The sequence below is a fragment of the Triticum urartu genome, chromosome 7 (assembly GCF_003073215.2).
Source record: "Triticum urartu cultivar G1812 chromosome 7, Tu2.1, whole genome shotgun sequence".
NCBI classification, from domain to species: domain Eukaryota; kingdom Viridiplantae; phylum Streptophyta; class Magnoliopsida; order Poales; family Poaceae; genus Triticum; species Triticum urartu.
Window position 1 is genome coordinate 29,017,198 of NC_053028.1, and position 60,948 is coordinate 29,078,145.

The 60,948-nt window shown below is 43.1% G+C and overlaps 2 protein-coding genes and 1 pseudogene across 2 annotated transcripts; 1 reads left to right on the forward strand and 2 right to left on the reverse strand.

Annotated features, from left to right (window-relative positions):
- Positions 1-30,950: 30,950 nt before the first annotated feature.
- Positions 30,951-37,156, reverse strand: LOC125518226 (annotated as a pseudogene).
- Positions 37,157-37,636: 480 nt separating this feature from the next.
- LOC125525633 (pentatricopeptide repeat-containing protein At1g60770) lies at positions 37,637-41,784 on the reverse strand. The gene is made up of 2 exons (XM_048690637.1): positions 41,496-41,784; positions 37,637-39,280 (listed from the first exon to the last, which is right to left on the reverse strand). Exons 1-2 carry the CDS (start codon positions 41,715-41,717, stop codon positions 37,889-37,891), a joined length of 1,614 nt encoding a protein of 537 aa, XP_048546594.1. The 5' UTR covers positions 41,718-41,784; the 3' UTR covers positions 37,637-37,888.
- Positions 41,785-41,968: 184 nt separating this feature from the next.
- Positions 41,969-45,145, forward strand: LOC125525634. Its single transcript, XM_048690638.1, has 5 exons — positions 41,969-42,315; positions 43,101-43,303; positions 43,384-43,482; positions 43,890-43,963; positions 44,448-45,145. The coding sequence occupies exons 1-5, from the start codon at positions 42,033-42,035 to the stop codon at positions 44,662-44,664; spliced, it is 876 nt and encodes a 291-aa protein (XP_048546595.1). The 5' UTR covers positions 41,969-42,032; the 3' UTR covers positions 44,665-45,145.
- The last annotated feature ends 15,803 nt before the right edge of the window (positions 45,146-60,948 follow it).

Genomic DNA, 60,948 nt, shown 5'->3' on the forward strand with positions numbered 1-60,948 from the left:
CGGCTCCCCTTGTGTCGAATCGATAAATTTGGGTTGAATACTCTACCCTCGAAAGCTATTGCGATCCCCTATACTTGTGGGTTATCAAGACTAATTTCTGGCGCCGTTGCCGGGGAGCATAGCTCTATTCTTTGAGTCACTTGGAATTTATATCTGCTGGACACTATGAAGAACTTGAAAGATCCAAAAACCAAGATATATCCCTCAACTACTAGGGGAGGTAAGGAACTGCCATCTAGCTCTGCACTTGATTCACCTTCTGTTATAAGTAAGTTTGCAACACCTACACCTGCTTCTTCTATTCGTTCTGATATGTCGCATGTTATTGATGATGCCACTTCTGCTATGCATGATACTTATGATGAAACTGCTTCTATGCCTGATACTACTGTGCCCCTTGGTGAATTTCTTGATGAACAAATTGCTAGGGCTAGAGAAAAAGAAATTATTGAATCTGAATACGATGATGATAGTGTTGGAAATATGCCCTAGAGGCAATAATAAAATGGTTATTATTATATTTCCTTGTTCATGATAATTGTCTATTGTTCATGCTATAATTGTGTTATCCGGAAATCATAATACATGTGTGAATACATAGACCACAACACGTCCCTAGTGAGCCTCTAGTTGACTAGCTCGTTGATCAAAAGATAGTCATGGTTTCCTGACTATGGACATTAGATGTCATTGATAACGGGATCGCATCATTAGGAAAATGATGTGATGGACAAGACCCAATCCTAAGCATAGCTCAAAGATCGTGTAGTTCGCTTGCTATAGCTTTTCCGAATGTCAAGTATCATTTCCTTAGACCATGAGATTGTGCAACTCCCGGATACCGTAGGAGTGCTTTGGTGTGCCAAACGTCACAATGTAACTGGGTGACTATAAAGGTACACTATGGGTATCTCCGAAAGTGTCTGTTGGGTTGGCACGAATCGAGACTGGGATTTGTCACTCCGTATGATGGAGAGGTATCTCTGGGCCCACTCGGTAATGCATCATCATAATGAGCTCAATGTGACCAAGAGGTTGATCATGGGATCATGCATTACGGTACGAGTAAAGTGACTTGCCGTCAACGAGATTGAACGAGGTATTGGGATACCGACGATCGAGTCTCGGGCAAGTAACGTACCGATTGACAAAGGGAATTGTATACGGGATTTATTGAATCCTCGACATCATGGTTCATCCGATGAGATCATCGAGGAGCATGTGGGAGCCAACATGGGTATCCAGATCCCGCTGTTGGTTATTGACCGGAGAGTCGTCTCGGTCATGTCTGCGTTTCTCCCGAACCCGTAGGGTCTACACACTTAAGGTTCGGTGACGCTAGGGTTGTTGAGATATTAGTATACGGTAACCCGAAAGTTGTTCGGAGTCCCGGATGAGATCCCGGACGTCACGAGGAGTTCCGTAATGGTCCTGAGAGGGAGGTTTATATATAGGAAGTCAAGTTTCGGCCATCGCAAATGTTTCGGGGGTAATCGGTATTGTACCGGGACCACCGGAAGGGTCCCGGGGTCCACCGGGTGGGGCCACCTATCCCGGAGGGCCCCATGGGCTGAAGTGGGAGGGGAACCAGCCCCTAGTGGGCTGGTGCGCCCCCCATGGGCCTCCCCCTGCGCCTAGGGTTGGAAACCCTAGGGGTGGGGGGCGCCCCACTTGGCTTGGGGGCACTCCACCCCCCTTGGCCGCCGCCCCCCTTGGAGATTGCATCTCCTAGGGCCGCCCCCCCCTAGGGGTCCTATATATAGTAGGGGGAGGTAGGGCAGCCACACCCTAGCCCCTGGCGCCTCCCTCTCCCTCCCGTGACACTTCTCATTCTCCCTGAGCTTGGCGAAGCCCTGCCGAGATCACCGTTGCTTCCACCACCACGCCGTCGTGCTGCTGGATCTCCATCAACCTCTCCTTCCCCCTTGCTGGATCAAGTTGGAGGAGACGTCTTCCCAACCGTACGTGTGTTGAACGCGGAGGTGCCGTCCGTTCGGCGCTAGGTCATCGGTGATTTGGATCACGACGAGTACGACTCCATCAACCCCGTTCTCTTGGACGCTTCCGCTCGCGATATACAAGGGTATGTAGATGCACTTCCCTCTCCCTCGTTGCTAGATGACTCCATAGATTGATCTTGGTGATGCATAGTAAATTTTAAAATTCTTCTACGTTCCCCAACAGATAGTGATGATGAAAATATGCATGTTATTCCTGAGGGTTATCTTTTTGATATGGAATCTTCTGCCGCTATTTTAGATTGCAAAGATAGATATGAGCTTAAGAGGTTATTAGTTAAATGGAACAAAGAATCACTTAGAGATAAGATGAAACATGGCCCTGCTTTTGCTACTTCACCCATATGTGTTCCTGATAAGGAGTATGAATTCTCTGTTGATCCTGATATAATTACTTTGGTTGAATCTGATCCATTTTATGGCTATGAATCTGAAACTGTTGTGGCACATCTTACTAAGTTAAATGATATAGCTACCCTGTTCACTAATGATGAGAGATCGCATTACTTTTATATACTCAAAATATTTCTGTTCTCATTAAAGGGTGATGCTAAGATATGGTTTAATTATCTTGATCCTGGTTGTGTGCGTAGTCCCTGGGATATGATTTATTACTTCTCTGCTAAATATTTCCCTGCTCATAAGAAACAAGCTGCTTTGAGGGAAATATACAACTTCGTGCAAATTAAAGGAGAGTCTCCCACAAGCTTGGGGAGGCTTCTTAAGTTACTTAATGCTTTGCCTGATCATCCTCTTAAGAAACCTGAAATACATGATATCTTTTATAATGGACTAACCGATGCTTCCAGAGATTGCCTGGATAGTTGTGTTGGTTCTCTTTTCAGGGAAAGAACACCGGATGAAGCTGAAATTCTATTGAATAATATGTTGACAAATGAAAATAATTGGGCACCTCCTGAGCCAGCTCCTGCTCCAATTACTGAGCCTATTCCTAAACCAACTCCAAAGAAGAGAGGTGTTCTATTTCTCAGTCCCGAAGATATGCAAGAGGCAAAGAAATCTATGAAAGAAAAAGGTATTAAAGTTGAAGATGTTAAGAATTTACCTCCTATTGAAGAAATACATGGTCTTAATATACCGCCTTTTGAAGAAACATATGATCTTAATTCTTTATTTACTGAAGAACCTCCTGATCCCGATATCCCGACACAGGTAGTAAAGGTAAATTCTCTCTAAAGATATGATAAAGTTGAAGTCCCTCCTACTAAAATTGCTAGTCAGTGCTTGGATGAGTTTGATAACTTTATGTTTTAGCAAGACGACTTCAATGCTTATTTTGGTAGACAATTAAAAGAAAATGCTTATATGATTAGACGCTTGGGTGATTATATGGCTAATATTAAAGGTGAACTTAAACTTGTTAGCAAACATGCTTCTATGGTTACCACTCAAGTAGAACAAGTACTTAATGCTCAAAAAGAAGTGCTTGATGAAATGAATAGTAAGAAAAATGATTATGTTGTTAGAGTGGCTACTAGAACTGGTAGAATGACTCAGGAACCTTTGTATCCTGAAGGCCACCCTAAGAGAATCGAGCAAGATTCTCAAAGAAATAATATTGATGTTCCTAGTTCTTCTAAAAAGAAGAAGAAGAAAAATGATAGAACTGTGCAAACTTCTAGTGGACCTATTGCTGAACCACCTGATAATCCAAATGATATCTCTATGTCTGATGCTGAAACACAATCTGGTAATGAACATGAACCTAGTAAAAATATTAATGATGATGTCCATGATGATGCTCAACCTAGTAATGACAATGATGTAGAAATTGAACCTGCTGTTGATCTTGATAACCCACAATCAAAGAATCAATGTTATGATAAAAGAGACTTTGTTGCTAGGAAACATGGTAAAGAAAGGGAACCTTGGGTTCAGAAACCCATGCCTTTTCCTCCGAAACCATCCAAGAAAAAGGATGATGAGGATTTTGAGCGCTTTGCTGAAATGATTAGGCCTATATTTTTGCGTATGCAATTAACTGATGTGCTCAAAACAAATCCTTATGCTAAATATATGAAGGATATCATTACTAATAAAAGAAAGATACCGGAAGCTGAAATTTCCACCATGCTTGCTAATTATACTTTTAAGGGTGGAATACCAAAGAAACTTGGAGATCCCGGAGTACCTACTATACCTTGCTCCACTAAAAGAAATTATATTAAAACTGCTTTATGTGATCTTGGAGCCGGTGTTAGTGTTATGCCTCTCTCTTTATATCATAGACTTGACTTGAATAAGCTGACACCTACCGAAATATGTTTGCAAATGGCTGATAAATCAACTGCTATACCTGTCGGTATTTGTGAGGATGTGCCTGTTGTGGTTGCAAACGTTACTATTTTAACAGACTTTATTATACTTGATATTCCCGAGGATGATAGTATGTCTATTATCATTGGAAGACCTTTTCTTAATACTGCAGGGGCTGTTATTGATTGCACCAAAGGCAATGTCACTTTTCATGTTAATGGTAATGAGCATACGGTACACTTTCCGAGGAAACAACCTCAAGTTCATAGTATCAACTCTATTGGAAAAATTCCATCGATTATATTTGGAGGTTTTGAATTTCCTCTTCCTACTGTCAAGAAGAAATATGATATACTTATTATAGGGGATGTGCATATCCCCGTTGAGGTAACTTAGTGTTATTCAAAATTTCTCTGGTTTCATGATTATCGGAATGAGTTTGTTAACAAGACTTGATCAACCTTGTTAATGGATTCTTTTTGATGAGTATGAGATGGATGAAACTAGAAGCACAAACTTCTGTACCCCACTTTTACTTTCTGTTATTTATATTAAATAAAGTAAAAATAGTATTTTCAGTCTGTTTCCTAGCTTATCCGTGCAATATAAAAATATCCCAAAAATAAAAGTCCTCAGAATACCATGCCAATTTAATATGATTTTTTCAGGAATATTTGAGGATTTACTGTGCAAAAATTACCGCGGGAGGAGCTGCCACCTGGCCACGAGGGTGGTGGGCGCCCCCCCCCCCCTATAGGGCGCGCCCCCCTGCCTCGTGGGCCCACGGTGGCCCTCCTCCACTTATCCCAGCACCCATCTTCTTCCTCTGTCTCACACAAACCCGAAAAACTAACTCAAGCACGAGTTCCGGCCACTTTTGTTGTGATTTTCGATCTCCTTGCTCAAAGCACCTCTCGCAAAACTGCTTGGAGAGATTGTTCCTTGGTATGTGACTCCTCCATTGGTCCAATTAGTTTTTGTTCTAGTGCTTTATTCTTTGCAAATTTGTGCTGCATAGGTGACCATGTTCTTGAGCTTGCATGTCAAATTTATATGGTTCCAAGTAATTCTAATGCTTGATATAGGCTCTAGGCACTCGTAGGAGTAGTTGCTATCAATATTATTGAGTTTGGTTTACTTTTGTTTGAAGTTACTAAAAATTTCAGAATTTTTCAGAGAAAAACATTATGCTTAGGAAAATGTTCCAAGGTGGTTCCTCTAAGAAGTAAGGACCCAGGATTGCTATGCGCGATGTTGACGAGGATCCACCAAGAGACGCTCCAGTACGGCCTTGCGAATGGCCGTCGGAAAATTTTATGGACCGTGAGGGAATTAGAGAAGAATTCAAAGCATATTTGCGCAATGCCGGTCTTGAGGATTTTGAGGCTAACAAATGCCCCCAGTATCATGATCTCACAAGTTCATTTGTGAGGAGGTTTGAGTATTCATCTTCGCGTAATTCTCCTTCAGTCATGTTTGATCTTTATGACAAATCTTATACCATGGACCTAGAGGATTTCACTCTTGCTTGCAAACTTCCATCATGGGGCAGTATTAGGGATCCCCCTAAATCTGAATTTAGAAACTTTCTTGCTAGTATAACTGTGGGGGAATCTACAGATATAACGCAGGCTACCATAGGGAGCATTCACTTTCCTGCTATACATTATTTTGCTCTCTTCATCGGTAGATGCATAAATGCTAAGGATGAAGCATGTCACATGTGTGTCCCTGATCTTAGCATTCTTAGGAGTGCTGTGTTAGGAGACCAATCTTATCATATGGGAGCCGTTGTAGCTCGTAGGTTGCATCATAATAGACATAATGGAGATTTCTTTGGAGGAATTTATGCAATCCGCTTAGCTCATTTTCTTGAGATAGACATTCATGAGGGTGATACGGAGTTGCCTCCTGCATATTTAGATTATAACTCTATGGCTTCGCATCAGTTTGTAGAGAGGCCTGAATCACCTCTCTTATATTGTTTAATTTTTGATAAACAACATGTTTTCCGTATTACTCTCCCTGCTCCTGCCTTCTTTGATTCACAGACAAAAAGAAGATATGTTATTACCAGAGAGGAGGCAGAAGAGTACGAGAGGAGAGCGGAGGCAGCTCGACTCCACGCTGCAGCTCAGCAGGCGATAACCGCTGCACATCAGTATGATCCCAACTATTCCTCCTCATCACAGTACGACCCCAACAACTATTATTATGGATATCCGCCAGGCCAGCCGTGGCCATAGACCAACTTAGGCCAAAAGCCTAAGCTTGGGGGAGTACGTATTTCTCACCGACATTACATTTATGTTCACACACACTCATTGCTAGATGTCGGTGCTCATACTTTTTCACTGTAATATTCATGCTAGTTTATTTTCTTTTTCCTGCTTTCTTCTTGTGTGTTTGTTAAACCTTAAGAAAACCAAAAAATTAGTAGTAGTTTATTTTTCTGCTGTAGTAGTAATAATTAAAAAGAAAACCAAAAAATATCTCCCGTTCTTCTTTTGCTTGTTGGGAGCTTTCCCGTGTAAATAGTTTTATTTCTTTTCTTTTCTTTGGGGGTCAGTAGGAGAAGACCATAATTAAATTGTTGAAGTGGCTCTTATATGCATCTTTGTTGAATTAACCCAGAGCCCATATTGCCTTGTCTTCTCCTGTTTATTGAATGCTCGCAGATTCCAGCTTAGTCCAATGCACGTACACTCTTATTATTATTCACACCATTCGGTCGTGCAAGTGAAAGGCAATTATGATGATATATGATGGGCTGACTAAGATGAGAAAAGCTGGTATGAACTCGACCTCTTTTGTTTTTGTAAATATGATGAGTCCCTCGTTCTTGATTCAGCTTATTATGAATAAACATGTTTGCAATGACAATTAGAGATTATAGTTGCTTGTGCCTTGCTTGATTAGCTATGAGTTATAATGGTTTACCTTGTGTGCCAACATGCTATTGAGATGATTATGATGTGGTATGATGGGGTGGTATCCTCCTTTGAATTATTTAAGTGACTTGACTTGGCACATGTTCATGCATGTAGTTGAAACAAATCAACATAGCCTTCACGATATTTATGTTCATGGTGGATTATATCTTACTCATGCTTGCATCCAATGTTTATTAATTTTAATGCATGTACATGGCTATTGTCGCTCTCTAGTTGGTCGCTTCCCCAGTCTTTTGCTAGCCTTCACCTGTACTCAGCGGGAATACTACTTGTGCATCCAATCCCTTAAACCCCAAAGTTATTCCAGATGAGTCCACCATACCTTCCTATATGCGGTATCTACCTGCCGTTCCAAGTAAATTTGTATGTGCCAAACTCTAAACCTTCAAATAAACATTCTGTTTTGTATGCTCGAATAGCTCATGTATCAACCAAGGCTATCCTTATCTTCCGTGTTAGGCGGGTTATTCTCAAGAGGAGTGGACTCCGCTCCTCACTCACGAGAAAATGGCTGGTCACCGGGATGCCCAGTCCCATGCTTTATGCAAACTAAATCAAAATTAATTGCAAACAAAACTCCCCCTAGGACCTGATGTATGTTGGAGGCACTCGTTGTTTCGATCAAGCAATGGATTGATGCTTGTTGGTGGAGGGGGAGTATAAACTTTACCATTCTGTTTGGGAACCGCCTATAATGTGTTTAGCATGGAAGATATCGCCATCTCTTAGTTGTTACGTTGACAATGAAAGTATACCGCTCAAAATAAAATTTATCTCTATTTCAAAACTGAGCTCTGGCACCTCTACAAATCCCTACTTCCCTCTGCGAAGGGCCTATCCATTTACTTTTATGTTGAGTCACCACCCTCTTATTAAAAAGCACTAGCTGGAGAGCACAGCTATCATTTGCATTCATCACTTTTAATTTATATTGGGTATGACTATGATTGGATCTCTTTTACCATGAATTACAATGTCTAGTGAGTCCTTGATCTTTAAAGGTGCTCTGCATTTATGTTTTGCGGTCTCAGAAAGGGCTAGCGAGATACCATCTTGTTATATCATATTATGATTGTTTTGAGAAAGTGTTGTCATCCGAGATTTATTATTATGACTTGCTAGTTGATTATGCTATTGATATGAGTAATTATGAGACTTGAGAATTATTGCAAATGTGGTTAGTTATGATCTATGCTGAAAACTTGAATGCTGGCTTGACATAGTTACAACAACAAGAGCAAACAGAGTTTGTAAAAGTTTTTCTTTCTTTCTTTCAGTTTGTCAACTGAATTGCCTGAGGATAAGCAAGGGTTTAAGCTTGGGGGAGTTGATACGTCTCCATCGTATCTACTTTTCCAAACACTTTTGCCCTTGTTTTGGACTCTAACTTGTATAATTTGAATGGAACTAACCCGGACTGACGCTGTTTTCAGCAGAATTGCCATGGTGTTGTTTTATGTGCAGAAAACAAATATTCTCAGAATGACCTGAAACTCCACGGAAAATCTTAGAAAAAATAATAAAAAATCCTCGCCAAAGATGAAGACCAGGGGGCCCACACCCTTCTCATGAGGGTGGCCCCCCCCCTAGGGCGCGCCCCCCTACCTCATGGGCCCCCTGGATGCCCTCCGACGCCAACTCCAACTCTATATATTTGCTTTTGGAGAGAAAAAATAGAGAGAAGAAATCATCGCGTTTTACGATACGGAGCCGCCTCCAAGCCCTAAAACCTCTCGGGAGGGCTGATCTGGAGTCCGTTCGGGGCTCCGGAGAGGGGGGTTCGTCACCGTCGTCATCATCAACCATCCTTCATCACCAATTTCATGATGCTCACCACCGTGCGTGAGTAATTCCATCGTAGGCTTGCTGGCCAGTGATGGGTTGGATGAGATTTATCATGTAATCAAGTTAGTTTTGTTAGGGTTTGATCTCTAGTATCCATTATGTTCTGAGATTGATGTTGCTATGACTTTGCTATGCTTAATGCTTGTCACTAGGGCCCGAGTGCCATGATTTCAGATCTGAACCTATTATGTTTTCATGAATATATGTGAGTTCTTGATCCTATCTTGCAAGTCTATAGTCACCTACTATGCGTTATGATCCGGCAACCCTGAAGTGACAATAATCAGGACCACTCCCGGTGATGAACATAGTTTGAGGAGTTCATGTATTTACTATGTGCTAATGCTTTGTTCCGGTTCTCTATTAAAAGGAGGCCTTGATATCCCTTAGTTTCCAATAGGACCCCGCTGCCACGGGAGGGTAGGACAAAAGATGTCATGCAAGTTCTTTTCCATAAGCATGTATGACTATATACGGAATACATGCCTACATTACATTGATGAATTGGAGCTAGTTCTGTGTCACCCTATGTTATGACTGTTACATGATGAACCGCATCCCGCATAATTATCCATCACTGATCCGGTGCCTACGAGTTTTCCATATACTGGTTTACGCTTATTTACTTTTCCGCTGCTACTGTTACAATCACTACAAAATACCAAAAACATTACTTTTGCTGTCTTTACTTTTGTTGCCGCTACCACCACTATCATATAACTTTGCTATTAAACACTTTGCTGCAGATACTAAGTTTCCAGGTGTGGTTGAATTGACAACTCAGCTGCTAATACTTGAGAATATTCTTTGACTCCCCTTGTGTCGAATCAATAAATTTGGGTTGAATACCACTAGTAGAAAAAGGGTCAAATGTGAAGCACATTAGTGCCGGTTTGAATTTGAGCCGGCACTAATGTGACCATTAGTGCCGGTTCCAACGGCTAGGTGGGCGGGCATCATTAGTACCGGTTCGTGGGCAACCTTTAGTACCGATTCATGCCACGAACCGGTACTAATGTGGCCAGTGCGGCTATGGTTAGATTGGGGCCCCCACGAAGACCTTTAGTACCGGTTCATGGCATGAACCGGTACTAGAGTTTCTTAGTAAGCTGATTTTTAGTCCCACCTCACCAAGAGAGAGGCAGTATGAGCGGTTTATAAGCCGTGAGTGCAGAGACAATGACGAAGAGGCGCAATGCTCACCTGCACGTTGATTAGCTTCAAGCCTTTCGGAATAGCATAGATTGCACTGAGCTATGTGCAGTGCAGTCTACACTATTCCGAAAGGCTTGAAGCAAATTAACCAGCATTGCACCTCTTTTTTATTTTAATAACTTATTTGAACTCCGGACTTCTTTTGTGTTCAGTATGCAGCATTCAAAGCGACGTCATCAATTTCCAACATGTTCTGACATCATTTGTTGTTTTTCGGTCATTTACCTAATTGTTTAGATAGCTAAATGACCGTGAAATTGAAAATCACTACAAAATGAATTCTGAAAATGTTGAAACTTGGCATGGTATCATCATTTCACCCGCATAGCATGTGTGAAAGAGTAGAGAGGGTCACGGCAAAAACTGGACGCACTTCGTGTACAAACTGGACAAACTCTTTCGGACGAGAACTCATCTGTTACACGGGCACTTCAATGTTTTCTAAACTTATTTGAACTCCGGAATTCTTTTGTGTTCAGTATGCAGCATTCCAAGCGACGTCATCAATTTCCAACATGTTCTGACATCATTTGTTATTTTTCGGTCATTTATCTAATTGTTTAGAGAGCTAAATGACCGTGAAATTGAAAATCACTACAAAACGAACTCTGAAAATGTTCAAACTTGGCATGGTATCATCATTTCACCCGCATAGCATGTGCGAAAGAGTAGAGAGGGTCACGGCAAAAACTGGACGCACTTCATGTAAAAACTGGACAAACACATTCGGAGTATCACGGTTTCGGACGAGAACTCATCTGTTACACGGGCACTTCAATGTTTTTAAACTTATTTGAACTTCGGACTTCTTTTGTGTTCAGTATGTAGCATTCAAAGCGACGTCATCAATTTCCAACATGTTCTGACATCATTTGTTGTTTTTCGGTCATTTACCTAATTGCTTAGAGAGCTAAATGACCGTGAAATTGAAAATCACTACAAAATGAACTCTGAAAATGTTGAAACTTGGCATAGTGTCATCATTTCACCCGCATAGCATGTGCGAAAGAGTAGAGAGGGTCATGGCAAAAACTGGACAAACTCTTTCGGAGTATCACGGTTTTGGACGAGAACTCATCTGTTACACGGGCACTTCAATGTTTTTTAAACTTATTTGAACTCCGGACTTCTTTTGTGTTCAGTATGCAGCATTCAAAGCGACGTCGTCAATTTACAACATGTTCTGACATCATTTGTTGTTTTTCGGTCATTTACCTAATTGTTTAGAGAGCTAAATGACCGTGAAATTAAAAATCACTACAAAATGAACTCTAAAAATGTTGAAACTTGGCATGGTATCATCATTTCACCCGCATAGCATGTGCGAAAGAGTAGAGAGGGTCACGGAAAAAACTGGACGCACTTCGTGTACAAACTGGACAAACTCTTTCGGAGTATCAGGGTTTCGGACGAGAACTCATCTGTTACACGGGCACTTCAATGTTTTTTAAACTTATTTGAACTCCAGACTTCTTTTGTGTTTAGTATGCAGCATTCAAAGCGACGTCATCAATTTCCAACATGTTCTGACATCATTTGTTGTTTTTCGGTCATTTACCTAATTGTTTAGAGAGCTAAATGACCGTGAAATTAAAAATCACTACAAAATGAACTCTGAAAATGTTGAAACTTGGCATGGTATCATCATTTCACCCGCATAGCATGTGCGAAAGAGTAGAGAGGGTCACGGCAAAAACTGGACGCACTTCGTGTACAAACTGGACAAACTTTTTAGGAGTATCACGGTTTCGGACGAGAACTCATCTGTTACACGGGCACTTCAATGTTTTTTAAACTTATTTGAACTCCGGACTTCTTTTGTGTTCAGTATGCAGCATTCAAAGCGACGTCGTCAATTTCCAACATGTTCTGACATCATTTGTTGTTTTTTGGTCATTTACCTAATTGTTTACAGAGCTAAATGACCGTGAAATTGAAAATTACTACAAAATGAACTCTGAAAATGTTGAAACTTGGCATGGTATCATCATTTCACCCGCATAGCATGTGCGAAAGAGTAGAGAGGGTCACGGCAAAAACTGGACGCACTTCGTGTACAAACTGGACAAACTCTTTCGGAGTATCAGGGTTTCGGACGAGAACTCATGTGTTACATTGGCACTTCAATGTTTTTTAAACTTATTTGAACTCAGGACTTCTTTTGTGTTCAGTATGCAACATTCAAAGCGACGTCATCAATTTCCAAAATGTTCTGACATCATTTGTTGTTTTTTGGTCATTTACCTAATTGTTTAGAGAGCTAAATGACCGTGAAATTAAAAATCACTTCAAAATGAACTCTGAAAATGTTGAAACTTGGCATGGTATCATCATTTCACCCGCATAGCATGTGCGAAAGAGTAGAGAGGGTCATGGCAAAAACTGGACGCACTTCGTGTACAAACTGGACAAACTCTTTAGGAGTATCACGGTTTCGGACGAGAACTCATCTGTTACACGGGCACTTCAATGTTTTTTAAACTTATTTGAACTCTGGACTTCTTTTGTGTTCAGTATGCAGCATTCAAAGCGACGTCATCAATTTCCAACATGTTCTGACATCATTTGTTGTTTTTCGGTCATTTACCTAATTGTTTAGAGAGCTAAATGACCGTGAAATTGAAAATCACTACAAAATGAACTCTGAAAATGTTGAAACTTGCCATGGTATCATCATTTCACCCGCATAGCATGTGCGAAAGAGTAGAGAGGGTCACGGCAAAAACTGGACGCACTTCGTGTACAAACTGGACAAACTCTCTTCGGAGTATCAGGGTTTCGGACGAGAACTCATCTGTTACACGGGCACTTCAATGTTATTTGAACTCCGGACTTCTTTTGTGTTTAGTATGCAGCATTCAAAGCGACGTCATCAATTTCCAACATGTTCTGAATCATTTGTTGTTTTTCGGTCATTTGCCTAATTGTTTAGAGAGCTAAATGACCGTGAAATTGAAAATCACTACAAAATGAATTCTGAAAATGTTGAAACTTGGCATGGTATCATCATTTCACCCGCATAGCATGTGCGAAAGAGTAGAGAGGGTCACGGCAAAAACTGGACGCACTTCGTGTACAAACTGGACAAACTCTTTCGGAGTATCAGGGTTTCGGACGAGAACTCATCTGTTACACGGGCACTTCAATGTTTTTTAAACTTATTTGAACTCCGGACTTCTTTTGTGTTCAGTATGCAGCATTCAAAGCAACGTCATCAATTTCCAACATGTTCTGACATCATTTGTTGTTTTTCGGTCATTTCCCTAATTGTTTAGAGAGCTAAATGACCGTGAAATTGAAAATCACTACAAAATGAAATTCTGAAAATGTTGAAACTTGGCATGGTAATCAATTTCACCCGCATAGCATGTGCGAAAGAGTAGAGAGGGTCACGAAAAAAACTGGACGCACTTCGTGTACAAACTGGACAAACTCTTTCGGAGTATCAGGGTTTCGGACGAGAACTCATCTGTTACACGGGCACTTCAATGTTTTTTAAACTTATTTGAACTCCGGACTTCTTTTGTGTTCAGTATGCAGCATTCAAAGCGACGTCATCATATTTCCATACATGTTCTGACATCATTTGTTGTTTTTCGGTCATTTACCTAATTGTTTAGAGAGCTAAATGACCGTGAAATTGAAAATCACTACAAAATGAATTCTCAAAATGTTGAAACTTGGCATGGTATCATCATTTCACCCGCATAGCATGTGCGAAAGAGTAGAGAGGGTCACGGCAAAAACTGGACGCACTTCGTGTACAAACTGGACAAATCTTTCGGAGTATCAGGGTTTCGGACGAGAACTCATCTGTTACACGGGCACTTCAATGTTTTTTAAACTTATTTGAACTCCGGACTTCTTTTGTTTAGTATGCAGCATTCAAAGCGACGTCATCAATTTCCAACATGTTCTGACATCATTTGTTGTTTTTCGGTCATTTACCTAATTGTTTAGAGAGCTAAATGACCGTGAAATTGAAAATCACTACAAAATGAATTCTGAAAATGTTGAAACTTGGCATGGTATCATCATTTCACCCGCATAGCATGTGCGAAAGAGTAGAGAGGGTCACGGCAAAAACTGGACGCACTTCGTGTACAAACTGGACAAACTCTTTCGGAGTATCAGGGTTTCGGACGAGAACTCATCTGTTACACGGGCACTTCAATGTTTTTTAAACTTATTTGAACTCCGGACTACTTTTGTGTTCAGTATGCAGCATTCAAAGCGACATCATCAATTTCCAACATGTTCTGACATCATTTGTTGTTTTTTCGGTCATTTACCTAATTGTTTAGAGAGCTAAATGACCGTGAAATTGAAAATCACTACAAAATGAATCTGAAAATGTTGAAACTTGGCATGGTATCATCATTTCACCCGCATAGCATGTGCGAAAGAGTAGAGAGGGTCACGGCAAAAACTGGACGCACTTCGTGTACAAACTGGACAAACTCTTTCGGGAGTATCACGGTTTCGGACGAGAACTCATCTGTTACACGGGCACTTCAATGTTTTTTAAACTTATTTGAACTCCGGACTTCTTTTGTGTTCAGTATGCAGCATTCAAAGCGACGTCATCAATTTCCAACATGTTCTGACATCATTTGTTGTTTTTCGGTCATTTACCTAATTGTTTAGAGAGCTAAATGACCGTGAAATTGAAAATCACTACAAAATGAACTCTGAAAATGTTGAAACTTGGCATGGTATCATCATTTCACCCGCATAGCATGTGCGAAAGAGTAGAGAGGGTCATGGCAAAAACTGGACGCACTTCGTGTACAAACTGGACAAACTCTTTCGGAGTATCAGGGTTTCGGACGAGAACTCATCTGTTACACGGGCACTTCAATGTTTTTTGAACTTATTTGAACTTCGGACTTCTTTTGTGTTCCGTATGCAGCATTCAAAGCGACGTCATCAATTTCCAACATGTTCTGACATCATTTGTTGTTTTTCGGTCATTTACCTAATTGTTTAGAGAGCTAAATGACCGTGAAATTGAAAATCACTACAAAATGAACTCTGAAAATGTTGAAACTTGTCGTGGTATCATTATTTCACCCGCATATCATGTGCGAAAGAGTAGAGCGGGTCACGGCAAAAACTGGACGCACTTCGTGTACAAACTAGACAAACTCTTTCGGTGTATCAGGGTTTCGGACGAGAACTCATCTGTTACACGGGCACTTCAATGTTATTTAAACTTATTTGAACTCCGGACTTCTTTCGTGTTCAGTATGCAGCATTCAAAGCAACGTCGTCAATTTCCAACATGTTCTGACATCATTTGTTGTTTTTCGGTCATTTACCTAATTGTTTAGAGAGCTAAATGACCGTGAAATTGAAAATAACTAGAAAATGAACTCTGAAAATGTTGAAACCTTGCATGGTATCATCATTTCACCCGCATAGCATGTGCGAAAGAGTAGAGAGGGTCACGGCAAAAACTGGACGCACTTCGTGTACAAACTGGACAAACTCTTTCGGAGTATCACGGTTTCGAACGAGAACTCATCTGTTACACGGGCACTTCAATGTTTTTTAAACTTATTTGAACTCCGGACTTCTTTCGTGTTCAGTATGCAGCATTCAAAGCGACGTCGTCAATTTCCAACATGTTCTGACATCATTTGTTGTTTTTCGGTCATTTACCTAATTGGTTAGAGAGCTAAATGACCGTGAAATCGAAAATCACTACAAAATGAACTCTGAAAATGTTGAAACTTGGCATGGTATCATCATTTCACCCGCATAGCATGTGCGAAAGAGTACAGAGGCTCACGGCAAAATCTGGACGCACTTCGTGTACAAACTGGACAAACTCTTTCGGAGTATCAGGGTTTCGGACGAGAACTCATCTGTTACGCGGGCACTTCAATATTTTTTAAACTTATTTGAACTCCGGACTTCTTTGGTGTTCTGTATGCGGCATTCAAAGCGACGTCATCAATTTCGAACATGTTCTGACATCATTTGTTGTTTTTCAGTCATTTACCTAATTGTTTAGAGAGCTAAATGACCGTGAAATTGAAAATCACTACAAAATGAACTCTGAAATGTTGAAACTTGCAATGGCATTATCATCTCGGAGTATCAGTGTAGAGAGCGTCACAAAAAAATTACTTAGAAATAAATAAAGCAGAAAAGAATAAAACTATACGAAAAAATTACTCAAAAATAAATAGAAGAAAATAAATAATGCAGAAAAGAAAAAAACTATATAAAAAATTACTCAAAAATAAATAGAAGAAAATAAATAATGCAGAAAAGAAAAATTATATAAAAAATTTGTTGGGGTGCTACCCAGTGGGCCTGCCAGACCTAGGGTGTGCAAATGCAGGCTTAGAAGGGCCAGCAGACTCACAGGGCAGCGCGCCCTAGTTAGGCCCAGAAGCCTGCTATATAGAGAAGCTCGAAGGAGCAGCCGCGGCTGGGTTTATAAACCAGTGCGGCTGCCCTTCGCTCGGCGAGGTGGGACTAAACATTGTGCACCGCCGGTGGCAGCGCACAACCATTAGTACCGGTTGGTGGCTCCAACCGGTACTAATGATTGGGCCTTTACTATCGGTTCGTGGCACGAACCGGTACTAAAGGGGCCGTTTCCCGCCCCTTGGCCTGGCGAAAATTGGCCTTTAGTACCGGTTGGTGGCTCCAACCGGTACTAAAGACCCCTCCTATATATATGGCACTTACAAAAAAATCAGTTTCATCGACCACCACTTCTTCTCGATCCAACTTCTTCGCTGCGCCCGTCACCCATCGCGCGCCGCCATCGCCGCCCCCGCCGCCCGTCGTCGCCGTCACCGCCGTCGCCCCCGCCACCCGTCGTCGCCATCACCACCGTCGCCCCCGCCACCCGTCGTCGCCGTCACCGCCGTCGCACCCGCCGCGCCCGTCGCCGCCGCCTCTCGCCCGCCGCCCGTCCCCGTCGTCGCCCGCTGCCGCCCGTACGCCGCCGCCCCCCGCTCGTACACACACACACATTGTTTTTACTTATTTTCTATTTTCTGTTGTTTAGAATAATGTTAGATAAATTATGTAGATAATAATGTTAGAATGTTAATGTTATATGAATTATATGGAAAAGATGTTAAATATTAATGTCAAATATATTTTACATTAATTAGAACAAGTTGAACTAGTTGAATTAGTATAGCTAGATATTAATTAGGTATATATATGATATTTGAACTAGTTGAATTAATATAACTAGTTTATTTTTAGTATGAAAATTAATAAAACAAGTTTATTTTTAGTAAGAAAAAATTTAGGTATATGAGATTTGATGATCTAATCAAAATATTACTATATAGAACTACCTACTTTATTTTAGTAAGAAATTAATAAAACTAGTTTATTTTTACTAGATGCTTACTTGAATTAATAGAACTAGTTTATTTAGTTGAATTAATAGAACTAGTAAGTGTTTAATGTTTCACCTATATATGAACATATGTTAGATATTAATGTCAAATGTTAGATGAATTAGATATAAATTATATGTTAGATATATATTTAATTTAGTTATATGAGATTTCATTATCTAATTAACATTTTATTATATAGAACTAGCTACCTTATTTTTAGTAAGAAAATTAATAGAACTAGTTTAGTTGAATTAGTTGAATTAATTAGTTGAACTAGTTAGTTGAATTAGTTCAATTAATTAGGTATATTTTTCATAAGTGCTTAGTTGAATTAGTTCAATTAATTAGTTGAACTAGTTGAATTAACAGAATTAGTTGAATTAATAGAACTAATAAGTGTTTAATGTTTCACCTATGAACATAGGAATGTCGTCTGACGACGAACACGATTTCATTATGTGCGAATACTGCGAAGACCAGCGCGGCCTGTGCGGCAGAAATTTTCTAGTTGATGATAGACGCTTCAGCATCAAGCTGGATGAAAACTTCAAAGTGGATACGGTAAGTCACAACGACAAGTCTTTTTTCGTAATTAAGCATGACTTATGCTTCATTTGCTTTAACTTTTAATTTTAATTTTTCACTATTCTACTCGGTTATCCCCTGCCATGTAAGAATTTTTGTCTTGGATAAGATAGGTTTCAGTCCTAACGAAACTATGGAGGTAAAAAGAGTTTACTTGAAGACCGAGCATGGTTATACCTTCAATGTCAAAATATACAATGCAGACACATACACCTATTTTGAATGCAAAACTTGGCAAGCACTATGCAAGGCTTATGCATTTGAGCCTGATATGATTATCACCTTTGATATTCGTCCGGAAGATGATATTGAAGGTAATAGAGACATCTGGGTCGATGTGCAGACGCCTCCAGTTCTACCATTATGTGAGTTTCTCAACCATATTTATGTCTTCGATATGAGATTATTTGAACCAGTTGAATAATTAATAGATCTCAATTTATATTGACAGCTTACTTCCAATCAAGCAAACATGTCCGGCGCTTGGTAGACAGGACCGTCCACTGTCCCGGGGCTGAACTAAACTGCGAGGAGACAAGTCATTATGTTTCATGGCTTGAGGATCTTGATGCTATCAAGACAAATTTCTTTCCTGCACTTAGAAATGTTAGTACTCAAAACGTGCGACCAATAGTGTTCGTACTGAACTACGGTCACATATATTTAGGAAAGATGATAAGATTTCTACTATTTCTCCTCAGTGCATCTTTTGCATACATTATTTTTTTAAGCTAAACTTCATTGCTAAGTATGTTACTATACGATGTTCTTCAACAGGGACTCCCGATGAATGTTGTGCCTGATTGGATCGAGACTAAAGGTACCATGAATATTGTTAGCTTACGGCCAAGATATCCTACAATGCACTTTAGTGCATTCAGGATTTCTAATAGCGAGTAATGCTTAATAGTAAAAGACTGGAGCAAAATTATGAACGATCACAGAGAAGTACTGGGGGGCAGCAATCAGAAGCGCAACCCACGATTAGGAGACAGGTTCATCTGCATGCTCCAATATGATGAATCAGCAAAGCTATACATGTTCTATACTATTTTACCTGAGAAAGAGCAGTAGGAGTGATTAATTAGCTAGTTCATGCTCTTAGTACTTGTCCTCTCATGTCCGTGTTCTTCATCCTGAACTTAATCCCAAAGAGTGATTTGCTTTTGTGGTGTTATGAACGCTTATAATATCATTACCATGTTGAACTCGATGATATCTTTGCTATGAAAACCGTTGGTGATGATATATATGATGCAAGAGTTTTTATATTAATATGATGATGATGATGATGAGTTATTATATCATTTATGAAAGAAATTGCATATTAGTTTCAACTGGATGGATTCTAGCTAAGTGATCAAGTATATGCCATATCCATATTACCTCGATCACTTAAGTAGGTGATCAAGTATATATAATATGGATATGACATATACTTGATGACTTAGCTAGGATCCACGCATCCAGTCAAAATAATCTGCGGTACATTCACCTAATGATTTAACAACTCATTATAATGTAAAACAATCAGTAAATTAAATTGAAAACACAAAATTAAAGTAAAAATAAAAAATAAAACCAAAACACACCCAAACATTTAGTACCGGTTGGTGTTACCAACCGGTACTAATGTCCTACGCGCCCTCAGAGCTGGCTCGTGCCACGTGGTTGCCCTTTAGCACCGGTTCGTGTTGAACCGGTACTAGGGGGGGGCTTTAGTGCCTACAATTTAGTGCCGGTTACCAAACCGGCACTAAAGGGCCTTACGAACCGGTGCTGTTGCCCGGTTCTGCACTAGTGTACTCTACCCTCGAAAGCTGTTGCGATCCCCTATACTTGTGGGTTATCACCCCCACCCTCGTGACCGCCTCTCTGATGCCTTGGCGTAGGGTCCAAGTCTCGTGGATCACGTTCGGTGAGAAAATCACGTTCCCGAAGGTTTCATTCCGTTTGGACTCCGTTTGATATTCCGTTTCTTCGAAACACTGAAATAGGCAAAAAAACAACAATTCTGGGCTGGGCCTCCGGTTAATAGGTTAGTCCCAAAAATAATATAAAAGTGAAAAATAAAGCCCAATATAGTCCAAAACAGTAGATAATATAGCTTGGAGCAATCAAAAATTATAGATACGTTGGAGACGTATCAGGGGGGAATCGGTGGGGAAGAGGGAGATGTCTTCGTCCGTTCGATCAAGGGATTACGAAGCGACGATACCACCTACCAACTCACCCATTAGGAATAGAGATTACATAAATAATTAAAAGCCTACCTAATTCTCTGCATGCCTACTTAACTACTCCCTCCGTAAACTAATATAAGAGCGTTTAGAACACTATTTTAGTGATCTAAACACTCTTATATTAGTTTACAGAGGGAGTACCAACCAAATCAATTAGTTATCTTCCTAATTGGGGAAATCACTACTTCTAATTATGTGTGGGCATAATTTAGTGTCTATCTAATCAACTAATTGCATTAATCACTCGGTTTACAAATTGACTTGATGATAAAAATAATTCCTATTTAAATGGACTTAATTAAGAGCATATATAATTAACTCTCTAGCTAATTAATTGCATTAATGGTTAGCTTTCCAAATTGATTCTGCGTTTGATTTCTAGAATATTTTTTGCATGAATGGCTATTACGTACAAAAGCGATTACCGAGTATAGTAGGACACATTTTTTTAACGAATTTGTTAACATTTGAATGGTCACACTTGATTTGAGCATGTAGTCTGTCTACCTCTCTGTATGACCGATAAGAAATATAATATGACCGTGTCACGAACACATGTACGTGGCGGTCTGACGACCCGCCCTCCACCACCGCCGTCCTCGACGTTGTGATGCACGCCCTGACATTCTTGAGTATCGACCGAAATCAGGCCCGACTACGGCGTCCTCCATGGTGTCGCGCACGATGTCCCTCCGCGGGGGCTCGCGGATGCACACGCCCATAAGAAAAAGATATATTATATTTGTTATATTAGGAAACTTGTGGTTGTCAATTAATAGTAGAGATAATGAAAATAATAAATGACATAGTGCGCGGGCTTAATGATTTCTTATTGAGAAATATCTCATTTTATTTTGAAAGGCTATCGATAAAATATTATGTCTATAATTTAGAAAGGTGATCTCACATATATGACACAACTTCTAAATTATTAATTACCTATTATTTACATGATTAAAATGAATAAACACCTGCCACAACAAGCATGAAACAAGATCTCCCTTTAATAGGATTTGGTTTTTTAATGAGAAGGAGAAAAATCAGTGAGATGGGTGGTGGGATGAAATAAAATCGGACGAAAATAAAATCAGAGTACTAGGCTACCAACTGCTCCATTAGAAGTAGAGATGAATAGGGATACAAATGACCTGGCACAAAAATGTCGTGCCAAAGCGATCAACAACATGCGACAGGAAACATCGGGATCAACCATTAGCCTTGAAACACATTGACTGCAAAAATGATTATGCAAAAGTAGTACCACAAGCAGGGGCAGGGCCACACCCCGGGCACTGAGGGGCCAGGCCCGGGGTGTAGGTTTTTGTATGGGCTCAGGGTTCAGCCCAGCACAGTCGGACGGTCCACAACCGAGGCCTCATTTGGTTCATAGGTTAGGAAAATTATAGGAATGGAAAAGTCATATGAAATTAGATGACATGTATCTCAAATGCTATGAATAGAAATAGCAAAAGAGATGTCCTTTGATTCACATCAAAGAAATTTTTTTTAATTGAGTCTAGGTTAATATTTATTTTTCTAATAAAGGGCTGTAAAAGATTTTTTTTCTATAGAAATCCTATCTTATAAAATTGCTTCAAACCAAAGGAGGCCTGAATGGGCCAGGGTGTAGATCTAGTAAACAGTCGTACATTTTCATGTCCACCAGAAATGTACATAACTATCCAAAAAAAAAAGAGGAAATGTACGAGCCCGACCAAGATAGATCTTGCCTCTCGGCTACAGGACGCCACCGTTGGCCAGTGCCGCCCTCCCGGCCGCGTAGTCCTGCCCTCATGAGGTAGTACGTTTGTAAGTTATTTTTCTGTTTACATTTGCCCACTTGTAATCTTCGCGGCAAGGTACTCTCTAGCTTTTATTTATTTTTGTGTAGATATTGAACACCAGATGATGGTTGCAATCATTCCTCGTGAAGTTAGCAACGATCTTATAGACAAGAAACAATTATTTCCACCAATGCAAAATGAGTGCAAAGTTGTGATGGTCTTGACACATTTCATGGTGGCAACGGACTCATTCATTGCAACTCATATCCCACATATAAGGACATTGCAGTTAGAGCAAATGAATTCAACATTTGATTCGAACAAGCGAAAAATGTATAGTTCATTCAGGTCGACCGCAGAGAAGGCCACTGTACAACTGAAAAGCAGAGCATTTAAAACAGCCCAAGAACTCCAACAAACAGGCAGAAATGTCAGGCTAACATTACGGTATACATCCTGGAGTTACAGGTTTTGCAGAAGAAAACAACAACAAAAATTAGAGCACTCTGGTGTCTATTATTCAGATCAAACAAAGTGGGATGATAATCAACATAATCAATCAACACAGATGGATCAGATGGAGTCGGCCAGCTTGGCAGTTTCCTCGCCGACTTCCATATGTTTTCGATCTTTAGGCGGTGTCGCAACCCGGGTAACTTCTTCCCAGCCACAGTGTACGTCCATGCCAGCTTTTCTCTAGACCTTCGCCCTCATGCATATCTAGTTTTGTCCCCTCTATCAGAAGATTAGAAACGAAAATGAGATGCAACTTTGCCTCAACGAAAGTGAGAGAATGGAGAGAGAACTGAAAATGAATCTTTTTACAGCAAGGTATACATGTGATCGGCATGTGACCAACCGAAAAGTGCACGCAGCTGGCCAATGTGAGAAACATTTAACTGGTACTCCTCTCCTCATGAGGTACACACCATTCAGCAACCCCATACTTTTTTTCGATAAAGGGTGGATTTTATTAGCTCAAAGAGGAGCATCAAGAGGATACAAACCCAAAGAGCACACACCCGGCCTCTGCATAGCTAGGATGTACACAGCCAACACCAACATACGCACACCAAAAAACACGCCAGATAGCAAAGTCATATAAGACCAAAGCTATGTGTAGGCGAGTAAAAGAAAAACCCGAAGCGACCAGATCCACGATCGACAAACTATATCAACGACCATATCCGCACCAACCATCTCATGACATCACACAGACGACGAGGTTCTTGAACAGTAACGCCTTCAAGAAGGGAGCAACACTCAAGTGTTGCCGTCACCGGATCCAACCACCAAGGCCTGAATCTAGGTTTTCACCATGAAGAATCAGTGCAAGCATATCCGAGCAATGCCTTTAACAAGGTAACGACGTAAAAAAAACATCGCCATTGCCAAGTATAACCAGCTCAGGTCAACCTAGGCTTTCACCCCGGATCTTGCGACCGGGTGCTCACAGCACCACCTTCGAAGTCACTCAAGTGTTGTCGCCACCACTTTTCCGTAATCCCAGCAGCTACATACGATGACCGCTGCCACTGCACAACCATTCCTCTGCGTCAAACCGATGTCTATAGTTTGCATCTCACCACCGAAGTCAACCATTGGACATAGAGAGATTAACCCTCCCGAAGATCCCTCGGTGACCACCATCACCGTGGAGCCGCAAGAGGTCACTGCAACACAGTCTGCAGTCACCCCACTCGACCGATCGAATCTGGATCACCACCACCAAGCCGTCCAGATCTGAATTGAGCAACCACGCCGGATCAGTCATGAACGAGTAAATAGCATAAAACTACTACTTTACAGGCTAGGGTTCTAAAAAACTACCGGTTTTTTAATTTTTCGCTGATAACTACCAAGTCAGGGGTTGGCTGTTTCAAAAAACCCTAATCACAGAATGCTTTAAAATTAATCATGATTATGACAGTTGGGACCCGCATGTAAGAGAACCGTTTGTTTGACCGTTTGTTTGACTGTTACCTTACATGTAGGGCCCATATGTCAGTATTTTTGTAAGTTCTTTAAAAAAGCAATGAGGTCCCTGTAACTTTTTTAAAAAAGCAATCGGGTCCCTGGCTGTTTTCTAAAAAAAGCAATCGGGTCCCTGACTGCTCTCTGAGGAACGGCGCAGGCAGCTCGCCGGCGGCCTGGTCGCGGCCAAGCGAAAGAAGACGGCGCGGCCACCGCGTTCCTTGTCGCGAAGGCGGGGTTCTCTAGTCGTTCCTCGTCGCGAAGGCCGTCGCTAGGAACGAGTGTTCCTCGTTTCGCGACGGGCTAGGTGGAGGAGCTCCTTGCCGACAACTGCCGCTGCTCCTGGGCCATTGCGCGCGGCTGGAGGCGGCCAGAGCCTTTGTCCATGGTGCGGCTGGCGGGGGCCCTTGCTCCTCGCGCTTTCTTGGCCATGGCGCGCGGCTCGCGACGGCCCGAGCACCTGACCATGGCGCAGCTGGAGGCGGCCCTTGCTCCTCGGCGCGCTCCCGGCCATGGCGCGCGGCTCGCGGCGGCCTGAGCCCCTGGCCAAGGTGCGGCCCGTGCTCCTGCGATGCGGCTGCTCCTCCGCGCGGCGTTCTTCCTTGCCGTCGGTGGGTGGTGGTTGTAGGGGAGAGGAAGAAGAAAGAGACAGAAGGAGAGAAGAGAAGATAAGAGGAACAAGAGGCAACTTACATGTGGGTCCCACATGTAAGTTAACGGTCAAACAAAACGGTCAAACAAACGGATTGTTTAGGAGTGGGCCCGATCTGTCATAAAACGGTTTAAATCGCTAGGAACGAGTGTTTAGGGTTTTTTGAAACAGTCAACCCCTGACTTGGTAGTTATCAGCGAAAAATTAAAAACCGATAGTTTTTTGGAACCCTAGCCTGTAAAATAGTAGTTTTATGCTATTTACTCGTCATGAGCAGACCATGATCCAGAGTCGCTCGAGCCCGCGACCTCGTTGCCTTCACGCCCTGCAGCAAGCCGGAGCCAAGCCACAAGAAGAGACAAGCCGGCGTCGCACGAAGGCGCCCATCCAGCAGAGGGCAGTCTTGCCGTCGCGAGAGAGCTGTGCCGCCCGACCATCAAGTCGCCGCAGCAGGACGCCCATGCAGGAAGTGGAGCTGCATCGTTGCCCCGTGCAGCCATGAACCGAGGAGCTTTCCCCATGCAGCCGCCGCCACACGCAGATCCAGAGCGCCGAGGAGCCGCCCGCCGCCAGAGAGAAATCCCACCGCCGCCGGCCTCACGCGGGCCTTGCCCGGCGGCGGCTGGGGAGGAGGGAGGTGGTGGGGAGCCGAGGCCTGCTAGGGTTGGGGCGCCCCGGTGCCGCTCGGGAGCGGCACGGGAGCAACGCCATACTTATCTCCTTTTTTGCGACACACATCACACTTATCACGCTGCTAATTTAACTGACCGTTTTAAACATTGACCACTTTCTCTCCATATATATGTCTGAACCATATGCACCGTCTCTGCAGGTGTTAAGTGTGCACTCACAACTGAACTTTTGATATGTTTTCTTGCTGATGAGTTGAGATCTTAGAAGAAACTGAAAGATAATGTACACAATATGTGTTCTGGTCGAAGGATTGGGCCAATGAGAAACAATGAAAAATTGATAGGAAAGTGGGCTGCTGCAGTTCCAACATGCATAGGCCTGATTCTCTGATGCAAGCCTGGCAAATGTAGAACCTAATTTTGTCCCATGGAAAAGTGCCAAGTTTGTTTGAAGTCTCGATCTGTGCAGTATATAAAGATGAAATGATCTGCGCTCTGATCCGATGACTGACAGCACCATTGCTGCGAGCCTGTGCAAATAGAAATGGCCTGACCTAACTTAGCGGGAAATGATCAAGACAGGAGATCCTTTATACAAATAGAAGTTTGTATTGTAATCACAGTATGGTATATATGTGAAATGGCTTGACCTAACTTAGAGTGAAATGATTGTTCACCCATAATGTATATATGTGATGGCATTATTCTCTGTTGTGATCAACTGAAAATCATGCAGAAGAAAACAACGGGTGAGGAGAAATAAATGTCAGGCTAACATTTCATTGTTCATCCTGAAGTTAGAGGTTTTGCAAAAGAAAAGAACAAAAAGTTTGAGAGCATTCTGTTGTCTATTATTCAGATGAAATAAAGTGGGGTGCTAATCAACATAATTAATCAACAGAGATGGAATCGACCAGCTTGTCTGTTTCCTCACTGAGTTCTGCATTTTTTATCTTCAGATGATGTCGCATCCCGGGAAACTTCTTTCCAGCCACCGTGTACGTCTGTGCCAGCAGTTCAAACACCACCGTCCCTAAATCTTTATGTACCTTATTCAGCTCGATGAATTTCTCAAATTAGGCCATCAAGGTGTTGGTCACGTCGGGTGGTGGCACCCAAATCCTGCTGCTGTTGTGTCCCCGGCTCTTCGAGAAAGCAGTTTACAAGGTCATATGCATCACTAACGAAAGTATCACTGTGAACAAATATGCTACTGAATCTATCAGGCTACGCCTACGTAGCAAACCACAACTAATTTAGAGGTGGTACCTCCCTAGACAATGATTCTTATGGTTAAAATAAGCAAGCTTAACTTTAACAGGGTATGATCAGAATTGGCTGAAATTGCATGGTAAAAGAGTGTGAACAGGGTGTTTTCTTTTTTCTTTTTGTCGTTTTAGTTGATACTATGTACGTTTCAGACCTATTTATTTCCTTTTAATAAAAATGGCTGTGTGCATCATGATGATGCAGAGGCCGGGGTATTTCTCCTTTTCGAAAAAAATGGAAAAAGCAACAGAGCCTGTGTCTAGCTCATTTCCTCCACTCTATGAGCAAGTCAAAAATGAGATGCAACTTTGTCTCCCATTGAAAATGAGTTGAGATATTAGTTCAAACTGAAAATGACTATTTACCCCATGTATACATGGCGAACAACGGAAAATAAACTGCAGGTGGCCAACACAAGAGACACTGTTACTCATCATGAACTACGCACCATTCAGCAGCGTCACACTTATCGCACTAATTTAACCAAAGTTTTGCCCGCCCCGTCTCTTTATATACCTCTAAACCATATGCACCTTTTATGTGCTTCTTCATCAGGTTATGAGTGTACATTCGATTACTGAACTTTTGATATGTTCTCTTGCCGATGAGTTGAGATTTTAGAAGTAACTGAAATAAATTATGGACTAATTACAATCTGGTCATTGGTGTGTGCCTTCTGAGAAACGATGAAAAATTGACAGGAAAGTGTGCTGCTAGTGCTACAGATCCAACATTCATAGACATGATTCTTTCTCATCGAAGACACCTAATTTTGTACCATGGAGAAATGCTTCATTTGTTCGAATCGAAGTTTGTACAATGTGTCATGTTGAGAAGTGCGCAGCATGTCCATCGAGAGAAGATGAACGAAGTATGCAAAGTGGAGGAGTAATTAAAGAGCGTGGCAATATGATACTTCTTCCTTCCCAAGACTATATTGAGAATATAGAAATGGAGTTATCCATGTGCACGTTGTTTATATGTATTATCAGTTTGTCAACAGCATGTCTTTCTGAATTACTCCCAGAAGTGGTATTTATTTTCCTGTGCTTTTGTCCATGCTAAACTGGGGTCAGGATTCAGGAGGAGGGCGACGTGCTTCGGTTCCTCGGCAGCGGCCTCTGCATCATGCTGATGGTAAACTGCAAGAGAAGTTTCAAGGGCTGGAGGGGGTCACCGGAGACCTGAGCTCTGAGCTGGTGGTCGATGGCGGCATAGTAGCTAGCGAGCCAGACTATATCATGGTCAGGCGGCAGCTGACATGGCGGTCTTGTAGAAACCGATCAATCATGTCGGCTAGAATGCCAATTTCTCCCAGCTTGACGAACTCTATAAATCTGATGCATGCCCAGCAGATAATGATATAGCTTGTTGTTTAGAAGCAAATTGCGATTCCTGAGAGGCATACGGACAGAGATGATCAAGATAGGGCATCCTTTGCATAAATAGAAGTTTGTATGGTAATCACAGTATGGGTCAAGATTCAGGAAGTGAATATTATCCACAATGTATACATTTGACCGTCATTGTTCTCTGTTGTGAACAACTGAAAATCATGTGCATTTATCTGACCAACGTGAGGAACATTTAGATGTATCTCTGCTGCTTTACGGAGTTTAGTTGCATAGTTTGACTTGGAAATCTGGATTCCAGTCGATTCGAACTTAATGCATATGCATCAATAGCGTATGATGAATTCCTTCATGCTCTTATTGCACTATGGTCATGCTAGTTAACTCGTGAACTAGACACCATTTGGCAGCATCACACTTTCTGAGCTGCTAAGTTAACTAAAAGTTTTGAATATTGCTCACTCTGCCTCTACATATAATTTAGACCATTTATACATCTTTTGTGTTTGTGTTCCTTTGGCTGGTCCTTAGGTTGTGGAGCACTGAATTAGAAAGACTTGTGGTGTATCTTCTTGCTAGTGAGATGAAATTTTAGAAGAAACTGAAAATAGATGTGATTAGCTGGTCCAGGAAGCTTTGTATTGACCTGATATGGTCCAGATTGTATGCAATGCAAAGCTGCATTAAGATTCGCATTGACCTGATATGGTCCAGATTGAATGCAATGAAAAGTGGTTCACTTTCATTTTCGCATATTATGAACCAAATCTATATTTAGTTACAATTCCTAAATCCTTTGCTTGTGATTACCCCATGCACAAAAGCTTGGCCGACAGCCTTCAAGGTTTCGGCATCTAACTTTGATCTAAGCATGCCTTGGCTTATGTTTTCTTTTCTGCTCTTTGTTTCACAAGTTGTGTTGCCATATCAGCATTTGTCAAGACAGAAATCAAGTTTCGTAAGTAGTTAGTGATCAGACATGCGACAGGCAGAGATGAAGAGTTTTCGACTGAAAAGAAAAGTGCAATTTCCAGAAACACAGACAAACAACAATAGAAGATCAAGACAACCAATCCTTGATACAATCTACAAGTTTGTGTGGTAATCACAGAATGGTACATACAAGAGAAATAACTGAACTAATTTAACTCGGAACCGCAAAGGAACAACAAAGGACACAGAACATCTCTCACAGACCCATCTACTTGAAGAATAACATCAGCTAATTGATGATCATAAAATAATATTACACATAAGAACCGAGGCAACAAATGTGTATATTACAAACTTTCTTTTAGAAAAGGAGGACGACCCCCGGCCTCTGCATTTGGACGATGCATACAGTCATTTTATTAATTATTGACACAAGGCCTTACAAAGTCATACAACAGTAAGACTAAAGCCACCGACTAAGCAACATCTGTCGCTATTCCTATCCAGTTGATGAAGGGGCGCTGAAAGTCTAGGCCTAATACCAAACAGACCTCGCAGCCAAACCTAACATCTAAGACTTGAGATCCCAGCCAGGACGCCTGCCGGGTATGGGCACCCACCAGTCCGGCGTGCTCCTCAACCAGGACACCTGCCGGGTATGAGGCCGCCGCAGCCACCTGCCACCAATCCATCTTCAGAGTTGTACTGCTGCATCAACCTTGCCCGGTCTAGCTGCCACCACGACGCCAGGCAGCGTCACCCTCCTGCACGAGTCCATCTCCGCTCATCAGGCGCCGAGTCTTCACTGCGCCACGCCGCCGAGATCCGCCGTCATCAATGGACAAGATGAAACACCGCTCCTCCTCTTGTCCCCTTCAGCCAGCACTTGGTCCAAAACGATGCCCTAGAAAGGAGAACGACATCGAAACGTCGACATCGTCTGATCCGGTAGACCCAGATCTAGAGTTTCCCCCGGAACCTCCCGATCAGATTGACGTGACCTGCAACAACGATGCCTCGAGAAGGAAACGACGTCAGAGACGTCGTCATCGTCCGCCAAGACCGCAGTCAGGCGTGATTTTCACCGGAAGCCGTGTTGTCCTGATCTCGTGGCTGGCTAGAACCGCGCGGAGTCTCGCCATGAAGACGTAAGCCGCTACTGGTACTCCGGTAGAGATCCTACATACCCTCACCGGTCCGTCCACGCACCATCGGCTGGCCAAGACCACGCCACGATGGATCTGGACGGGACGCCAGATCCGCGGCCACCACGACCCATCTTCTGGCAGAGCCATCCACCAGTTCATCCATGGAGTGCTGCCACCATCCATGCACGAAGGGAAGCCTATCGCCGTCTTGGACCCCTGCCCACCGCCGCCCAAGCTAGGGGCGCCGCCCTGCCTGCTGCCCACGGGCGCACCACAAGAGACGCCCCTGCCGCCTCAAGGGGATCCCGCTGCAGATCCGCCCGCCCTAGCGCCTTGGCACCGGGCCCGTCACCACCGCGGACCTCGCCGGCGGCAGCGGCGGCAGGAGGATGGCCGAGGGAGGCTGCTGGCGGCGTAGGTTTTTTGGCCCCCTGGCGTCGCCCAGGGAGGCGATGCAAATATATTTGGCGTGTGTATTACAAATGAAACTGGATTCTTCTACTTTAACATCCATGTCAGCGGGTGTTTCCATCTTCCAAGATTTTCGTTGCCACAAATTTACACCGATGAAAACTCCCCAACTCTTCCAGAAAGCGCTTTGAAGATCATATACATCGCTAACCAAACTATCACTCAGGAACAAATATTATGTTGAATTCGTCAGGCATTTCTTACAGAGCAAACCGAAAATTAATTTGAGAGCTGGAACCTTCCTGTCGGTTTCCTATTTCGCCATTCCTAGACAAAGATAATGTGATTAAAATAAGCTCTGCTTTGACAAAATTCGTCCGAGAATTAGTTGAGTATTTCAAAAAAGGACTTACAAAAAGTGCGTAGTAGAAGAAAATGAGTATGGCAGAGCAACAAAGCCGTACTGGAAAACATTGTACCTGCAGTTTTCTAAAAATAACATTTTGAACTTTCTGGATCATTCAAAGAAATGAGTTCCCTTTTTTTATGAAGATACTACATGGCTTGTGAATCACGTCACCCAACATCATACTACATTGACAGTTGAAATTAAGGTTCTGTCTGTGCTACTAATAACTTCTCTCTATACCTTTTGGTGCAATTATCTTTGCTAGCTTTGCCATTAGTGGAAACAATGTATCATTGCTTTTCCCACCCCATGAATTGTTAAGAAAAAACAATGAGTCAACTTTGCCTCCCATCGAAAAGGAGCTAATATTCTGGCAGGAACTGATTGTTATCCACAATGTATACAAGTAATTGGCATTTTTCTCTATGGTGATCAACAGAAAATTATGCGCATCTACGGAAGATAGTCTAACATGCACTTCTACTGGTATATAGGAAGTTTAATTGCATATTTTTACTTGCAAATATATATTTTAAGTCGCTTCGGGATTATTGCTCACATCAATGGCATGTGATGAGTTCCTTCATACTTTTCTTGCATTCTGGTCATGCTAGTTAACTCCACATGAGCAAAATACCATTCAGCAGCATCATACTTTCGTAGCTGCTCTATCTCTATATATCTCTATGTGCTTCTAGACCATGTATGGTGTGTATTTGTGCTCCTTTAGTTGGTCCTCGGGTTATGAGAGGCTGAGCTAGACAGACTTTTGGTGTGTGTTCTCGCTAGTGAGGTGAGATCTTAGAGGAAACTGAAGGGATGTGTGAATAGCTGTTCAGATTACATACGCATACTACGCACTCTAGAACATCTTGACTTAAAAATGTGATGTTATTGACATCTTGTTAAGCAACTGCTGGCATTCAAGAAGCTCAAGAAAGGCGTCAAGAGGAAAACTCTGAAAACCATGGTCGTCCTTATCACCTGGAGCATTTGGAGAGAGAGAGAGATGGCAGGGCTTTCTGCAACATTTCCACCGCCATTCTGAGAGTTATTGAGCAGATCAGATGAGACGCTGAAAACCTCTACCTTTGTACTCAGAGCATGTAGCTGTCTTAGGATTGCTGCAGCTTGTTTTTCTTTTGATGGTCATGACTCATGAATGGTCTTGTACTCCTATTCTTCATCTAAGATATAACACATGCATGCAGATTTGTTATATGGTTTGAGGGGAAAAATGCATCATTACAAATATGACCTAGCATCCCTCCAGCGCATGTTTTAGAATGTGTAGAGCGAAGCCATGACTTTAGGGGGGTTTTTTTTTGCGGGGATGCCATGATTTTAGTTCTCTAAATGCAACATTCATTGTGCAGTAGGACCTCCTATTTTTACAACATGAACAATAGTGTTTGCCTGATTCTGTATTTACAGATTACGAATCATACATACATTTTAGGTCAACTAGAAAAGAAATAATGTTCCAAATTGTCATCCAAATAATTCGCTCGCTCGCTTGTGATTATCACATGTATTAACCTGTGTTGGCTATTTTACTGACATGCTGGAGTTACTGCATTAAGCTTGGCATTGACCTGATTTTTTTTTAGAAAAGGAGGATGTACCCCGAGCCTCTGCATCTGGGCGATGCATGCAGCCATATTATTAATTATTCACAAAGACCATATAAGGTGATACATCAATAAGTCTGAAGCCACCATCTTGGCAACACTGTTGCTACTCCTAACCCCTTGATGAAGGTGTGCCGAATGTCCGGGCCTAATACCAAACAAACATCGCACCAAAGCCTAACATCTAAAGCCGGGTGTACCATCCAAGCCACTACCTGGATTAGATCTCACACCGGTCCGGCACACTCCCAATGAGCACCGCATGCTTTAAGGGTCGTCACCTCCATCTTTCATCGGTCCATCCTCAGAGCAGAATTGATGCACGGCCCTTGCCAGGCCTCTCTGCCATCAACGCCACCATAACGTCGGACAGCTTACTCCCCCTGCGCGAGTCTATCTCCGCGCATCAGACGACGAGTCTCCACTGCTCCATGCCGCCGAGACCCACCGTCGATGATACGGTTGATGCCACAGATACGGTTGATGCCACACCGCTCCACCTACATGCCATCTCGCGTCGAATTCGAACTACCAGCAACTCCACCACCCTGAGCAGTCCCGGCCGACGCCTTCAGGAAGGAAGACGACACCAAAGTGCCATTGTCGCCCAAACAGAGGAACGGAGGCTTTCGCCTGCGCTCATGGCAGAGGTAGGGGCGTAGGATCCACATCGAAGCCTCCAAGAAGGGAATCGGCGCCGAGGGCGTCGACTATGGTGCGGCCGCCACGCCGGCCTGGAGTTTCCCCCAGACCCATGCCCACCCGTCAGATCCATCCAGGTAGTATTGGCGTCGACCGTAGTCGCTACTGTAGCCAGCACAAACCGGAGTAGATCGAGTCGGAGGCGACGCCTCCCATGGAACTCCGGTCGGCCATCGAGGAGCCGCCGCAGCGCCGCCGCATCCACGTCACCGCAGCCGTGGAAGGCCCCCCATCTGCACCCGCAGGTGCCGCCCGCCAGGCAGGCCGCACCGCACGCCATCGATCGAGGCCGCCGCCCCGAGATCCAATCTGCCGGCCGCCGCCACGCCATGGGAGCCAAATCCTCACGCCTACGTCCGCGCAACGCATGCGCTCCCGCGCGCCGTACACCCTCATCACGCGCTCCCACGGCGGACGCCCCGCAACGCCCAAGCACCATGAGAGGAAGAACCGGAGTGCCCCGCCGCCGCCAATGCTACGCGAGCTTTGCCCGGCGGCACCTACTGGCGGCGGCGAGGGGAGGGAGATTTGGCGAGGAGGGAGCTTGCCCGGCGGCCAGGGTTCCGCCCGGGTCGCCCGCGGGGTGGGCGACACGGGGGACGGGGTGGGCGGGACTGGAATAATTCTGGTCCCTGGGATTATCCCATGTACACAACAGCCTTGCAGTTTATGTTTTCTTCTTTCGTTTTCTTTACAAGAGTTTTCTTTTCTACTCTTTATTTCACATGTTGTGTTGTCAAGACAGAAATCAAGTTTCTCAAGTAGTTAGTGATCAGCACATGAAAAGTTTTCAATTGAAAAGCAAAGTGCAATTTCCAGAAAGACAGGCAAACAACAATAGAAGATCCAGACAAGCCATCCTTGATACAATCTACAAGTGTGCGTGGTAGTCACAGAATGCTACATACAAAAGAAAATAACTGAACTAATTTGAGTCAGAACCGCAAAGGAACAACAAAGGAGCACACAGAACATCTCTCACAGACCCATCAAGTTGAAGAATAACATCACCCGATTGATAATCATCAAATAATAATAATACAGACAGGAACCAAGACAAGGAATGTGTACATTACAAAGGAAACAAGGTTCTTCTGCTTTAACATCCGTGTCCATGGGTGTTTTCATCTTCCAGGATTTTCGTTGTCGCTAATTTACACTGATGAAAACTCCCCAGCTCTTCCAGAGAGCAAGATCATATACATCGCTAACCAAACTATCACTCAGGAACAAATATGATGTTGAATTTGTCAGGCTTTGCTTACAGAGCAAACCGAAAATCAATTTGATAGCTGGAACCTTCCTGTCGGTTTCCTCTTTCGCCATCCCTGGACAAAGATTATGATGATTAAAATAAGCTCAACTTTTACAGAATTTTGTGAGCTGAGTACTTCCGAGGAAGTGACTTACAAAAAGTGCATAGTAGAAGAGCAAAAAATCCATACTAAAAAATATCACTAATAGAAAAAGGGTCAAACGTGAAGCACATTAGTGCCGGTTTGATTTTGGCCCGGTACTAATGGTACCATTAGTGTCGGTTCGAACGGATTTGCATTAATGTCGGCTCGTGTTGAATCTTTAGTACCGGTTCGTGGCACGAACCGGTACTAAAGGGGTGGTGGCAGGCTGGCGTCAGGGCGGGGCCCCACGATCACCTTTAGTACCGGTTCGTGCCATGAGCCGGCACTAAAGGGGTCTGACCTATAGTACCGGTTTGTGACACAAACCGGCACTATAGGGCAATTTTCAAACTCTACCCCCCCCCCCCCCCCCCCCCCGCCGTGGTGTCGCCATTTTAGTTCTGAAAAAATCAAAAGAAAATGATAAAAACTTCAAAAAATAAAATCCTTCGAGAGGTAGTTATATTACTACATCTACTAGTTAGGAAAATTTAAAAACTACAATTTGGACATGTTTTGCAAAAAGTGTAGGGAAAATGTAAAACGGCTATAACTTTTGCATACGGTGTCGGAAAAAAACGTATAATATATCAAAAAAATTCAGCACGAAAATCCGCATCCGATGGAGACGGCCTATGGCCTGTTTGGAATTTTTTAGAATCCTCAAATTCCAAAAGGAAAAAAGATATGGTCAAATTTCAGTTTGTTTAAAAAGATTTGGTTAAATCTGGTCAAACTACTTATTCAAGAAGTATTAATGTTACTACATAATTATTCAAGAATATTAGTGTTACCAAATAATTATTTCAATTTTTTGAATTTTGGTCAAATCTAGTCAAACTATGGTCAAATTGTGGTCAAACTATGGTCAAACTTATTCAATAAATATTAGCGTTACTAAATAATTACTGTTTTTTAAAATAATAGTTTCAAACTCAAACGGTGAAATGTGTGACTTCATGCTCAAGCTAAACTCCTGAGGGTTAATAGGATTGACAGCTTACATTTGTCAGGAAAACAACAAGTGCAGACTTGGAATGTAGGGGGAATAGAACTCCGAAGTTAAGCATGCTCAGGCTGGGGGAGTGAGAGGATGGGTGACCGGCCGGGAAGTCAGATGATTTGGAATGAGTGATCCACACTTGAGCAGTTAAGAGAGGTGATTAGAGACTAAATCATCAAATAATTCAAAAAAATTAAAAATCAAAAAAATCAAAAAAAATTCAAAAAAAAAAACTTTAGTACCAAGGCGCGAGCTCACGCCACGTGGTGGCACTTTAGCGCCGGTTCGTGCCGAACCGGTACTAAAGGGGGGGGGGGCCTTTAGTGCCCACCCTTTAGTGCCGGTTATGGAACCGGCACTAAAGGCCCTTACGAACCGGCGCTAAAACTCCGTTTTCTACTAGTGTATTGTACCTGCATATTCAGATGTTGAATAGCAGTCTTCCGGTATGTATATATAACTCTGAGATTCTAGTGGCCTTTAGTGCCCACCCTTTAGTGCCGGTTATGGAACCGGCACTAAAGGCCCTTACGAACCGGCGCTAAAGCTCCGTTTTCTACTAGTGTATTGTACCTGCATATTCAGATGTTGAATAGCAGTCTTCCGGTATGTATATATAACTCTGAGATTCTAGTGTCTACAACGATATAGATTGAGCTATTGAATCATCAACTGCAGGTTGATAGTTCTACTGACTTAATGCTAGTTCAAGGCTTACTTGTAAAGATATTTAATTCCATGAAGAGACTGTAGCGTGTGGTCAAAGATCTCCTGAGCTGCAGTTGCTTGTGCGTAGTGCACAAAAGCTGTGCAGAACTGAATCACACTGCATAATACACAAGCGTGTAAATTCAATAGAGAAGACTTCTTAAAGAATAACAAATTCACATTCAATTCATGCAGAGGCCTAATGATTTGTGTTAACACCTTCTATAGATCTGCCGCATATCTCCACTAGCTTCCTTAATTCTTTTAAAGTTACAGCCTTCAAACATTTCATGGGAACTTGCAATAAGACATGGACTTCTAAAAGAAGACCTTGGCAACATACCTGATGGAGCAGAGTAGGATCAGTGCTACATTAAACAGGAAAGAATTCATCAACACTCCTACCCATCTGAAACAAGTTATATGGTTGTTAGTAATGCCAAACAAGGACACTGCAAAGAAAAGAGTGTCAAGTACTTCATTGGGTGGATGCTGATGAAAACTAAATTCAGGCAAAATATCATTTCCCCAGAAATCACCGTGGTGAGGAGATAGAAGCAGCAGTCGAAACAGCGACTAAAGGCTAGATCATGGTTTTCACTCTGAAAATCAAGTCCAAGCGTGTTGATCATTTATGTGGCTATTCCCTGCTCAACGAGAAAAAGTAGTATGTTCTTATAAGCTATTTTCACTTTACATCCGTCCACTTGTAATCTCTGTGACAAGGCATACAGCTTCTATTTATTTTTGCATTAAACACCAAATAATGGTTGCAATAACAATGCCACAGATCTTCACAATGTTCACAATTTTTTACGTACAATTCAGACGCATTCAGAGTCTCACAGATGCACTTTCAAGTACCCAGTCACAATGTCACATAACCATGTATAATTCAGAGTAGCAAAGAAATCATTCTTCACACCGCATATCACATATTTAAGGGCATTGCAGTCAGATACTCACACGCAAATTCAATTTTTGCTTCAAACAAGCAAAGCATGTATAGCTCATTCTTTACCGAAGACAAGGCCACGACACAACTGAAAAGCAGAGTATTTCAAACAGCCCAACTGAAAAGCAGAGGACAATTGCACAGTACATAAATTCAATTTTTGTTTCAAACAATTGAAGCATTTATAATTCATTCGGTTCACCGAAGACAAGGCCACAGTACCACAGAAAAGCAGAGCATTTCAACAGCAAAAGGACTCCGATGGTGTGCAGAGACCTTGGCGAACCGAAATAAATGTCCGGCTAACATTTGGTGTTACAGGTTTTGCAGAAGAAAACAGCAAAAACAATTTAGAGCATACTGCTGTCTGTTATTGAGATGGAACAAAGTGGGATTCTAATAAACATAATCAATCAACACATCTGGAATCGACCAGCTTGTCAGTTTCCTCGCTGAGTTCCACGTTTTCGATCTTCAGACGGTGTCGCATACCGGGGAACTTCTTTCCAGCCGCCGCGTACGTCCGTACCAGCGGCTCGAACACCACCGTCCCCAGATCTTTCTGCACTTTCTTTAGCACCTCGACGAAACTCTCAGCGCCGTCCACGTCTTTCTTCTTCTCAAAGTAGCCCATCAAGGTCTCAGTCACGTCATGTGGCGGCACCCAGATTCTGCCGCTGCTGTGCCCCTTCTTGATTGCACGGTCGGCGCACCAATGGGCATTCTTCAGATCCCCTACCTTGAGATAGTGCTCCATGAAAATCTCCCACGTCTTCGCGTTAAGCCTTCCTCCGCGCATCTTGGCACGCTTCTTGAGAGCAATGGCCTTGTCAAGCATACCCTCTGTAACGTATGCTTTCATCAGAGCATTTGCAACCCGGATGTCGTATTTAGGACGTTTCAGGTCAAGCTCCTCTGTTCCCTTGTCCTCTGTTTCCTTAACATCAGAATCATTATTAGATGCCTCGGTTGAAGCTTCTTCTTCCAACTTAGAAGTTTCAGTTGTCACAGCATCAGTTGCTTTAGTCTTAGGTGGACGGATATACCGGGCTTCCCACTCTTTGAAGCAGGCCTCAGCAGCAGGCAGATCCTTCAAGTTCGCCAGAACCTGAATCATGTTAAGATAGCTCATGTTTGCCTTCCTAGGATTATTCCGCTTCAATGACCGCCAAACACGATGAACTTCCACTAAATTTTGTGTTCGCCCATACAGTGTAATGAGGAACTGGTAGGCTTCAAGATCATTGCCAGTGTTGCGCTTCTCCAGCTCCTTAAGAGCGGCTTCTGCCTTCTCAGGCAGTCCAGCATCAACGTATATGGAAGCCAGGTTACTGTATGTTGTCCAATCAGGAGCAACACGGCCATCCCTTGTCATCTCTTCAATCACCCTCTCAACCCCTAATATGTCTTGACGAGCTGCAAGGGACCTCATCCAAACATTATAGGTATAGACATCAGGCAATACATCATCTGCCTTCATGTCCTGGATGATGCTGGGAACCATCTCAGGTTGGTTGACCTTGGTGTATAGTGTCATTAAGCTGTTGTAGGACATAGCAGTGAAAGCAAAGTTGAGCTCCTTCATTTTCTCCATAAGGGACCCAGCCTTCTCAGTCATTAACTCCTTGCAGTAACAGTTGAGAAGAGCGCCATATGTGAGATGTGTTTTAGAAGTTTCTGGGAGGTCCATGAAGTACTTCTCAGCAGCAGCGATGCCTCTCGATTTGGCAACAAGATCCAAGCGGATTGCTTGATCACCGACTGTAGGATTCATGCCTCTTCTAGTCATAACTTCAGTAAGCTGCGGAAATAAACAATAGAAGGGGTAAAGGACCACCACAAGCAAATATGCAACATTCAAAATCATATAATAATCACCAAGTGGGATATACTACCTCCAATCCATATTAATTGACACCCACTTGATACAACTCCACTTGTACTAAGTAAGCGTCAATTAATATGGATTGGAGGGAGTATATGCATTTTCTGTACTGATTCACTTGGCACATCATCATAATAAATCAGGGCATAAAAATCAAAAAGAGAAAACTGTTTTAAGCAAAGTTATTCACAAGAACTTGAGCAGTGAAAAGAAATATAGGTGACTTTACTAGTGCTGCTCCAGGCAAACTAAGAATGAAAAGACAATGAACGCCCATCAGTGTAAACTCTTTAATGTTCACATAGTAGTAACATGATTAAGAGGGAGCTAATACTACAACAGCACTTACATACACATTTACAGGCTACTACTGGATTGAGGGACATTCAGATGAAAGGTTGCAACAGAACTAGAGTGCACAACTTGGTAGGCAACTAACCAGCTAGTACAAAGCATTGGAAAAAACCGGGAAGCAGGAGTACTACAGCCAGATGTCAAGCAGTCATGGTAGTATTTAAAATGTCATGGAATGCATCTAACGGACCATAATGGACCACACAAAGTATTATTTCCATTGAGTCGACAATTACAGACCAGTTCTATAATTTTTGTTATGTTATGTAGCAGTGTAGATTGCATGGACAATTACAGTCCAGGTAAACTGGCACAATTTAACAAAACAGAGAATTTCACAGTCCATAATGTCACATATATGGTTTAACCTAAAAGAAAAAAAGCAGGCCAAAGAATAGAGAAGTCGTTCAAAACCGTGCAGCTGAAACATTATCTACACTGTCTCATACCAAAATTCAAACAAATGTAGTATTGCTAGAAAAGTCAAATGCCCAGTTAGACAGTTATCTAACTGAGAGGGTCCACTCTAGGTGCAAATAATGCAAGGAAAGATCATAGAAAGGTTCACACTGAGTATGGAAAAAGCACATTTAAAAGCATTAGGTCCAGAAAAGATATTATTTACAAAGCAAATATGGCGACAAACATCCGAAAAAATTGGTCAAAGTGTGCTCAGTGCCAATAAGTATGGGAACATTTAAAAACATAACAACTAACCTGTGAAAAGATACTAAGCAAACTCCGACAAAGATTACTATGATACTAAATATGATACAAGCATAGCAACTTGCAATGATGTAAGACATGGGGAATAGATCACCTTGATTATTGACAACAACAGTCAACAGGTAACAGAGCATGTGAGGCCATGCTTATTTAGAATGAGGCATCCAATAGAAAAAATGAATGAGACAGTGCCAAGACAAAACCATAAGACTAAGAACCTAACTGTGTAAGAGAAACAGGCAGAGAGAAGCTAAAGGTAATTCATAAAACCGCAGATAAGCATTATCAACGCAGTGAAGCATACAGATGAACAGGCCAGCTGTAACACAGAAATGACAGACTTTTAGCGGAAATGGAGTCAATCTATGGACAATCGACTATCTGAACCAACCAAAGTGTGCGATCCAACTTCTGTATCCCAGCAGCCTACACTGCATTCAGCAAACCGGAACAGGGCATGACTTGAACAACAAAATTCATATCTATCCAACACCACTCACAACTACTCCCTCCGTTCGGAAATACTTGTCCAAGATACAACCATTTCTAAGACAAGTGTTTCCGAACGGAGGGAGTACGTTCCACAACTGAACCACCACCAACAAACCTGTCCTGTTAGCATGAACAGCACTGGACAGAGGGAGAGCATAAACGTAGGGCACCTAGAGGGGCATCTCATTTCAATGTTTCGACATTTACCCTTGTTTCGCTCAGTAATTCGACAGCATCAAAACCCCCACACAAAACGATGTGGATATCCAGAGAGCAAACAGACAAGACGGATAGTAATCCAAATTAAGCATTCCAGAGGGCCAAGCAAGCCGATGATTTTGAGGCCTACGAAGCTAATTTGCAACACAAATCTCGATCTTTGCATGAAAAGTAACTCATGGCACACTAACACACCAGTAAGCAGCGTCTCACATGGCCTATTCCCCGCCGTGACCATACTACCGCCGTCAGATCTAGTCTGCCGCAACAGTGACGGAGGGCGTCACGGAGCAGGAACCGAGGCTAGCGACGAGATCGGGAGGGGAGGAGGGGGGCGGACCTTGAGGGCGGGGCGGTAGAGCTCCTGGCGCCGGAGGCGGCGGACGCAGACGCCGACCTCCCACTTGAAGGCGCGCTTGCGGCTGCCGAGGAAGCCGTCCACCTCCTCCCGCACCGCCTGCGGCGTCGACCCCCGCCGGAACAGCCGCCGGTAGAGCGCCTCCTCCACGTACTTCTTCGGCGACCTCCGCGCCAGGTCCTTCGCCCTCGTCGCCGTCGCCATCGCCGCCGCCGCCTCTCCTCGCCGCTCGCCGGGGGTTTCTGAGGGTTTTGGCGGCGCCAGGCGGCCCTCCCCTCCCTCCACTAGCCACCACTCCGGGCTCGTTGGGCCTGGGCTTCCCTAGCCCGTCACTGCTCCGGGCCCGTTGGGCCTCGCTGCGGGCTGGTTGGGCCGGGAGTGGGCTTCGGGTGGTAAGAAGAAGGCGTTGGGTTCTCTGGGCGATGACCCAGGGGCAAAAAGGGGAATTTTGGGAGAAAGAAAGGAGCAGCGGGGAGAGAGGAGAGGCGAGGTCGCCGGCGACCGGAGGCGGGGGCGGGGATGAGCCGGAAGGAGGGGGCGGTGGAGGCGGGGGGAGGGGAGGGGTCGTCGTCGCGGGCGGAGGGGGGCGGGGAGCTGGCGGAGGCGCTGGCGCGGCGGCGGCTGTACCGGGAGGTGACGCTGGCGCTGCGGGCCGGGCTGCGCGACGCCGGGGCCGACTTCTCCTTCCTCCGCGCGCGGGGGCTCCGCAGCCTGCTCGGCTTCCTCCGCTCCACCGCCGCCGCGCCCGACGACTCGCAGCTGCTCCTCTTCCGCCACTCCCAGTCCATCCCCGATCTCCAAGGTGATTTCTTTTGGCCACGGTCGATCTCCCCGCCCATTTCGGCGATGTTGATCCACCCAACGCGATAGAGAACACACTGGATACTGGGGCCTGATGATGGAATCAACGCAACGCCGATGATCAGTGGGTGTTTGGATGGAATCAATGGGGGAAATGCTAGTTATATTATGCTTGTCTAGTAGCAATGGCTAAAATTCAGTAACCAGTAGGAGCATTGGGGAACCTCTGTTGGGAATTACACGCGGTAGGCTTTGAGTTATTTCGTCGGCGCTGTTTTGTGGGAGCAGTTTGTCGGAATATGCTGTTCAGTATTTAGGTGATAAATGTCCCAACCAGCTCCATGATCTTTCATTGTGTTATTCAGCCTGACCGGCGCGTGCTATATTAGGTTTAGCTTTTTATAAATGGAAAAATAATCTTGCTGATATGGATGCATGACTGTGAGTGGGGTTTTATACCCCACAACCCTCGTAGCGTTGCAGCTCTCAGCCTCAGCTTGGAATACCATAAATGAACCGCGAATTTTGATACAAACTGGACTGGGCTCCCTTGTCTGTAAATCAATTAGTCCGGTGTTGGATTTCTTGGACTCGAATGATCATTAGGGTCTAATGTAGCTTGTCACGGGATTCCAAAGAAAACTACCAAGTCTTTTTCCCTTACTTAGTTCTTTTGGTGTGTACAGTGTCATCACTCAGTGTTATTAGGATACACATTTATTTGGCTGAAATGTACGTGTGCACCTGAGTAAGGAGCGATGCTGACATGTTTATGTTCTGTGACAGTTATTCCAGTTCTCTTTCAGAATTCATTGCATCAACCAAAGGATCCTGCTGTGACATTGGACCATATATTTGGAGTCGAACCAACCAAGATTACGAGCCCCTCAACAGATTCCGAAATTGCTCTAGCTCTTCGAGTTTTGGAAGGTTGCTGCCTTTTGTATAGCAGATGCACTGCTCTGGCCCACAAGTACAAGGCTGTGCAGGTATCCGCCGCTCATTTGTTTTGTTAGCACTATTTGTTCTTGGGTCTTCTTAGTGCAATTAATGACTTTGATTGGTGTAGGTACTGCTGAATATATTAGCCAGCCGAGGTCCAACTGAGCAAGGGGTGTGCTTAGATGCTCTGATATCGTTGATGTTGGATTCACCTTCGAATCAGATTGTACGCTTTACCTCTTTCCTCAATCTGTTACTGTTGTCTTAAATTATGTATAGAAGAAAGAAGTTCCAAATAATCTACTCCCTCCGTTCCAAATTACTCATCGCAGAAATGGATGTATCTAGAACTAAAATACATCTAGATACATTCATACCTGCGACAAGTAATTCGGAACGGAGGGAGTAGCAGATAGCTCTGGCATGGTTGAAATACCTAAATCTTTGATGATTTGTCCTTCAAGATATGCTCTGTTTGGCCCAGTATGTCTGAGTACTAATTTTTATTCCAGAACATGATTAATAGTCGGTGTGAGCGCGTTAAATAAATTGTTGGGCTTGATTATTTCTGGTCACTGCATTATTTTTGTTCTTCAGCTAGTCTGTACCTTATATAACTGCTTCCTTCTACAGGATTTTGAGGAATACAGTGGACTTGAAAAGGTTGCTGAGCTTTTGAAGGATATTCAAGTGGAAGAACACATAAGGCAAGTATAAATCCTGAAGTGTTCTTATATTAACTCTGAATGCATGCCCAACAATTTGAACCTAAGTTATTGTCCCAGTCCCATGTAAATTATAGCTAAAAGATACTTCATTCATCTGATTGATCTGCCTACATCTCATCCGTAAATTGAAGAATTATGAACAAGTAAGATTTCTACATGTCCAAGTCTGGCTTGGTTACAGAAATGCCCACTGCGTCGCTATCTTTGAAATGTATCAGTTGTTGACCTCTACGTGTTCATTATTGTTATATTTTTTGGGTGGCTTAGCGTGTACACGATGAACGGTTGAGATAAGCAGCTGAATATTATGCCTTCCTAGTTTTGAATTTCTATTACAAAGCTCTGGCCTCTCCAGCTCCTCTCTACTAGAAACAGTATCAACTGCATATTCGTTTCTCCAGTTTGTTTAGTTGTTGTTCGATTGACTGAATTTTCTTGTTCGCTTAACACTTTAATAATGCAGGTTGAAATGCGGGGAATTTTTACTGTTGCTCATCGGGCATGTTTATGTGAAGGAAAACACTCCCATACATGAGCAGATGAGAAACCTACTCGGGGAGCAGTGTGCGTCACTCATATGGGCAGCGAGCCGGTTTGGATCCACCCTCGATGCAGAGCAGAGGCAGATGGCCCTGCAAATACAAGCGAGGAGAGTCGTTGAATCCCTGGAGCCCTACTAGCCAGGACAACCTCACCGCTGTGTTCCTGGCGATGAATGACATGTCACCGGTCTCAGTTGCATGCTTCATTCTTTCCCGGAGAAAATGGTGTATGTAGCCTTGCATCCTCCATTTTGCCGCTCATCGCAAAGCCTTTTGTCTTTCTCTTTTTGTGCAAAGCGATTCTTAAGTTTGCTGCTTGTGTAAGTTTATCCGAAAATAAATTGTTTTGCCTTTGTAAAGATGGTCCTATTTAGGTTTGTTTGATGACATGTAGAGGAAGTGAGTTTGGGTTTAAACGGTTGAAGCTGTGTGTTTGGTCCCATTTGAAGACCATGGGATGAAGGGAAAGATTTGATACATGAAACTTCCAAATTTGGCAACAACAAAAAATGATGTGCCATTATCAATTTGGCCAGCATCGTCTACAGCCAAGAATAAAAACGTTGCATGTTGCCTTAGCCTATTTGATTCAATGGAATATAAACGAGGATTTTTATTATTCTTAGAGCTAAGCCTATTTTATTCTGGCATTATGAGGATTTTTATAATTCTTAGAACGATACGTCTGTGGGTTGTTTGACTATCATGACTGCGATCCATACAAAAATTCTAAATCAGATTGGATCTAAGATGATGACATGCCATTACAATCCTACGTGTTTCCTTGTTCTGGTGAGTCGGATCACAGAGGTAGCTTGCATCAGTTCCATGGATCTATAACTCTTTCAAAATGCAAAGCACCAATGTGTCATTTTTTTTCATTGACATTTTTGAGTAAAAATCGCATCACAGGTCCTTATTCTTTTTCAGAAGTGCTAAGTTAGTTATAACTAGAATTTGGCACGTGGTGGTTGGCTAGAGATTAGGTGGCAGAGAGGGGGAGAGTGGATTGGGTATAAAAGGGGTGGATGCATGATGTCGGTCCGGGCGTTTCCTATTTGGCGCTGCAGGCGCCCGTTAGTATGCATTTCGCAAACTAACGGGCGCCTGCAGCCCCCCGTGGTGGGCCGGCCCAACTACCTCTTTGTTCTCAAAAATGGTTCATCTTCGTTTTATCTAAAAAAGGTAAAGCATGCGCGATAACCACCAGGCCACTAACCAGCTTCTTGTTCTGTCCATTCGTTTTCCTCTTTTATTGCTTTGTCAGTTCGTTTTGTTCTTTTTCTTTATTTCCTTTTTGTCTACTTTGTTTCATTTTTCTTTTATTTTTTCTTAAATGCACGGATTTTTAGTTTGTGAACATTTTTCAAAACCGATGAACTTTATTTCAAATACATGAACTATTTTCAAGTTTGATGAATTTTTTTTCAAAATCGATGATCCTTTTCAAATTGAATGAATTTTTTTAAAAAAATTGATGAACTTTTTTAGAAATTGATGATTTTTTTTCAAAATTGGTGAACATTTTTCAAATTCAATGATTTTTTTCGAAACCAGTTAACTTTTTTCAAATCCGATAAACTTTTTTCATTTTCAATGAACTTTTTCAAAATTGATGAACTTTTTTCAACAACTGATGAACTTTTGTGAAATTCATGAACTTTTTCCACAATTGAACGAACTGTTTTTTATTTGAAAAATAGACATTTTCCCAATTGTTTCCAAATAACTAAAAAATCTCAGTGGTATAGTAAATGGCTGATTAATAAATAGCGCGTCGCATTAGTTCTAAAACAACTCGCGTTGTACTTGTTCACTATTGTTATGTAGCTGTAGTGGTTAAGAGAAGAAATTACAGGCAAGTGTGGCGCGAGATCGAATCCCCATTTTGTCAATTTTTTGCATTCCTTTTTCCGCGAACGACTCTGCTTCTGGGCCGAGTGTAGAATTGGCCCACAGAGGGCGCGCTGTAGGCGCCATTTGCATGTTCGGGCGCCTACAGCGCCGAGTAGGAGCTCCCATCGGGCGACGTGACGGATAGTCTTGCAAGACCCATTTTGCCCCCACACATGGGCCGGATTTGGGGGAGTCCGAAAAATCCAAACATATGGGCTAGGTTTGGGGTAGCCCGTTCGGTGGTTGTTTTTGTGTCCAGACTGTTCGAGCAGACACATGGGGCAAAATGGCTATGCCCTTGCAGATGTCGTTAACACGACAACCTCTTTATAGTTTCATGTCATCACTTAAAACACGTCACCCTCCCCCCACCCCCCCCTTCAGAACGTGCACTTTCTAAGTTTTGCTTAGCGAAGAAGGGTAGGGAGGGCAGGGGTGGTAATCTTCAACACATCTTCATGACAACTTCAAATGAGGATTCGTGGCACCTTTTTGTAAACTTGCGTAGTTTTTTCTCTTCATATCATGGTGAATTACACAAGGTATGGAAAAATTTCATGTTCTCCCTTGGCAATTCATAGCTGACCACATTGTTTGGATAGAGATGAGGCGGGACATGACAGAGATAAGCCAGGCCTAACATGCAATGTTAGTGGAGCTTGGGGAGGTACATGCAATGTTAGTGGAGCTTGGGGAGGGGTGGATGTCGGCTTCCTAATCTTTGGGTGGTGGTGGGGGTGGTTATTTGCTTAAATCAACAAGATGAGGTGGAGGGGAGGCATTTTTTGCTTCTGGAGAAAAAAAAGCATGGGAGGAGTTTTGGTAACGAGGGTTTTGGAACTTGTGCTTGCGGCAGAAATAATTGTGGCGCGTCACAACTCGCGGTTGTGCGATTTCGTGCACTCATAATCGTCACATAGAACTGACCCAACGCGGACGGTTTTGGCCGCACATTTATACGTTTAATTATAAATATGTATTTATTCAATGGTATAATATTCAGACTTTTTTCTAATTTCTAATCATTTACAAGTTCTTCGTTAGTCTTTTGTCGACATAGGAGACATGCATTCTATCGTCATTTCTTAAAACTCAAAGACGAAGATCGTTTATTCAAATAACTCAGTTGGCAAGAGCGTATGACTATTAACTACAAGGTTTGAGCTCTACTTCTAGCGTTTTATTTATTTGATATTGATTCTTCTTTAGTTACAAATAAATCCAAAAAAAATATCTAAATAGCTGAGGTGCCTAAATTTTCAAGATAGTATAAAATATATATTTCAAATATAATATTTGTATGTTATGTTTAAGCAAAGTTTCCCTAAAAATGAGTGATTGCCATAGTCTGTGATTTGATTTTAGAGATAAAAAATATTTTTTCATGGCTTTCACTCAACTTACTAAATAATTTGGCATTGAAAGATATGGGCTTGTTACATATTACCCCTTTTTATGTGTTGTTACATACTGCCTTATCATGTAGTAGGTGTCTTTTCTTTGTCATTTATTTTATCAACAACTATTCTGCTACCAGGTTCTCACAACATCAACCAACTTATTTATATGTATTCACCCCTAGATATGTGTGGTGAGCATTATTTTCCGGAGACGGGCTTATGAGTTTCGCCATGTGTTGTTCATCCATCATAGGACAATTAATACACGACACCTACAATTGTATGAAGAAACTTCTAGTGCATATCAATGCAATCTGGCCCCGCAGGTGTTGGTTTGTGTTTGTCGCTAGGTCACTAATCTTGAGTTGGTTGTTGGTATACAGCTTACTCAGAAGTTTGCTTTGATCTAGAACGAGTGTCCATGAGAGCATTTCTACCTATTGATACGCCATTTTGCATCATGTTTTTCTACTGTTATTTATATTATTTTTATGTATAATAATGTCTTTTGAAGTAATTCTAATGCCTTTTATTTTATAATATGTAAGGTTCACACAAAGAGGGAGAATATCAGCAGCTGGAATTCTGTGTTGGGGATCGTAGTAGAAATTTAAAATTTTCTACGCATTACCAAGATCAATCTATGGAGTAATCTAGCAATGAGGGGAAGGGGAGTGCATCTACATACCCTTGTAGATCGCGGAGCGGAAGCGTTGCAAGAACGCGGATGAAGGAGTCGTACTCGCAGCGATTCAGATCGTGGTTGATTCCGATCTAAGCGCCGAACAATGGCGCCTCCGCGTTCAACACACGTGCAGCCCGGTGACGTCTCCCACGCCTTGATCCAGCAAGGGGAGAAGGAGAGGTTGGGAAGACTCCGTCCAGCAGCAGCATGACGGCGTGGTGGTGGTGGAGGAGCGCGGGACTCCAGCAGGGCTTCGCCAAGCACTACGAGAGACGAGGAGGGAGAGAGGTAGGGCTGCGCCAAGAGGGAGATGATCTCGTGTGTCTTGCAGCCCCCAATACCTCAAGTATATATAAGGGAAGGGGAGGGGCTGCGCCCCCATCTAGGGTTCCCTCCCCAGGGGTGGCGGCAGCCCCAAAACCCATCTAGGGTGGCGGCCAAGGGGGGAGAGAGGAGGGCGCACCTAGGGTGGGCCTTAAGGCCCATCTGGACCTAGGGTTTGCCCCCTTCCACTCTTCCTTGCGCCTTGGGCCTTGGTGGGGGGCGCACCAGCCCACCAGGGGCTGGTCCCCTCCCACAATTGGCCCACGCAGCCTTCTAGGGCTGGTGGCCCCACCTGGTGGACCCCCGGAACCCTCCCGGTGGTCCCGGTACGTTACCGATAGCACCCGAAATTTTTCCGGTGACCAAACGGGACTTCCCATATATAAATCTTTACCTCCGGACCATTTCGGAACTCCTCGTGACGTCCGGGATCTCATCTGGGACTCCGAACAACATTCGGTAACCGCGTACATACTTTCCCTATAACCCTAGCATCATCGAACCTTAAGTGTGTAGACCCTACGGGCTCGGGAGTCATGCAGACATGGCCGAGACAACTCTCCGGTCAATAACCAACAGCGGGATCTGGATACCCATGTTGGTTCCCACATGCTCCATGATGATCTCATCGGATGAACCACGATGTCAAGGATTCAATCAATCCCGTATACAATTCCCTTTGTCTAGCGGTATGATACTTGCCCGAGATTCGATCGTCGGTATCCCGATACCTTGTTCAATCTTCGTTACCGGCAAGTCTCTTTACTCGTTCCGTAACACATCATCCCGTGATCAACTCCTTGTTCACATTGTGCACATTATGATGATGTCCTACCGAGTGGGCCCAGAGATACCTCTCCGTTACACGGAGTGACAAATCCCAGTCTCGATTCGTGCCAACCCAACAGACACTTTCGGAGATACCCGTAGTGCACCTTTATAGCCACCCAGTTACGTGGTGACGTTTGGCACACCCAAAGCACTCCTACGGTATCTGGGAGTTGCACAATTTCATTGTCTAAGGAAATGATACTTGACATTAGAAAAGCTTTAGCATACGAACTACACGATCTTGTGCTAGGCTTAGGATTGGGTCTTGTCCATCACATCATTCTCCTAATGATGTGATCCCGTTATCAACGACATCCAATGTCCATGGTCAGGAAACCGTAACCATCTATTGATCAACGAGCTAGTCAACTAGAGGCTTACTAGGGACATGGTGTTGTCTATGTATCCACACATGTATCTGAGTTTCCTATCAATACAATTCTAGCATGGATAATAAACGATTATCATGAACAATGAAATATAATAATAACTAATTTATTATTGCCTCTAGGGCATATTTCCAACAGTCTCCCACTTGCACTAGAGTCAATAATCTAGTTCACATCGCCATGTGATTAACACTCACAGGTCACATCGCCATGTGACCAACATCCAAAGAGTTTACTAGACTCAATAATCTAGTTCACATCACTATGTGATTAACACTCAATGACTTCTAGGTTTGATCATATTATGCTTGTGAGAGAGGTTGTAGTCAACGGGTCTGCAAAATTCAGATCCCTATGTATTTCGCAAAACTTTATGTCATATCGCAGATGCTGCTACCACATTCCACTTGGAGCTATTCCAAATTGTTGCTCCATTATACGTATCCGGTATCTCTACTCAGAGCTATCCGGATAGGTGTTAAGCTTGCATCGACGTAACTCTTTACGTTGAACTCTTTATCACCTCCATAACCGAGAAACATTTCCTTATTCCTCTAAGGATAATTTTGACCGTTATCTGGTGATCCACTCCTAGATCACCTTTGTACCCTCTTGCCAAACATGTGGCAAGGCACACATCAGGTGCGGTACTCAGCATGGCATACCGTATAGAGCCTATGACAAAAGCATAGGGGACGACCTTCGTCCTTCCTCTTTCTTCTGTCGTGGTCAATCTTTGAGTCTTACTCAACTTCACACCTTACAACTCAGGTAAGAACCCCTTCTTTGACTGATCTATTTTGAACTCCTTCAAAAACATGTCAAGGTGTGCGTTCTTTGAAAGTATCATCAGCCGTCTTGATCTATCTCTATAGATCTTGATGCCCAATATGTAAGCAGCTTTATCCAGGTCTTCCTTTGAAGATCACTCTTCAAACAACCGTTTATGCTTTCCAGAAATTCTACATTATTTCGGATCAACAATATGTCATCCACATATACTTATCAGAAATGTTGTAGTTCTCCCACTCACTTTCTTGTAAATACAAGTTTCTAGCAAACATTGTATAAACCTAAAAGCTTTGATCACTCCATCAAAGCATGTATTCTGACTCCGAGATGCTTGCTCTAGTCCATAGAAGGATCGCTGGAGCCAGCATACCTTTTAGCATCCTTAGGATCGACAAAACCTTTTATTGTATCACATACAACTTTTCTTACAAAAACTGGTAAGAAAACCTGTTTTGACATCCATCTGTCAGATTTCATAATCGAAAAATACAGCTAATGCTAACATGATTCCGACGGACTTAAGCATCGCTACGGGTGAGAAATTCTCATCATAGTCAACTCCTTGAACTTGTGAAAAGACTCTTTCCCACAAGTCGAGCTTCATAGACGGTAACATTACCGCCCACATCCGTCTTCTTCTTAAAGATCCATTTATCTCAATGGCTCGCCGATCATCGGGCAAGTCCACCAAAGTCCATACTTTGTTCTGATACATGGATCCTATCTCGGATTTCATGGCTTCTAACCATTTGTCGGAATATGGGCCCACTATCGCTTCTCCATAGCTCGTAGGTTCATTGTTGTCTAACAACATGATATCTAAGACAGGATTACCGTACCACTCAGGAGTAGTACATATCCTTGTCGACCTACGAGGTTCGATAGCAACTTGATCTGAAGCTTCATGATCACTATCATTAACTTCCTATTCAACAGATGTAGGTGCCACAGAAAACATCTTTCTGTGTTGCATCACTCTCTGGTTGAAGTAAAGGTTCGACAACCTCATCAAGTTCTATCTTCCTCCCACTCAATTCTTTCGAGAGAAACTCCTTCTCGAGAAAGGACCTGTTCTTAGCGACAAACAATTTGCCCTCGGATCTGAGATAGAAGGTATACCCAACTGTCACCTTTGGGTATCCTATGAAGATGTGTTTGTCCGCTTTTGGGTTCGAGCTTCTCCGGCTGAAGCCTTAAGCATCGCAGCCCCAAACATTAAGAAACGACAATTTTTTGGTTTCTTGCCAAACCATATTCATACGACGTCGTCTCAACGGACTTAGATGGTGTCCTATCTAAAGTGAATGCAGCTATCTCTAACGCATATCCTCAAAATGAAAACGGTAGATCGGTAAGAGACATCATAGATCGCACCATATCTCATAAGGTTCGATTACGACGTCCGGACACACCATTACCCTGTGGTGTTCCTGGTGGCTTCAACTGTGAAACAATTCCACAATGTCTTAAGTGATTGCCAAACTCATAACTCCGAAATTCTCATCGATCAGATCGTAGGAATTTGATCTTCTTGTTATGATGGTTCTTAACTTCACTCTGAAACCGCTTGAACTTTTCAAATGTTTCAGACTTGTGCTTCATTAAGTAAATATACCTATATCCACTCAAATCATCAGTGAAGATGAGAAAATAGCGATATCCACCGCACGCTTCAATTCTCATTGGATCACACGCATCAGCATGTATGATTTCCAACAAGTCACTTGCCCGTTTCATTGTACCTGAAAACGGGGTCTTAGTCATCCTGCCCATGAGGCATGGCTCGCATGTGTCAAGCGATTCAAAATCAAGTGACTCCAAACATCCATCGACATGGAGTTTCTTCATGCATCTTACGCCAATATGACCTAAGCGGCAGTGCCACAAGAAAGTGGTACTATCATTATTAACTCTACATCTTTTGGCGTGGACATGCGTATTACCACGACTGAGATTCAATGAACCATTCACATAGGGTGCATGACCATGAAAGGTATTATTCATGTAAACAGAATAACCATTATTCTCTAACTTAAATGAATAACCGTATTGCAATGAACATGATCTAATCATATTCATGCTCAACGTAGACACCTGATAACATTTATCTAGGTTCAATACTAATCCCGAAGGCAGATGGAGCGTGCGATGGTGATCTCATCAACTTTGGAAACACTTCCAACACACATCGTCACCTCGCCCTTAGCCAGTCTCCGTTTAGTTCGTAGCTTTTGCTTCAAGTCACCAATAATAGCAACTGAACCGGTATCCAATACCCAGGTGCTACCAGGAGTACTAGTGAGGTACACATTAATAACATGTATATACTTTGTTGAAGTTGCCAGCCTTCTTATCTACCATGCATTTGGGGTAATTCCGCTACCAGTGACTGTTCCCCTTACAATAGAAGCACTTAGTCTCGGGTTTGGGTTCAACCTTGGGTTCCTTCACTGGAGCGGCAACTGGTTTGCCATCCATGAAGTTTCCCTTCTAGCCCTTGCCCTTCTTGAAACCAGTGGTCTTGTTAAACCATCAACACTTGATGCTCCTTCTTGATTTCTACCTTTTGCGGTCTTAAGCACCGCGAACAGCTCCGGGATCAACTCCATCCCTTGCATGTCATAGTTCATCACGAAGATCTAGTAGCTTAGTGATAGTGGCTAGAGAACTCTATCAATCACTATCTTATCTAGAAGTTTAACTCCCACTTGATTTAAGTGATTGTAGCACCCAGACATTCTAAGCACATGCTCACTAGCTGAGCTATTCTCCTCCATCTTGTTGGCAAAAGAACTTGTCAGAGGTCTCATACCTCTCAACACGGGCATGAGCCTGAAATCCCAATTTCAGCTCTTGGAACATCTCATATGTCTTATGGCATTCAAAACGTCATTGGAATCCCGATTCTAAGCCGTAAAGTATGGTGCACTAAACTATCAAGTAGTCATCAGGATGTGTCTGTCAGGTGTTCACAACATCCACAGACGATGTTGTAGGGGTTTGCACATCGAGCGGTGCATCAAAGACATAAGCCTTCTGTGTAGCAGTGAGGACACTCCTCGGACTATGGACCCAGTCCGCATCATTGCTTACAATATCTTTCAACTTGGTCTTTCTCTAGGAACGTATTGAAACAGGGAGCTACAACGTGAGCTATTTATCTACAACATATTTGCAAAGACAATTTAGACTATGTTCATGATAATTAAGTTCATCTAATCAAATTATTTAATGAACTCCCACTCAGATAGACATCCCTCTAGTCATCTAAGTGAAACATGATCCGAGTCAACTAGGTCGTGTCCGATCATCACGTGAGACGGACTAGTCAACATCGGTGAACATCTTCATGTTGATCGTATCTTCTATACGACTCATGCTCGACCTTTCGGTCTTCCGTGTTCCGAGGCCATGTCTGTACATGCTAGGCTCGTCAAGTCAACCTAAGTGTATCGCGTGTGTAAATCTGGCTTACACCCGTTGTATTCGAACATTAGAATCTATCACACCCGATCATCACGTGGTGCTTCGAAACAACGAACCTTCGCAACGGTGCACAGTTAGGGGGAACACTTTCTTGAAATTATTGCGAGGGATCATCTTATTTAAGCTACCTTCGTTCTAAACAAATAAGATGTAAAACATGATAAACATCACATGCAATCAAATAGTGACATGATATGGCCAATATCATTTTGCTCCTTATGATCTCCATCTTTGGGGCTCCATGATCATCGTTATCACCGGCATGACACCATGATCTCCATCATCGTGTCTTCTCGAAGTTGTCTCGTCATCTATTACTTCTACTACTATGGCTAACGCTTTAGCAATAAAGTAAAGTAATTACATGACGTTTAAGTTGACACGCAGGTCATAAATAAATTAAGACAACTCCTATGGCTCCTGCCGGTTGTCATACTCATCGACATGCAAGTCGTGATTCCTATTACAAGAACATGATCAATCTCATACATCACATATATCGTTCATCACATCCTTTTGGCCATATCACATCACAAGGCATATGCTGCAAAAACAAGTTAGACGTCCTCTAATTGTTGTTGCAAATTTTTACGTGGCTGCTATAGGTTTCTAGCAAGAACGTTTCTTACCTACGCCAAAACCACAACGTGATATGCCAATTTCTATTTACCCTTCATAAGAACCCTTTTCATCGAATCCGATCCGACTAAAGTGGGAGAGACGGACACCCGCTAGCCACCTTATGCAACTAGTGCATGTCAGTCGGTGGAACCTGTCTCACGTAAGAGTACGTGTAAGGTCGGTCCGGGCCGCTTCATCCCACGATGCCGCCAAATCAAGATAAGACTAGTAACGACAAGTAAATTGACAAAATCGACGCCCACAACAACTTGTGCTCTACTCGTGCATAGAAACTACACATAGACCTAGCTCATGATGCCACTGTTGGGGATCGTAGCAGAAATTTAAAATTTTCTACGCATCACCAAGATCAATCTATGGAGTAATCTAGCAACAAGGGGAAGGGGAGTGCATCTACATACCCTTGTAGATCTCTAAGTGGAAGCGTTGCAAGAACGCGGATGAAGGAGTCGTACTCGCAGCGATTCAGATCACGGTTGATTCTGATCTAAGCGCCGAACAACGGCGCCACCGCGTTCAACACACGTGCAGCCCGGTGATGTCTCCCATGCCTTGATCCAGTAAGGGGAGAAGGAGAGGTTGGGAAGACTCCGTCCAGCAGCAGCATGACGGCGTGGTGGTGGTGGAGGAGTGCGGGACTCCAGCAGGGCTTCGCCAAGCACTACGAGAGACGAGGAGGGAGAGAGGTAGGGCTGCGCCAAGAGGGAGATGATCTCGTGTGTCTTGCAGCCCCCAATACCTCAAGTATATATAAGGGAAGGGGAGGGGCTGCGCCCCCATCTAGGGTTCCCTCCCCAGGGGTGGCGGCAGCCCCAAAACCCATCTAGGGTGGCAGCCAAGGGGGAAGAGAGGGGGCGCACCTAGGGTGGGCCTTAAGGCCCATCTGGACCTAGGGTTTGCCCCCTCCCACTCTTCCTTGCGCCTTGGGCCTTGGTGGGGGGGCGCACCAGCCCACCTGGGGCTGGTCCCCTCCCACACTTGGCCCACGCAGCCTTCTAGGGCTGGTGGCCCCACCTGGTGGACCCCCGGGACCCTCCCGGTGGTCCCGGTACGTTACCGATAGCACCCGAAACTTTTCCGGTGACCAAACGGGACTTCCCATATATAAATATTTACCTCCGGACCATTCCGGAACTCCTCGTGACGTCCGGGGTCTCATCCGGGACTCCGAACAACATTCGGTAACCGCGTACATACTTTCCCTATAACCCTAGCGTCATCGAACCTTAAGTGTGTAGACCCTACGGGCTCGGGAGTCATGCAGACATGGCCGAGACAACTCTCCGGTCAATAACCAACAACAGGATCTGGATACCCATGTTGGTTCCCACATGCTCCATGATGATCTCATCGGATGAACCACGATGTCAAGGATTCAATCAATCCCGTATACAATTCCCTTTGTCTAGCGGTATAGTACTTGCCCGAGATTCGATCGTCGGTATCCCGATATCTTGTTCAATATCGTTACCGGCAAGTCTCTTTACTCGTTCCGTAACACATCATCCCGTGATCAACTCCTTGTTCACATTGTGCACATTATGATGATGTCCTACCGAGTGGGCCCAGAGATACCTCTCCGTTACACGGAGTGACAAATCCCAGTCTCGATTCGTGCCAACCCAACAGACACTTTCGGAGATACCCGTAGTGCACCTTTATAGCCACCCAGTTACGTGGTGACGTTTGGCACACCCAAAGCACTCCTACGGTATCTGGGAGTTGCACAATTTCATTGTCTAAGGAAATGATACTTGACATTAGAAAAGCTTTAGCATACGAACTACACGATCTTGTGCTAGGCTTAGGATTGGGTCTTGTCCATCACATCATTCTCCTAATGATGTGATCCCGTTATCAAAGACATCCAATGTCCATGGTCAGGAAACCGTAACCATCTATTGATCAACGAGCTAGTCAACTAGAGGCTTACTAGGGACATGGTGTTGTCTATGTATCCACACATGTATCTGAGTTTCCTATCAATACAATTCTAGCATGGATAATAAACGATTATCATGAACAATGAAATATACTAATAACTAATTTATTATTGCCTCTAGGGCATATTTCCAACATTCTAGACCTGAAAAAGCTGCGTTAGGCTAACTGTTCTGCACAACTCCAAATGGACTGAAACTTCATGGCGATTTTTTGGAATATATAAGAAATAATGGAGCAAATAAGTACCAGCGAGGGCCACCAGGTGGGCACAGCCCACCTGGGCACGCTAGGGAGCCCAGGCGTGCCCTGGTGGGTTGTGCCCTCCTCGGCCCACCTCTGGTGCCCCTCTTCTGGTATATAAGTCATTTTGACCTAGAAAAAATAAGGAGAGGACTTTCGGGACGAAGCGCCGCCATCTCGAGGTGGAACTTGGGCAGGAGCACTTTTTCCCTCCGGAGGAGTGATTCCGTCGGGGGAACTTCCCTCTCGAAGGGTGATATCATCGTCATCATCACCAACAACTCTCCCATCTTGGGGAGGGCAATCTCCATCAACATCTTCAATAGCACCATCTCCTCTCAAACCCTAGTTCATCTCTTGTGTTCAATCTTTGTACCGAAACTATAGATTGGTACTTGTGGGTGACTAGTAATGTTGGTTACATATTGTAGTTGATTACTATATGGGTTATTCGGTGGAACATTATATGTTCAGATCCATTATGGTATTTAATACCCCTCTGATATTGAGCATGCTATTTAATACCATTCGGATGGACTTCTAGAATCACTTGGTTATGAATCACTAGGTACTTGCGAATCATGCCTCATGGGCAAGATGACTAAAACTCCGTTCTCCGGAACAATGGAGCGAGCAACAGAGTTACTGGAAATCATACATACTGATGTATGTGGTCCAATGAACATTGAAGCTCGTGGCGGATATTGTTATTTTCTCACCTTCACAGATGATTTGAGTAGATATGGGTATATCTACTTAATGAAATATAAGTCTGAAACATTTGAAAAGTTCAAAGAATTTCATAGTGAAGTGGAAAATCATCGTAACAAGAAAACCAAGTTTCTGTGATCTGATCGTGGAGGTGAATATTTGAGTTATGAGTTTGGACTTCATTCGAAACAATGCGGAATAGTTTCACAACTCACGCCACCTGGAACACCACAACGTAATGGTGTGTCCGAACGTCGTAACCACACTTTATTAGATATGGTGTGATCTATGATGTCTCTACTGATTTACCGCTATCGTTTTGGGCTTATGCTTTAGAGACAGCTGGATTCACGTTAAATAGGGCACCATCTAAATACGTTGAGACGACACCTTATGAACTGTGGTTTGGCAAGAAACACAAGTTGTCGTTTCATAAAGTTTGGGGCTGCGATGCTTATGTGAAAAAACTTCAACCTGATAAGCTCGAACCCAAATCGGAGAAATGTGTCTTCATAGGATACCCAAAGGAGACTGTTGGGTACACCTTCTATCACAGATCCGAAGGCAAGATATTTGTTGCTAAGAATGGATCCTTTCTAGAGAAGGAGTTCCTCTCGAAAGAAGTGAGTGGGAGGAAATTAGAACCTGATGAGGTATTGTACCTCCTCCCTTATTGGAAAGTAGTTCATCACTGAAATCAGTTCCAGTGATTCGTACACCAGTAAGTCAGGAAGCTAATGATGATGATAATGAAACTTCTGATCAAGTTACTACCGAACCTCGTAGGTCAACTAGAGTGAGATCCGCATGAGAGTGGTACGGTAATCCTGTTCTGGAGGTCATGTTACTTGACCATGACGAACCTACGAACTATGAGGAAGCGATGATGAGCCCAGATTTCGCAAAATGGCTTGAGGCCATGAAATCTGAGATGGGATCCATGTATGAGAACAAAGTGTGGACTGTGCTTGACTTTCCCGATGATCAGCAAGCCATGGAGAATAAATGGATATTCAAGAAGAAGACTGACGCTGACAGTAATGTTACTGTCTACAAAGCTCGACTTGTTGCAAAAGGTTTTCGACAAGTTCAAGGAGTTGACTACGATGAGACCTTTTCACCCGTAGCGATGCTTAAGTCCGTCCGAATCATGTTAGCAATTGCCGCATTTTATGATTATGAAATTTGGCAAATGGATGTTAAAACTGCATTCCTTAATGGATATCTTAAAGAAGAGTTGTATATGATGCAACTAGAAGGTTTTGTCGATCCAAACGGTGCTAACAAAGTGTGCAAGCTCCAGCAATCCATTTATGGACTGGTGCAAGCCTCTCGGAGTTGGAATATATGCTTTGATAGTGTGATCAAAGCATATGGTTTTATACAGACTTTTGGAGAAGCCTGTATTTACAAGAAAGTGAGTGGGAGCTCCGTAGCATTTCTGATATTATATGTAGATGACATATTGTTGATCGGAAATGATACTGAATTTCTGAATAGCATAAAGGATACTTGAATAAGAATTTTTCAATGAAAGACCTCGGTGAAGCTGCTTATATATTAGGCATCAAGATCTATAGAGATAGATCAAGACGCTTAATTGGACTTTCACAAAGCACATACCTTGATAAAGTTTTGAAGAAGTTCAAAATGGATCAAGCAAAGAAAGGGTTCTTGCCTGTGTTACAAGGTGTGAAGTTGAGTCAGACTCAATGCCCGACCACTGCAGAAGATAGAGAGAAAATGAAAGGTGTTCCCTATGCTTCAGCCATAGGCTCTATCATGTATGCAATGTTGTGTACCAGACCTGATGTGTGCCTTGCTATCAGTTTAGCTGGGAGGTACCAAAGTAATCCAGGAGTGGATCACTGGACAGTGGTCAAGAACATCCTGAAATACCTAAAAAGGACTAAGGATATGTTTCTCGTTTATGGAGGTGACAAAGAGCTCATCGTAAATCGTTACATCAATGCAAGATGTGACACTGATCCGGACGACTCTAAGTCACAACCCAGACACGTATTTATAATGAACTTGGCAAAGGAGTTCATATCCGATCTAGGTGTCATACCTAGTGCATCGGGTCCGATGAAAATCTTTTGTGACAACACTGGTGCAATTGCCTTGGCAAAGGAATCCAGATTTCACAAGAGAACCAAGCACATCAAGAGACACTTCCATTTCATCCACGATCAAGTCAAGGAGGGAGACATAGAGATTTGCAAGATACATACAGATCTGAATGTTGCAGACCCGTTGACTAAGCCTCTCTCACGAGCAAAACATGATCAGCACCAAGACTCCATGGGTGTTAGAATCATCACTATGTAATCTAGATTATTGACTCTAGTGCAAGTGGGAGACTGAAGGAAATATGCCCTAGAGGCAATAATAAAGTTGTTATTTATATTTCCTTATATCATGATAAATGTTTATTACTCATGCTAGAATTGTATTAACTGGAAACTTAGTACATGTGTGAATACATAGACAAACACAGTGTCACTAGTATGCCTCTACTTGACTAGCTCGTTGAATCAAAGATGGTTAAGTTTCCTAGCCATAGACATGAGTTGTCATTTTATTAACGGGATCACATCATTAGAGAATGATGTGATTGACTTGACCCATTCCGTTAGCTTAGCACGATGATCGTTTAGTTTGTTGCTATTGTTTTCTCCATAACTTATACATGTTCCTATGACTATGAGATCATGCAACTCCCGAATACCGGAGGAACACTTTGTGTGCTACCAAACGTCACAACATAACTAGGTGATTATAAAGGTGCTCTACAGGTGTCTCTGATGGTGTTTGTTGAGTTGGCATAGATCGAGATTAGGATTTGTCACTTCGATTGTCGGAGAGATATCTCTGGGCCCTCTCGGTAATGCAAATCAATATAAGCCTTGCAAGCAATGTGACTAATGAGTTAGTTGCGGGATAATGCATTAGAGAACGAGTAAAGGGACTTTCCGGTAACGAGATTGAACTAGGTATTGAGATACCGACGATCGAATCTTGGGCAAGTAACATACCGATGACAAAGGGAATAACGTATATTGTTATGCGGTTTGACCCA

What these genes read in the sequence shown, in the direction of transcription:
- LOC125525633 (XM_048690637.1), bottom strand. Translation starts at nt 41,717, where the DNA reads ATGGCGACGGCGACGAGGGCGAAGGACCTGGCGCGGAGGTCGCCGAAG. An exon ending in TCTACCGCCCCGCCCTCAAG is followed by an intron (nt 39,281 to 41,495) that starts GTCCGCCCCCCT and finishes TTATTTCCGCAG; the next exon opens with CTTACTGAAGTTATGACTAG.
- LOC125525634 (XM_048690638.1), top strand. Translation starts at nt 42,033, where the DNA reads ATGAGCCGGAAGGAGGGGGCGGTGGAGGCGGGGGGAGGGGAGGGGTCG. An exon ending in ACAAGTACAAGGCTGTGCAG is followed by an intron (nt 43,304 to 43,383) that starts GTATCCGCCGCT and finishes TGATTGGTGTAG; the next exon opens with GTACTGCTGAATATATTAGC. An exon ending in ATTCACCTTCGAATCAGATT is followed by an intron (nt 43,483 to 43,889) that starts GTACGCTTTACC and finishes TTCCTTCTACAG; the next exon opens with GATTTTGAGGAATACAGTGG.